Raw genomic sequence first — 60,948 nt, 5'->3', positions numbered from 1 at the left:
TGGAAGGTGTCCTGGATCAGGGCAGAGGACACCCACAACACAGGCAGCACCTCTGGGACCACCCCGTGCCCACCGTGCCCTCACCCGCCTGCACAAACACCAGGGCTCCTGCTGCAGGGCCAGCGTCCCAGCAAACTGAACCTTCGGAGGGGGCCAACCTCCCCCCACCCCAGGAGGCAGGATACCGCAGACCCGAAGGTGAGTGGGCGCCCCACAGGGTGGGAGGGAAGGTGTCATGTCCCAGGGATGATGGCTGAGTCTCACCTGCTGCCAGCTGGGCGTCGGGCCCCCTTCTCAACCGCAGACCTACGGGCTCTGTGGTCCTCGCTGGGCACTGCCCCTGGAGCAGGAAGGCTGCAGCTCTGGACCGGGCGGCTTCGGCCGCACTAGGCCTGCCTCTGTGGCGTCCGGGTCTGCACCGCCCAAGACAGCCTCTGGCCCCTGCGTCTCCAGTGAGGCCCGGCTCTGTCCAGCCACCCCGCCCTTCTCGTCCCAGCTCCCTCCACTGGCTCCTCGGTCCTCGCTCTGGCCAGTCCTTCGGCGCGGCTCAGGGTGGGGGGCTGGTGGCACCGTGGCATCCACAGCTCCATTCCCACTGGCGACAGCGTCTAACATGGCAGGGTGGCCGCACGCGTCGGTCAGCAAGCGCCCAGGACCCCAGCAAGCGGGTTGCAGCGTCTTCGCAGCTGGCCCAGGCGACCCGGGGAACCACGCTGGAGATGCTCCATGAGCCACCCGGGTGCCTTGGACGAAGGTCCCCGTCGTGGCAGCAGCCCCGCCACGGCGTGCTGCGGGCCGCCTGCGTTGTTTCTGGGAGTCCGCCCTCTCCTCCAACTCCTGTCGCGGTCACTGAGGGAACCAGGGGAGGCGGGGGCCGGGGCTCCTGCACGGAAGCGGCCTGTGCACCCACCAGCAGGGGCCCCGCGTGTCCCCGTAACTGGGGCCGGGGGCTGTGTCCTAAGCGAGGACCTGGGGTCCGCAGCCAAGACCAGGCCCCTTCAGAGAAGCCCAGTCGGAGAACGAGTTCTAATTCCGGCTCATCAAAGTGAACAGTCCCCTCGGAGGTGCTCAGAGACCCCCTCTCTCCCTCCTCCTCGACGGCAGGGGGTCTGCAGAGGCCGGCTCCCCCCGAGTCTTGGATGGGCACCCGCTGCTCTCTGGTAAAGCTGGAGGAAAGGGGGGCTGGAGGGAAAGAGACGCAGGACACAGATCAGGGAGGTGGGAGGGTGAGAGGGAAGGGGCTGGAGGGACAAGGGTGCCGGGAAGGATGGCTCTGCTCCAGAGGAAAGGCCCTCTGGCAGGAGTCGGGGGGTGGTGCCCACAGACAGAGACGGGATGACGAGGTCTTGTTTGGGAAGGAGACAGTGGTCAAGCTTTCACATGCACCTCGGGCTGAAAGCTGCAGGGACGATGTCACAGCCTAGGATGACTGTGACATCCTGAGTGAGCCCAGCTTGTCAGGAAGGTGGGGGTCCTGGCCGAATCTCTAGTGTCACCCCAGATCAAACTCGATACACAAAGGACAAAAGTCACCAACCCCCCAGTGCTGCCTCCTGCCGAGCTGCCCGGAGCAGAGAACAGGGAGTGTGTGTACACATCTCTCTCCCAGGAGGTCCCCAGGGGACCTTCTCCAGGAAGGCGAGCACCCCTTCCCCTCTGATGACAGCAGACCCTCCCCTCTAGGACCCATGTGGGCCCGGGGTGTCGCCTCCAGGGAGCCCCCGTGCTTACAGAAAGTGGGGGCCCTGCTGGTCCCTGGGACGTGGACAAGAGATACTCACCACGCCAGAGTGCCCAGGCGAGCTATGACCACAGAATGAAAGCTAAGGAGAAAAATAAGAACAAAAATAGGAACTGAAAAGCAAAGGGGAGGGCGGAGACACGGAAGGAAAGAAAGAAAAGAGAGTTTGTAGAGTTTCTGGCAAGAACGAGCATGTGACCGCAGACAGGGCAACGGGAGCGGGTCCTGGCGCGCTGTGTCCAGCGGGTCAAGGGCGGAGCTGCGAGGGGCCGTGAGGACACCTGGGTCGGAAGTGACCACGCTGTCTGTCCCCGGGGACCGTGCTGTGGGGCCCCACGCCGTCCAGAGGGCGGGCTGGAGGCGACGGTCAGGAGGGAGCCTCTGGGTTGGGGGATGGGGACCGGCCCATCTGGCCCTGTCGCCGGGCTGATGCTGAGGATGCTAACCGGCTATAGTGATGATGGGAGTCTTACGGGTGGAAAGATGGGCCAAGTGCCAGGCAAACACCAGCACTCCGGGCCAATATTTTGGTCTCAGTCCCATTATCAGTGATAAACCACAGCCAACATGCTGAATAGATTTCACACTCAGAAACCCTCCTTTTGGGTTGGGGGAGGGGCCTGGCCACTTTAGACACAAGAGAAAATCTGGCCGCAGTACAGCTGCTTGGAAAAGCGGAGCCCCTTCAGCTAGCTTAAAAGAGTAAACACCCAATTTAAAAAATTCGAGCATTTAATGCAAACAAATGCTCTCGCTTTAAGATGGAAAAGGAGGCAGAGACAGTACCACCCCGAGGCTGTGCCCTCCCCGTCTCCCCCCCCCCGCCCCCCCCAGCGCCCGCGCCTGGTGCCTGTCTGCCCCCACCCAGGGGGCAGGCGCGGCTTTGCTCCCAGGCTCCTCTGGGCCTGGCAAGTCATGCCCCCCCCCCTAGGGCTCCAGCGGCCTGTTGCGGGCTCCGGATTTGCAAGTTACCACCAAGACTGTTCGGCAGATGGCGGTAGAGTGCCCACGGAAGGGGCCGTTTTTGTCCTCAGGAGGGTGGGCAGGGCAGGCGGGGACCAGCTCCAGGGGCTGCCGGGCGGAGGGGCCCTCGGTCCTTGCGCTAGTTGCTCAGTCGCGTCCGACTCTCTGCGACCCCCTGGACTGTAGCCCGCCAGGCTCCTCGGCACGGGGTTTCCCAGGCCAGAATATGGAGTGGGTTGCCATCTCCTTCTCCAGGGGATCTCCCCAACCCAGGGATTGAACCCACTTCTCCTGCATTGCAGGCAGGTTCTCTATTGCTGAGCCACCAGGAAAGCCCACCAGAAGCCACTGAAACATCCTAAGTCACAGAAAACAAAATTTAAATTAAAAATAAAATAAAACATCTAACTGTCCTAGAGCTCAGGGAACCCCACAGGAAGAACCAGGATTGTCCCCACGGGCGCTCCATCCACCTTGTTGGGACTCACAGAGCCAGGGGTTGGGGGAAGAGCTGGACGGTTCTCCCTCACCTCGAGTCACATGGCCCCAAACCAGCTGTACCCCAGCACCCAGAGCTTCCCAGCTCAGGAACCACAGTAAAGGGCTCTCACGAAAGGGCCCTGGTCACTGGTCCACAGGTACCCCCAAGGCTGGGACACTGAGACCGTGAGAGGCATGGTCCTGGGGGTGGCATGGCTGGGTCATCGAGGCCAGGGTGTTCCCAGACCCCGCACTCCAGCCCCTGGTTCGGAGCCTCTTTGCCCAGCAACACCCCAGCCTCAGAGCAGTGCTGCGGGGCACCGGGAGCTACCGCCCTCCTCTGTGAGTCGGCCTCGAAGTTCACACTGACTTTACTTACCTTTTCCTCCAGTTCCTTTATTTGCCTCTTCTGGGCTTCTATTCTTTCTTCTAATTCTTTAATTCTCTGCAATGTTCAAAGGAGGAAAATCCTCAAGAATCAGAATATTTGGGAAACCAAGTGAGAAAAGATCTTTCAGGATTTTCACTGATGCACTTGGTGGGCAAATCCCACAGAGCAGCTGTCCCAGCGTCTGGGTGGGGCCTTGGGCTGCCTTCCCCACAGACTTCTGGGGCCTTGGGTGAAACATGCCTGCCTCAGTTTCTCCAACACAGCTTCTCCAAGTCTGCTCTTTGCTCCAACAAAAGAGCGGGCGCCCCCCCAGCCTCGGCCATACTCCCACCTCCGGCAGCTTCAGATCACAAATCGCTATGCTAGAGGCCAAGCAAACGGTAAGGGCCCGATTCATGGTCCTTCCCAGACGTCGCTACAGCAGCCCAAGGATCAGCCTGAAGGGTCGTGGAGCCAGTCGGGGGAGCACTTTGCGGGCAAGGCTGACCGCACAGCTGGAAAGCCTAGCCTACATTGTGGTGCACAGAGTCGGTCAGATGGACGCGTGCGTCCACGCCCGACCTGGATGCCTGGCCCGGACCCTGGATGAACCTGGGCTCTGACACTGCCCGTCTGGAGGGAGTGAGGGGTCCTCACACTGACCACCTCGGATCTGACAGCAAGGGTCCTGGTACCCAACAGTCCTCTGGTGAGACGTCATCCCTGACACTCACAGGACACCTGGGTCCACTAGGTTATCTGAACACGGAACACAGCCACGCGGCTCCTTCCAGGCCACACTGCCCGTGCGGGGGACTGGAGGCAAGTCTCACACACCAAGGCTGCTGGTCTGGTGTGTCCCTCATCCCCCCTTAGAAATGGACTGGCCAGACTGGCCCAAGGCCAAGTGTCTGAAGGTCAGGAGAACGTCCCCAAGTCCCAGGCCCAGGAACTGCTCGCTGTCCCCCAGACAACACCTTCTTCAGATCTTACCACTGAGGGAGGAGTCAGGGAAGAGACTGGTATTGGGGCCCCTGAAGGGGGATGTACACCCAGAGGCCTGGGCAGGACGGCCCAACAGGCTCGTCTGGAACAGGCAGTCTGGGAGGGCCCCCCGTGGCCAAGGCTAGTGAAGAGGTTGGCCACTGTGCGTGTGGTCATTACAAGGGCACCTGGGAGGGCCCAGCCAGTGGAAGGCCCTGGCCAGGCAGATACGGTCCTTGGAGGCCTGGCCATCAGAAGGCGAGGGCACAGGAAGGACTGCCCCAGCCGGTCACCCCTGGCCCTGCGATGCCCCACCCCTCCCGTAGGCCCCAACTCGCAGTGCCCCGCCCCACGGCACCACGCCCCTCCCGTAGGCCCCACCCCGCGGTGCCCCGCCCCTCACGTAGGCCCCGCCCCGCGGCACCACGCCCCTCCCGTAGGCCCCACCCCGCGGTGCCCCGCCCCTCACGTAGGCCCCGCCCCGCGGCACCACGCCCCTCTCGTAGGCCCCACCCCCACGGCACCACGCCTCTCCCGCACCTGCTGCGCCAGTTGCAAAAGCTCCATGCGCTCCCGCAGGATCTGGGCGTCCCGCTCCCGGAGCTCGCTCATGACCTGGCGCTTCCACTGCTCCACCGCCACCCCGAGCTTCTCGCGCTCCTCCTCGGATAGCAGCTCAGCCACTTTGGCCCCGGCCTCCTGCTGCAGGGCATCGTACAGCATGGCTTCCAGCTCCAGGATGCGCTGGGGGCGGGAGGGGACATGTCAGGCCTCGCCTTCTTCCCGGGGACTGCCTGGGGCCCAGGCACCCTGCCTGGGAGCCAGGGCACCTCCGGACCAGCCCAAAGAGGGGACTGCTGCCTCCTGGACCAGTTAAATGATGTTCTGGAGGGTGGAGCCAGTCCAGGAGTACTTATGTCAAGAGCATCCCTTCCATGCGATGTTTAAGGTGCAATGAAACATTAGGGATGTTGGGGTCAGCAGAATTCAAAGGTGGAGTAGGAGGTCGGCCAAACGGGCGGTGGTCTGGGCAGGTGTCTCTTGAGGAAAGACAACAAAGGCTTCTTACTTTGCTCACAACTTCGCCAAACCCTGGGCTTCTGAGTCGCTAAAAAGGAGGAAGGACGGTCCCCACGGGTTTGTCTGCAGTAACACAGAGGGACCAGGCTGTCGGCTCTGTGGCCCCACTGCCGCCTGTGCGGGTGACTCGTGCCCCCAAAGCAGCATCAAGTCCTAAGGCCTGGAATCTGTGGACATGGGTCATTTGGAAACAGGGTCTCAGCAGATGTCAGCCAGTGCACCTGAGGCCAGACTGGGTTAGGGGCCTCCATCCACTGACTCACGACCTTAGAAGAAGAGGGGACTGGTGACAGTCATGGCAGGTGAGGGGAGCCAAGTGACGGCACAGGCAGAGGCTGGGGCAGCGCGGGCACAGGCCCGGAGCACCCAAGGCCCCGGGAGCTGGAGCAGGCACAGGCCCGGAGCACCCGAGGCCCCGGGAGCTGAAGCGGGCACAGGCCCGGAGCACCCGAGGCCCCGGGAGCTGGAGCGGGCACAGGCCCGGAGCACCCGAGGCCCCGGGAGCTGGAGCGGCCACAGGCCCGGAGCACCCGAGGCCCCGGGAGCTGGAGCGGGCAGGCGGGCCTCCCGAGTCCTCTGACAGAGCGTGGCCCGGCCAGCACCTTGGGGTCAGGCTTCGGGCCTTCAGACTATGGTGCACACACCTGCCCCCCGTCTCCTCCCTTCTCTTCTGTCTGTCTCCCTCCCTGCTGCTTGCACACATGGCCTCACCTTCACTTCAAGCCCCCAGGTGCCCAGCCTCTGCCCACCTCACAGCTTCCTCTCCTCCTCTGTCCATGGTGCACCTATCGACGCCCCGCCCACAGTGCCTGGGTGGGCCACGCTGGCCTAGGCTTCATTGCACGAAGCCCTCCAGCCCCCACTTCCAGGCAGCAGGCATGCTCGTCAGCCCTGGCTCATGGTGAGGATGCTGAGGCGGGCCACAGAGACCCCTGGGTGGACCACCTGCACAGGGTCTGCTGAGGGAGAGACACTGGGGGTTCCAGCCCCAGCCCTCGCACCCCCAGGGGCTCCATCACAGAGAACCTAAAATGCTGCCCGTCCCCGGTTCAGTCACTCGGTCACGTCCGCCTCTTTGCGACTCCACGGACTGCAGCACGCCAGGCTTCCCTTTCCTTCACCATCTCCCAGAGTTTGCTTGCTCAAACTCCTGCAGTACCACCCCTGAGCTGTCACCAGAAGCCAAAACACAGACCTCGTTATAAATGACCGAGGACTCAGCAGTTCGATCTGGAGCACTTTCAAAGCTTGTTCCTCAGGAAATTTCATAGATACAATCTTGAAACAGCCAAATTCTTCCCAAAGGGTACAAAAATGTACCCTCCCGAGAAACGTCCTATCAGTAAATAAGGATGTCACAGTCCTCAGTGACTGCAGTCCTCCAGTGTGAGCCAGTGAGCCCTGAGGGAACTCGGGGAGGAAAGAACGCCTGCCATCCAGCAGCCGTCAGCCTGTAGCCGCTCCCCACGGTGAACCCGAAGGAAGCTCAGGAAGTGAAAAGCACAGGACAGCGGCCCGGGACAGCTGAGGTGCGTATGAAAGGAGTGGTTGCAGGGAGCCCAGACTCTTGCATCTTCCCAGACACAGAAGGGCACTACATTCCTTGACTTAGATTATCTTGTTTTCTTTAATGCACAATAATCTTCTGATGTTCAGACTACCTGCTCTTTGTTGCAAAACTGAATCTGCCTGCGATGTGGGAGACCTGGGTTTGATCCCCGGGTTGGGAAGATCCCCTGGAGAAGGGAGAGGCTACCCACTCCAGTATTCTGGCCTGGAGAAGTCCATGGACTGTACAGTCCATGTGGTCACAAAGAGTCGGACACGACTGAGTGACTTTCACTCGCCTCCTCTGAGCTGTTTTCTCAGAGTCACTTGAGATGCTGCCTCCTGGGCTTAAGTCCTAAAAATTTCCACTGAATAAAACATAACTGTTAACTTCTAGGCTGTGACTATGTTTTAGGTCGACGTTCCTCACAAATGAATGTTTCCTCTTCAGGCGAAATGACTACGGGGCGTGCTTTTGGCTGAGTAGACATTTTAGGAAATGGGGGGAAAGGGCCCTTTGTTCCTGTTATTGTCCTTGACAGGCGCAAAATCAACTGTCCCCAGTCAGCTGTCACGGCCAGCTCACACCACACATCAGCTGCCACTTCTTAGAGCTTAGTGCGTTTAAGATAAGCTACGGCTTGCAAATAAAGGCAGCTGAGTGTGGGGCTTAGCACACACATCACAGTGACTTCACCCCAAGCTTGTGGGCAGAGATGGTCTGACCTTGCTCACGTGATGCAGCTGCTTGAGCCACGGCCACCCAGACGCCCAGAAGCTGGCTCTGTAGGGTGAGGACTGCCTTTCCCCCTGAAATCCCAGGTGTGGCTCCAGTGCTCAGAGCAGGGAGGGTGTGGAAGCTGGCAGGCCCCCCTGCCAAGGCATCCCAAGGTGGGTAGGTGCCCCCTCCTGCACGGGGTTCCATGAGTGGCAGATAAAATGGCTAATTGTCCAGCAGGAAGTGCAGGCTTAACTCTGGCATCAAGGAAACCAGGGTTGGGGACTTCCCTGGTGGTCCAGAGGTTAAGCATCCGCCTTCCAATTCAGAGGATGCAGGTTCAATCCCTGGCTGGGGAACTAAGATCCCACATGTTGTGGGGTGACGAGAGAAGCCTTCCAGCAGCAACACGGGGAGCCCGGGTGCCGTAGGAGGACCCAGTGGGGCCACAAGAGAAAAGAAAGAGAAAGCCAGGGGGCACCACGGTGTGCAGCCCGCCTGCCAACACTGGAGAGGGGGGCCCGGACAGTGGCACCCGGGGCGCAGCCCGACAGTCACCCCACGAGGGGGCCAGCATCTCCGCAGCCCCACGGCGCCCCTCAGGGCTGTGTGCCGAAGCCCCCACCCACCGCCCCAGGGTGACGCTGTCTGCTCCTCCAGCGACCTCGTGGGCCACAGGACAGCACCCCGCTCACAGCGTACTCTGCAGGCAGGGGACAGAGGCCCACGCTGCCTGCAAGGGCCGCCCTGCCCGTGACAGTGACCTACAGGTGTGGCTTACTGTTGCAGAGGAAGCGTGGGCCCCGCTCCTGCAGGAAGCACCTCTGTTGAGCCCAGTTTGAGGAGCTAAGTGTGACACTGAGTTGGGGGCCACCTTGAAACAGAAAGGCTGCCTGAGGTGCAAATGAAATTTCTTCCCACGTTCTCCAGCTCACTTCAGTGAGGACTCACTGACAGCAACGGAGACAAGTGGGCTCTCGGGGTCGACCCCACACGGGGCCTCCCTTCAGGTCTGTCTGGGGACAGGTCTCCTGCAGAGCAGGCGGGTGCGCCAAGGGCAGGTGAGCAGCTCGTGATGCCGGTGGACAGACACTCAGCCATGTTCCTTTCATTCATAAATGCATCGTTTCAATAAATCCTGTTTTCTCAGCTCAGTTCAAATGCCCACTTGACCTCTGCTCATTTGCCTGCACTCCTGGGGCCAAGGGTGGCCAAAGGGGCAGTAAGGCGTCCTCGGAACTCGCTGGGCGAGGGGTTTCCGGCAGGAGAAATTCAGAGAGTGAGCCGGTCACACAGGGCGCAGGCCCTTCCCAGGCAGGCCTGGGTCCACATGGCCCCTGAGGCACCACGCGGGCCGTGGGACACCGTCTCCGTTTCTGCCCAAACCCCGCGCGGCTCTCACCTTGTGAGCCTGGTCCAAGCACTGCTTCCGGTAGTCGAGCTCCTCGTCCAGGTAGCCCTTCTGCTTACTGAACAGCTCCTGGAACACAAGAGGACCCGCGTCTGGGCCTCGTGTGTGGGACGTGGTGGCGCTGGGCTGCGGGGCCGGGCGTGCACCCACCTTCTCGCTCTCTAGGTCCACCATCTTCCGCTGCAGGGCCGACTCCGTCTCCTCGATCTGCTGGAGCCACTGGGCACAGACAGAAGGTCCCGGCGGCCGTGAGCCCCGCGTCACCCCCTCGGTCAGCAGAGCCCGCCTCCCCAGCCCCAGGGAGACAGCCTGGGGCCGTGGCCCGTCCTTCCTGCTCTTCCTTGGGGAGGGAGGGCTCAGCCCCTGCGGGAGTCAGAGCTGGGCGGGCATCATGGGCTCCATGTGCCCACCGTGCAGGCCAGGCCTGGGCCCCACCTCTCAGCCCCGCCTGGCATCCAGGGAGCCTGCCCTCACACCCCCCCCGCGAGAGGAGCGGTGTCAGGAGGCCTGTGTTCCCAGGAGCTGGCCTCTGAACTCCTACTTATGGGCACAGCCCTCCACGCCCTGCTGGAGGCCTGTGGGACGGGGCGCTCACTGCAGGCCTACCAGCGGGTTCTGGCTACAGGTGGGGCGGGGGCGGGGGGAACTAGTGGAAGGTGGGTGGTCCTGGGAGCAGAGAAGCGGAGGGTGGGGGGCCCCGGTGGGCGGCCCCCAGAGGAGGGTTGTGGCAGGGCAAACAGGCAGACCAGGCAATGGCAGCGTGGCTGCTGGGCTGCCCAGCCGCGCAGGGTTTGGGCAGAAACGGGGACGGTGTCCCACGGCCTGCGTGGTGCCTCAGGGGCCACGTGGACTCAGGCATGCCTGGGAAGGGCCGGCACCCGGTGTGACCAGCTCACTCTCTGAATTTCTCTAACAGACCCACCGTGACTCCAGCCTCTGGGGAAATCAGGGCAGAGCTGGCCTTGGGGAGACATGCCTGGTGGGTGTTGTCTGACTCATGTGTGTGCCAGGCCTCCCAAGCAGCCAGGCTTAGTGGACCCCGGCCCCCGCCAGCTTCCATCCCACCCCCTTGGATCCGCCCTTTCCCAGGAAGAGCATTTCCTCTGAACTGAGCCAGAAGGGACCCGGCCCTCCCCCGAGCGCGCCCACTGTTACCTTCTCTGCCAAGGTCAGGACTGTCCTGGCTTGGATGACGACCACTTGCTCCTCATTGGTCAGATTCTGCATTCAAGAGCGGAATTCTCATATGGTCAGGGGAGTGCCTTCTGGGGTGGGGTGGGTGACAGGGCTGGGTGGGGTGGGTGATGGGCGCTCAGTGGGGGTTGAGTGACTGGCACTGGGTGGGCAGGTGGGTGATGGGTGATGGACGCTGGGTGGGCAGGTGGGTGGGTGGGTGACAGGGCTGGGTGGGGTGGGTGATGGGCGCTCAGTGGGGGTGAGTGACTGGCACTGGGTGGGCAGGTGGGTGGTGGGTGACAGGTGCTGGGTGGGTGGGTGACAGGGCTGGGTGGGTGGGTGATGGGCGCTCAGTGGGGGTTGAGTGACTGGCACTGGGTGGATGGGCGGGTGGGTGATGGACGCTGGGTGGGCAGGTGGGTGGTGGGTGACAGGTGCTGGGTGGGTGGGTGACAGGTGCTGGGCGCTCAGTGTGGGGGTGAGTGACTGGCACTGGGTGGATGGGCGGGTGGGTGGTGGTGATAGATGCTGGGTGGGTGGGTGACAGGTGTTCGGTGGGCATGGGAAAGATGGGGTCACAGCTAAATGTCACTGCCCTTCCAGGAGGCTCTAACCCCCTTCGCTCTCGGCCTTGCTGACTCCCACTGAGCCTCCGGCTTGCCCCTCTGGCCCTCTCACTGCAGGCGACCATGCCTAAGTGGGCAGGGAGCAGGATGGGACGGTGGGTGGCGGAAAGAGCAGCCAGGCTTCCGCACTCTGTCCGGATTCTTACTCAAAGCCAGCTCTCCTCACGTGCGGCCTGAATTATTAAAGCACCGCTTACAAATGTGAAGCAAAGATCAAACATCCCTGCTGCTTCGCCTTCTCCCTGCGTGTTTTATTCATGCCTCATCCCAGTGGGCCCACCCGGGTGGTCCTTCTGGGAGGGTGACCCTGGCCTTGGGGCTGGCAGGCTTCCTCAGAGGATGTCCCACCTGCATGAGCACCAGGGGCTGGAGGGGGTGAGCCGGGCTGTCCCCACTGCTGGGCCCAGCTGGGGGCTGCCGGGGGGTGGCGGAGAGCAGAGACAAGGGGCAAGGAGTCTGCTGGGATTGCTGAGTTGAGCGATCCCTGGCTCCTTCGGGAGCCGCTGGGGTCGCTGGCACACGGAACTGGCAGTGCGTCCTCTGTCCCTGCCTCTGAGGCCGCACGATGGCTCCAGGGCACGTGACCCTGGCGCTCCTGGGAGGGCAACTGCGGGGCTGGGGACTGGGCAGGCCTGGGCTCATCCTCGCTGGCCATCACGGCAGCTCTGTGCCTCTGGGAAGTGCCCTATGGGGCCTCAGTCTCTTCAGCTGTGAACTGAAAGGCTCCCTGGAGCCCCTGGTGGGGCTGGTACTCAGGCTGAGCCCGGAGCACACGGTGAGGATGGCCATCCTGCTGTGGCCTGCTGCCTCCGCTGCCCGCAGCTGAGGTGGAGCGGGGAGTCCCAACCCGGGATCAGGGGCACAGCAGGTATGGCCAGGAGGGTCTCCCTGTGGAAGCCACCCTACCCTCCCACCTAAAGGGCAGGGCAGGGGGCAGGGAGGAGGGATTCCTATCAGCGCAGGGCCCTGAACACTCGGGAGCTGCTGGGAGAACTGGCCCTGAGGGTGTGCACGAGTGCCTGGGTTTTGGTGTACATGCGTGAGTGTGTGTGTGTGTGAGTGTGTGTGTGTGTGTGTGTGTGCGTGCACGCATTTTTTCCTCCATCTTTCACGTGAAGTGCACCTATCCTAGAGCTTTGATCTCTCTTGAGCACAGTGAGCAGGACGTGGAGCCCAGGGTGCTTCACAGGAGACTGTGTACTTGTGAGGGGACACTTTGGGGTGTGCACTGGGGCCTCTGCCAGCACAGATGGTCACCCTCCCCAGGCGGGGGCTTAACAAGTACAGGAGGGGGTGTGGGGGGTGAACAGAGAACAGATGGAAGGGTAGCGGAGGATGGATTCAGAGATGATGGATGAAGGGACGATGGGTGAGGGGCGATGGGTGGAGGGTGCATGGAGGGGTGCAGTCACTCATTCAGCAATTAATATTCTTTTGAGGAATTTGCTGTAGAGATTGGGACTCTGCCCTAAGTGAGATTCGGAGATTGTTCATAGGCTGCGCCCCTCCGCCAAAACTAGGTGGGAAGCCCTGAGTTCGAGCAGTCTAAGTTGGACACGACTGAGCGCTGAGCCACTGAACTGAACTGAAGGGACCTTAAGGACCCCCAGCCCCCAGCCCCACCATGGATGTGGGAGAACTTCAAGACCGAGAGGGATTCAGAAACTGAGAACACGGGGCTAGAAGCATCTCTGCTGGAGGAATCGGGTACACTGTGAGAAAGAACGGAATTTCTCGTAAACGCCAGAGGGCTGGTCAGCAGCTCTGGAGGCGGGTGCGCCCGGGGCAGGGGCCGGGCACCACGGGACTCACAGGGGCCCTGGGCCGTGCAGGGCGGCGCGCGGGGAGGCATGCACAAGTCAGGAGAGCGACCTACACTTACGGCGTTGTCCCCCAGCAGGTCCAGCTTCTTCATCAGCTCCGAGACCAGGATGTCCTAGAAGCAGAGACACAGCCGTGCTGGACCAGGCGCGCGGGGCGGGGCGGGCGGGAGGGCGGGGCGAGGCCGGCGGGGGCGGGGCCAGGGCGTTACCGTCACGCCTTCCGCCTCGCAGTACGCCTGCAGGGGGCTCTTCCCGTCCACGAAGGGGGTGTGGTGGAAGGTGATGGCGGGAGACTTCCTCTCCCTCTCCTAAGACAGACAGCAGAAGGCTGGGCACACGGGGGTCCTCTCCCTCCTGGGAGGGCAATGCGGGGGCCCCCCGGGGACACAGTGAGAATGCGAAGCCCACTGAACAGTTAACGTGGTCTTTGTGAAAATAAGACCCTGGCTGCCGTAGCCGTGGCCACACCCTTCGGACCTGCCCAGGGGACAGCCTGAGTGGACGCTGGCGGAAGCAAGTGGGGACCTCCGAGCCCAGATGGCCCTGGGGACTGGCTTCCGCCCGGGGAGCCCCGTCGTCGGATGCCCCGAGGGACTGGGGCAAAGGGAGGGCCCGGAGCTGTGCGTGGACGCGCCTGCTCTGCTTTTTGCTTTCCTCCAAGTGACACGGCAGGACTCGCAGCCTGGGTGGCACCGGCTCGGGACAGCTCCCTGCCACCCCTGCCCCTGCCCCCCACCCCATCCCCATCCCCTGCCCCTCAGTGCCCCACACCTCCAGCTCCAGGATCCGGAACTCCAGCAGCTCGTTCTGGTCCTTCGCATCCTGGACGTCGTGTTTTAACCGAGCTTCTTCTGTCTCCATTTGTTTAATCTATAAAATAAAACACAGGAGGCATCCTGGAGGCCACTGGAAGCCAAACCCGGCTTCCCTGACAGCTGCTGGCGTTGCAGGGACAGCTGACTGGCCCAGGCCCCCCATCCGAGCCCTCCCTCCAAGGTGAGTCCACACAGGGCCTTGTGGCAGAGACTGGGTGGGTCCCTAGCAGGTGGGCAGCAGGTGGGCAGGCGGGGGTTCCTGTCTTCCCGGGAAAGCAGGGCCTCTCAGACAGACGGGGTGGGGCGGGTGTACCTTTCCCACAAGCTCCTGATTTCTCCGAAACAGCGCTTGCTTCTCTTCAATCCACTTCATATCCTTGAAAAGTAAATTGAAGCCGAGAAATAAACGCACTGAAGGACACAGCTGTGATTTACGTCACGGTTCAGCAGGACAGAGGATGTGACGAAAGGACTCAACACCCAGCTTCTGAAGTAACCGAGAGTGGAGCACCTGTCCCGTGGCTGATGAAAACCCAGGTTCACCCCTTTTCTTGGAGGGTCTCGGATAGAGGTGGATGGCACCCAGGCTCGTGTGAGCCAAGGCCAGGAGCCCGCATGGACATCACAGGTCCAGGGCACCCTGGCACGTAGCCAGTGGGAGCCAGGAGGTTGAGCTGGCGTGGAGAGGACAGGTGCGGTCCTGGGTGACCTGGGTCCTGGGTGATTCGGGGCCTCGGGCACTCCAGCGAGGCTGTGGCAGTGAGGCAGGGCAGTCACTCAGGTTCTTGCACTGTCTGTCTGCCCAGCCATGCACCGGGCAGTCGATACCCCAGGGCCTCTGTGGGTCTGCACTGCACTCGGCTGTGAGCCAGGCCATCTCTAGCCCACACCCTCACAGCCCCCATAGACATCTTCCAGCATCGTCCCGCGTCAGGACCATCCACAGGTCGGGGGCTGCTCAGAGAACACGGGTGGGGGCCCTTCCCTGGGATCTGAGGAGCCCGGAGGGGCTGGCCGTCCCAGGGACTAAGGGGAGTGGCAGAAAGCCCTGGGGCCTGGGTTCCCGGCCCTGAGCGAGGAGGCGGACGGGGCCTCCGGTCAAGCCCAGAGAGGCTTGGTCAGGAGAATTCGCGCCTCGTCCCCGGCTTACTGTGGAATTCTTCCAAATACACGTTGCTTCTGCTTTTAAATCTTTTACCGAGGTGTGATGTAAACACAGCAGAGAGAGCTGGGGAGCGTCTTCAGTGTGCAGATGGAGTCCTCACCCATGCACACACCCGAAGACCTCCGCCCTCCCAGGTGCATGGCAGGGAGGCCCCGGGGCCCAGGCCCGCGCGCTCACCTGCCCCTGCTCGGCCAGGGCCTTCTGCAGGTCCTCGATGCGTGCCTGCGCCCGCTGCACGTCCGCCTGCAGCTGCTCACGGGTCTGTAGGATGGGAGGAGGCATACATCAAACTTTCCCTAAAAGCCGGGCGGCCCCTCAGACCTGACTTCCAGGACACTGTCTGCCAGCAAGGGGTGCTCAGGCGGCCCCTCAGACCTGACTTCCAGGACACTGTCTGCCAGCAAGGGGTGCTCTCGAATAAAGGGAGAACTTGGAGGCTTAGCGACTTCGCTTAGATTACACGGTATGATCTGTGGGTTCATTTGGGGGATTATCTGGGGAGATCCTCATTTACAGGATGAAAGAGGAGGCTTGAGCGGCTGGGTGCTGGCCTAAGGGGGTTGGCTTAGTCCTGGGGACAACAAAGACCAGGACGCATACAGCCGGGTGGCTGAGCCACCTGCCTGGCACAGCCCCCAGGCACCTCCCTTCCCTTCTGGAGCCTCTGGCCGCCCTGGGTTCGCCTCCTTTTCCGGACTTCGCTTTCCCTTTCTTCCCCAGAGCCCGTCCTCCTAAAGCCCCGGGCTCCCTGCTGCATGAACGGCTCCTGCCCAGCCCTCCCGGCTTCTACAGGCTCCGCCCTCCCTGGAGTTCACCTGCTGTCGCAGGGGCCGGGCGCAGGGCACTTCATCTCGATGGGTGCCCTGGCTCCTGGGAATGGCTTTCAGGGCAAATGGACAAGAGCAGTGAGATGCCTCAACTCAGAAGGGCAGGGCAGCCCGCCTTGGCCTGGGCCCACCTGCTGCCGAGTGACCGCCAGAGCGGCATCCCCGGGGCCTGACCGTGACCGCAGGAGGGGAGGGCCTGGCCTGGAAGGCGCACGCGTCCCTGCCGAGGCCGGGGGGCAAGCGGGGAGCCTGGCAGAGGCCGGAATGTCGTGGAGTGGAAGTCAGTTAGACCTTAACTTCTCGCTCTGCGTCCAGCGTCCCTCCGACCTGCTCCTGCAGCAGCGCGTAGGCCCGCTGCAGAGCCTGGTACTCCATGGTTAGCTGGCGGAACCGCAGCTCCGTCTCCTCCTTGGCCATGCCCTGGAGAGGCACACGGAGACGCTGCGTCAGCCACGCCCTTGCCCGGGAGCACCCGGGAGACAGGCCCTGACCCCTGGGGCGAATGGCCGAGCTGGCTGCTCGGGTGAGCCTCCTGGGCCAGGGACTCAGCTGGGGCCCACCTGCCATGGTCCTGACCCTGCACCCTGGGTGCTGGTGCCCACCCGCTGCTGGGTGGTTCAGACTCCCCCCTTGAGAGGGTGGGAGCGCTCTGTACCACTCTGCAGAGGGGACCCGGTACAGTGATGTGAAGCAGACAGGGGTGTGTGTGTGAAGGTGGTTCAGGAACAGCCAGGCAGGCCTGTCCTGAAGCCCCATGAGAGGTTACCTCTTCCAGGTCGTCATCTGGGGTGCACGGGGTCTGGTCTGTCCTGTCTGTTTGGTAAGAGATGGAAGAACCGTCGGACTCCAGAGAAACCTCTTCATCATATCCAAAGAAAGTCTCCACGACAACCGGCTTCTGACCAAAAGGGACTGTGTTAATCCAAACCCAGACCACTGGCTGGCCGAGCTGCCAGCTCTGTAGGGGCCCTCTCTGCCGCCCAGCTGTGGGGCCAGCTGCCTGGCTGCCCTCCAGCGCACTCGGGTGTCTATCCTGGACTGCCCCCGGTGCTACTCAGGCCGCCAACCTCGACCAAGGCCTCCACTATCTTACCTGGGCTGGTAGAGGGCAGAGTGGGACAAGGCCCTCCTAACGGCCTTTCTAGGGGCCAGACAAACCTGTATTTGTCCCTAGGAGTATCTACCGGCCTGTATGAGGATCACTGTTGGCTGTTCCAAAACCAAACCAAAAAACGTATTTTGTAAAAAGCAAGTTAGATCCTTTGGGAATATTCTGGGAATGTTTCCCAAATCTCATTTAATAAAAATCACAGGTTTATCAAAAAGGACTATGCCTCAAAGAAACACCCCAGGTCTATCAAGTTCCCAAGGGGTGGTTTTTGCAGGGGTCTGCCGGGGAAGGACACAGGGAGGCTGCCTGCAGTCCTGGCTGGATGTGGGCTCCAGCAGTGGGAGGGCCAGGCCCCTGGCTAACTCCTCCTCCTCGTTATTACTGTCGTGAACTCACATCCCCTCTTGGAAATTTAAAGGAAACCAGGTTGGATTTTTTAATTTAAAATACAGAGTACTCGCTCTGGGTCATGTTTTGCTTACTTCATAATAACAATTTTTAGAAGTAAGGAAAGCATTTTATCTTCACCTCTGAAGAAAAAGTTTCTTTCCTGTTAAACGACTTTTAAAAAATACACATTTCATGTACTCGTTTACCTTGGGGAGTTTCGCCATTTTCTTTCTTTGTTTCCGATATCTTAAAAGCTTATCACGTTCCTGCAAAAACCAGTTGAGATTTTTTGAGTCATTGATGGGCTCTGCCAAGTTTAAATGCACAGGTTAGTATTTCCAGGTCATCATCTGAGCGGATGGGGTGGTTTCAGGACCAGCCAGTGGTCTGCAGTGTTCACCAGTTCAGGGCAGTTTGCTCTGAGAGTTTGGATGGTGCATCTTCCCAGCCTGGGCGGGAACAGGAACCGAGGCCTGGGTGTTTCTGAGCTCACTGTCTGGGGCTTCCTCCCCATCTGGGGTGGGGACCCTGCGGGGCAGGGGGCTGACGGGCACACACTGAAATGGAAATTTGAGAAGGACGGAGGGCCCAGCCCTCTCCACTCGCCCGGAGTGGACCTCTACAGGGTGACGTCCACGCGGTGGAGACAGGCCTGCTCTCTCCAGAGCGCTAGGCTGCGTTTGTGGGACCATGTAGGAGCCAGCCAGGCCGTGGGGGCTGAGTGCCCTGGGGTGGGAGGGGTACCCAGTTCTGAACCAAAAATACCACCTGGGACACTGGCCGTTTCCCTGGCATCTGTGCAACCCTAACGGGTGGGCTCTCTCGGTTACCACGGCGAGGTTTCTGGGCAGGCAGCACTGGGACCAGGGAACCACCCCCGCCCGAGTGTGCGGCTGCTTCTAGCTGCACCGGGAGGAACCGTAGGTGTAGGGGCCCCGGGAAGTGGGAGGGGCTATAGGCGGGGACGCTGAGAGAGTGGGAGGGGCTGTAGGCGGGGACGCTGAGAGAGTGGGAGGGGCTGTAGGCGGGGACAGTGAGGGCATGGGAGGGGCCGTAGGCGGGGACAGTGAGGGCGTGGGGGGGGCCGTAGGAGGGGATGCTGAGGAGGTGGGGGGGCTGTAGGAGGGGACGCTGCGGGGGTGGGAGGGGCTGTAGGCGGGGATGCTGAGGGAAATGGGAGGGGCCGTAGGTGGGGACGCGGATGGAGTGGGAGAGGCTGTGGGCAGAGACAGTGAGGGGTGGGAGGGGCTGTAGGAGGGGACGCTGAGGGGGTGGGAGGGGCTGTAGGCGGGGACGCTGAGGGTGGGAGGGGCTGTAGGCGGGGACGCTGAGGGGTGGGAGGGGCTGTAGGCGGGGACGCTGAGGGGTGGGTGGGGCTGTAGGCGGGGACGCTGAGAGGGTGGGAGGGGCTGTAGGCGGGGACAGTGAGGCGTGGGAGGGGCTGTAGGCGGGGACGCTGTGGGGTGGGAGGGGCTGTAGGCGGGGACAGAGGCGTGGGAGGGGCTGTAGGCGGGGACACTGCGGGAAGTTGAGGGGTATAGGAGCAGCTGGTGAGGAGGGCAGTGGGAAGGGCTGTAGGCGGGGACGCTGAGGGGTGGGAGGGGCTGTAGGCGGGGACGCTGTGGGGTGGGAGGGGCTGTAGGCGGGGACAGAGGCGTGGGAGGGGCTGTAGGCGGGGACGCTGAGGGGTGGGAGGGGCTGTAGGCGGGGACGCTGAGGGGTGGGTGGGGCTGTAGGCGGGGACGCTGAGAGGGTGGGAGGGGCTGTAGGCGGGGACAGTGAGGCGTGGGAGGGGCTGTAGGCGGGGACGCTGTGGGGTGGGAGGGGCTGTAGGCGGGGACAGAGGCGTGGGAGGGGCTGTAGGCGGGGACACTGCGGGAAGTTGAGGGGTATAGGAGCAGCTGGTGAGGAGGGCAGTGGGAAGGGCTGTAGGCGGGGACGCTGAGGGGTGGGAGGGGCTGTAGGCGGGGACGCTGTGGGGTGGGAGGGGCTGTAGGCGGGGACAGAGGCGTGGGAGGGGCTGTAGGCGGGGACACTGCGGGAAGTTGAGGGGTATAGGAGCGGCTGGTGAGGAGGGCAGTGGGAGGGCTGTAGGCGAGATGCTGAGGGCACTTACTAACACGCTCTTCACGTAGCCAGCGGTCTCCAGGGTCTGGAAGAGAGGAGGCGTCTTGGAGACTTAGGGGCACAGACCTTGCCCGCGCAAGCCCCAGGGTCCCGCCGGCCCCCAGTCTCTCCGCTTCCCTATGCAGATTCCCGTGGCTCTCCTCAGACCCTTCCCTGAGAGCGCAGGCCTTCCCTGGGCTTGGTCCTCCCCCACTAGGCTGACGCCGCAAGGGGGAGAGCCTTCAGAGGCAGGGGCGGGAGTGCATTTGTAGCCAGGGTGCTTTCGTTTTCCTCTTCCCCTCGTATTCCGATTATTGAGGGGATGGACGGTCACTGGCCACTGAAGGGACCAGAGCACTGACCTCAGGCCCCGCCGGAAGGCTGGGTGGCCAGAGCCCATCCTGACCACTGGGCGGGAAGTGACGGAGCGCTCCGCTGCTGTCCTCTCTTCAGCCCCCACCCCCATCCCCGCCACCACCAAGGGCACAGAACGACCCAAGCAGCTGGTTCTGAACTGGTCTGACCTTGGAGTCGGTCTAGGTCCTACAGAGGACTAGGAGATGCCCTAATGAGGGTAGCTGGACGGGGGTCTGAGGAAGGACTACTGGGAAATTTGTGCTGGGGGTGGGGGGTGCAAGGAGAGGGGGACGTCGATGGAGGTTGGCTCCCCAGAAAGGCGTGCCCACACTCCATCCCCAGACCTGGGGCTGCGGCCTTGTTTGGAAATGAGGTCTGTGCAATGTGGCTAGGTTATGGATCTTGGGAGGAGACCATCCTGGGTGGGGATGGGCGGTGCCCAGAGAAGGGGAGGGGGCTAGGAAGATGGCTGAGATCAAAGGAACGTGGTTGGCGGCCATCGAAACCGTCCTGTCCTCCCCAGCACCCCTGGCGGGAGCCCGGCCCTACCCCACCCTGACTCTGGATGCTGCCTCCAGCACGGTAAGAGGCCCAGGGTGGACACAGGCATTGTTGCTGCTTTGACAGCCCCAGTCCTGAAGGGGAGGAAGGGGAGGGATTTGGAGGGGCAGGAGCCAACCCCTGGGGAGAGGCTCGGCCCGTGTCCTGGGTCCTGGGCGCCTTGTGGGCACCAGAGCGGGGTGGGTCTGAGAGCGGGGCCAGCGGGTGGGCGGCGCCCAGTGGTCACCTTGGAGAGCTCGTCTATGAGGTGCTGCTGCTCAACAATCTGCAACTTCAGGAAGTCCACTTCCCGCTCGTCCTGACTCTGATCCAGGTCGTTCAAGGAGCTGGGTCTCCGTATGATCCCTGCTCTCTGCCTCTGAAAACCAGACGGACCACACAACATGTGGAGTGAGGTGCCCAACCACTGAAGGGCAGCTGGGGTCTCCTCACCCCGCCTGCCTGCACCTCAGAAGCCCTGTCACTGGTCACCCCCGGGCCTCCCTGCTGGCGAGCTCCCAGGCCCACCGACGCCCGTGAAACGAAAGCCTTGATCTTGCTATTAGACCTCACGTAGAAGAGGCTAGTTACAAAAGAATGGCCTCCTTACCATCTCTATGTTCTCCTGGGTGACAAATTTTAACTTGTTTTCCATCCGACGTAAACTGTGGGACAGATCTTCGTTCTTCCGAGTAAGGCGTTTGTTTTTGTCCAGCAATGGCTTGTACTGACTTTCAGCTTCCCTTACACGCTTCAACTGAAAGACGAGATTAATTATGTATTATGATGTTTAAAAGCATCACAGAGAACCAGCAGCCTCCAAACAGAGGTGTTGACACAAGCAGAACAAGCCTTGTGTTCCATGGAGGTCGGCGGTCTGGCCGTGCACCCTGCTCTGCTTGAAAGAGCTATGGGGAAACGGCCCAGTCCGTGAGCCTTCCGCCACCTGGGAGAGCTCACGTCCCAGCAGCCAGGTCACTGGCGAACCTCTGTGGCCATAAGGACTGACGGTGAGGGCGCCTCTAGCAGGCGAGGTCGTCACACGTCTCAGATGACACACAGAACAGAGACATGTGCCCCAGTGACCCAGGGCAGGGATCAGCCAACCAGCGCCTCAGCCCGTGTCTGGTCCCGTACCTGATGTTGTTAATAAAGTTTTGTTGGAAATGGCTTGTCACCATCACTCTTCTTTTCCATGGGAATCCTTGGAAGTGGATGCCCCAGCTCCCCCTCCACGGCAGGCATAGGCCCACAGAATTCAGAGGCCTGAGGCCACCCACCAGTTCGTTCCGTTCCTCCGACAGCAGGGCATTGCGGTCCTCGAGTTTCCGGATGATCGCGCTCAGCTCCGCAATCTTAAGTTGGAAACGCCGAGCATCCTTTTCATCCAACTGCTGTTCCTAAAACAAAAATCAACTGCAAATAACTGTTCGTAGACACAGACACAAAAACCATGGCAAGTCCCAGCACACCACAGAAACCAAGGCACGTCTGTGTCACAATGACCCATGATTCTAATGGCTGGGGGAACTGCGGGCTGCACGCTGGGGACAGACAGCAGGAGCAGAACTGTCAAGAGTGCAGACGTGGGGGCGAGGGCGTGCGGATGCAGATGCCGCAGGTGGGCAAGACGCTGAGAAAACCCCAGAAGCAAGCACCATGCTTCACGTGGCCGCTGCCGGCTGCAGCTTTCAAGGCGGGAGAGGACTGCCCTGCACCGTAGCGGGGGCCTCACTTTCCTCGAATTAATAATGTGAGCCCAGGAAATGACGTTCAGCTTAAGACTTTCAAAAGTGAGATTCTCAGGAAGAGTGGTCCCTCAAATTGAGTTTCTAAAAGGTCACTTTGAGAGCCACTGGAACTTACTAAAAAAAAATCAATGAAACCATTTGATCTGGTTTCAGAATCTCTGGAGTTAATGGGATCTGTCGGGTGCCAGAGCTGGTTTTAACCCAGTTAAGCCATTTATATAACAAGATTGTAAAATGTCATGCTCCATTCTTGAACAATCACTGCCCTAGGGCTGGCTCGGCTCAAACACAGCTCTGTCCTCAAAGCAAACAGACGCAAGCCCGGGAAGGACCGGGTGACAGTTCCTCATTCAGCAGGTGCAGGAGAGGCGGGGGGGCCGACCCGGAAGGACTGTGTGGAGGGTCTGTGGAATGGACCCTTTTAGACTCCTGGGACCCCGCAGAGGGCTCTGAATGAGGAGCGGTGAGAGGAGATGGGTGGGGTCACAGCCCCACGTGGTCACGCAGCCCGAGGCGCGGACAGTGGCGTGGTCACAAGGAAAGTGGGTGCTGGGCAGCTGGTCACAAGTACAGAAACCACGGTGGGAGGGTCAGGGCCAGCAGAGGGCAGAGCCTGCGTACGGTGATGGAGCTGCCGGGCTACCTCCCCCAGCAGCAAAGGAGGGCCCCTTAGCAACCTGGGGCTGGCGGTGGAGACGGGCACAACTGGAAGCCTGAAGCTCAAGGCCCATGGGAGGGACAGGGGAGGGCAAGGCCAGTACTACGCTGCAGCAGCAAGGAGGGAAGAGAGAAGTCTCTGGGCCCTTTCAGCGAAGCCGGAGAAGCTGAGGGTCCCCCTGGCCTGTGGGCTGCAGACATGGGCAGAGTCCCCGAGGCTTGGGCTCAGGACTCCCCAGGGAGCTGCCCACGGGACCATGAGCCGCGCGCGGGGCAGTCTGGGCTCTGGGTCGGCCGGGCGAGCGTGGGAGGTGCTTACAGGGCTTCCCGAGTGGTCTGAGGTGTCTCCTGCACCGCTTGCGTGAGGAAGCTCCCGCCTGGGGCTGCCCGGGTGCCGGTCGGTCTCTTTGACCTGGGACAGCTGCTCGTCTAGAGCCTCTTTTTGGAGCTGGAGTCTCTGAGCATGCCCGGCTTGAACCCCTAACTCTCTCTCCAGCACGAAGACTGCTCTGTCTTTAAATTTTATCTCCTCCATCTACAAGGAGAACAGAACACAATCACACGCACAGGCAGGTGAGATGCAGTTACTATAGAGACAGGCAGTGAGTCGAGCGCAAGCATCGGGAGGGGCCCCTGCTGAGCAGCCCTGCCAGCCTCTCGGGCTCTGGGGCCCGGAGCAAAGCCTGGGCTGAGGGCCGCATGCCCCGCCCAGGCCGCTCACGGCTCTGCGGCTCAGACCAGGCGGGGCCGGCTGAGGCCGCCTTCCCGGACGCCGCACAGCCTGCCCGGTCTCCCGGGCTCCCGGCAGGCCTCCCCTCTCCCCGATGGCCTGCGGGGGCTCCTCAGCCAGCGGGGCCCACAGAGGCCACCTCCACCGCCCACCTTGCGCTGATCGCTGGGCAGAGCAGAGCCGCCCGTTCCCCATACCCCGTCAACAGGATGAGCAAAGCTCGTGTTAAAACAGGCAGCTGTGGCTGTGGAGGAAAAGGAGCTGTGGGGCCCAAAGCCCTCGTGGCCTCTGTCTCTCCGCTCTGCGGACACCCGGCCTGGGAAGGCTGGATGATAGACGGGGCCAATGCACACGGCCTCCTGCATCGGCCTCTCCTGGCTCCGAGGAGTGGACGGAAGGCAGGGTTCTGCCTGACTGCAGGCAGAGCTACATTTCAAATTCTGCTTCCTCTAAGCTAAGCCTCGGGTTGGGGGGTGGTCCCTGAACCAGCAGGATCCAGACTGGCAGGGGACCGGGGTGGTAGTGGGGGGTCCACAGCCCTGTCCACTCTCCGTAACGTGCTCAAGCTCCTGACAGCGTCTGGCCCTTCCAGACCCCTCCCAGAGGCCACAGGGGTGTCCCTGAGTGAAGGGCAGGCTGGTACCCTGGAGGAGGAGCAGGCAGAATGCCCCCATGCCGCCCGGTCGGTGCTGGGGATGTCCAAGCAGCATCAGATTCACAAGAGGACTCGATTTAAGACACATCCCACGCAGCAGGGAAGCGCAGGCTGCGCTGCTGCCTTGCTCGCTGTGCAGGGTTTGAATAAGTTAATAAATCAGCCATCTGCTGAAGTCAGCTTGGAACAAAGAGTCGCCATATCTAATTAGCCCAGATCACAGAATTCACGGGCAAGCGATGCACCGAGCAGAGGAAAAGAAACCCTCAGCCGCTAAACCCCATTGCCCGGAGCACAGGGCAAAGTGGAGAGAAGAAGCCCGCTCAGTTAGCAGAAACCAACAGGCTGGTGAAAACATGGCCCGTTAATACGCGGCTGGTCTCACATTTAGCCCCTTGCACAGACACCTTGGAAACATCTCTGTTCCTTCATCAGGAAGCATGGAAGCAAGGGTCTCCACACACAGTCCCTCTCAAATCAGTGATTTCAGCAGACGGTTTAGACCAGAAAGCTGACTTCCAGGAGAAGTCATCACACGCGCCACGTAGCATGCTCAAGTCAGACGCGGAGCTCCGTGATCGGCCCACAGTGGGATGTGCGCCAGCTTCCCGAGGGCGGGGCTGGATCTCTGAGGATGAAAACGCCTCTGAGATCAGTGTCCGCAGGGGCCTTGTGCTCAGCGCCTCATTGTGCCTGAATGCTGAGGGTCTCAACCTGGGTCATGCTGCTGCATCTCCCGGTCCTGCTGTTTGGACTCAGGGGCCTGTCTGTGGAGGAAGCGTGGGTGGGTGCATGGCGGGGTTGGCCAGCTGAGGGGGGATGCCCTTTGCCACGTGAGGCCCCCACCTCACTCTGGGGGCTGCTTCCAGCTAGGGGTGCAAATTCAAACCCAGGTAACCGGACGGCCAGGGAAGGCTCACAGGGCAGCCCCGCCTCTGGGGGCTACAACCGTGCACGCACGGCCGCCTTCCTGCAGGTCTTCCTGCTGTGCCCAGTAGGGGCTGTGGGGTCCTGGAGGGCCCGGCTGCAGAGAGCAGGGGTCATGACCCATCCCTGCCTGTGTGGCCAGCCACACCCACGTCCACACCCAGTGGACCCCGCCCTCCCTGGAGCCCAAGACGGGGGCTTTCAAAGCGGACACGGAGTCGATCAGGACCGGTCAGTTGGCCCCGGCCACCTGCCCTCACCCAGACTGTAGCAGCGGCTTCCAGTGGGCCTCCCGTGCCCACTCATGCCCCACCCCCGGCCTCACAACACAGCCAGGGAATCAGATCTCACCACTTCCATGCGTCCCCGGGTACCAAGAGCAAGATTCAGAGTCCTTGCTGGAGGCCGCCTGCTTCCAGAGGGGCTGGCTGGCCCCCCCAGCCCTACTCCCTGTTGCGTGGGTATGAAAACCCGGGGGTCCCTGGGACAATGCCCGAGAGAAGGGCACAGGAGGCGCTGAGGCAGGAGCACCGCCCCTGCCGGAGGGAGAGGGCGCCCTTCTCGGACCATCACCCCACCCCCAGCACAGGGCAGGCTCAGAGCGGGTGCACAGAAGCAGAGCCGCAGGGGAGCCTGGGACCCGCACTTACCAGCACCAGGTCGGGTGAGGCATGCTGACATGGTCTAACCACCCCCCTCCCCGATCTGAGGCTCCCTCCAGCTCCTACGCCCCACAACACCCATCAGGGATCATCATCAAGCCCAGCACAGCAGCCCCCCCCCCCGGGGACCCTCCCTCCCCAGCTCCGGACAGGTGAGCACACACCTGCCCCGGGGGGACCGCTCCCCAGAGAGTGAACAAACAGCGGAGTGTGAGGCAGTGCCTGGTTTTGCCCTTCCTTCTTGGGTTTATAGGGTTTTTAGAAGCCATCTGAGCTGGTATTTTAGTGAGTGCCCGACAGACATCCTCTCCTGATTCCAGAATGGCACAGCTCGAAGGTGCCCGGAGCTGCTCCTGGGCTGAGAGTCCGGCCCCTCCCCGCCTGCGGCAGGCAGCCTGGTCCTCAGGGCAGGTCACCAGCCTGGTACGGGCGGGACGCAGGGCACAGGTCTGAGCTCAGTGAGGAAGTCAGAGCGGACGGCTGCTTGGCTTCCACTTTGATAGGAGCCACCCCCCACCCCAGACCGAGCTCTCCAGAGACACCGTGCAGCTGTCCGGGGCCGCCTGAGGGTCCAGACCCCCTTCTGTAAAGTCCGGGGAGCCGGGCGGCAGAGCCATGGGCGCCGCGAGAACAGCGGGTGTGGCCTCATGTGGGGTGTCACCTCCTAAGGTCCCCCGGATGCTCTGATGTGAGCCCCCAGGGAGAAGCCCCAGGGAGTCCCTTTTCAGGAGGGGCCAGCTTGTAGCCCAGTTGGCCTCCTGGGTTCTGTCTGGGTGTACCGGCCGGCTACCCATCGCCACCCTCCATGCAGCTTCTGTCTGAGACCTCCGTGACCTCACCTCTGGCCAGCACCCAGCGTCCTGGGGCCAAAACAGGGACCTAACTGTCCACAGCTGGTCTGGCTCCGCCCAGTCAGCCCACTCCTGCCCATGCCTGGTCCTGTGGGGGCTCAGCTTCAACCTCACCAGGGCCAGCCCACTGTCCACTGGCTCTGTGACGTGGCCACAGATGACCACAGCTTCCCCTTCAGAACCTGTGAGCTGCACTTTGGAAGACCCCAAACAGGCCAGAGCCCCAGGGTGAGGGCCAGAGTGGCTTGGACGAGCAGGCGGGACCCAGCCCAAAATGCCAGCCACAGTGGACACACTGCTGCCCGAGAGCCTCTTGCTTTTGGCCACTTGGGGGTTGTCATGTTCTTTGCAAAGTGGCCGCTGTGTGTTGAGGTCCACTCTCTCTGGCCCCCTCCCTGCTGGGCCAGCTGCCGGCAGGGCTGTCCAGGCAGGCTCCCTGCCCCCACGTGCAGGAATTTAGCCCCGGGTTTGCTGAACGCAAACACACTCAGCATCATGCTGGGCAGAGCCCCTGTTCTCGGGATGCCGGCTGCATGTGGACACGGAGGCCCGGACCTCCCCTCACGCTCCTCAGCTTCCCGTTCAGGCGGCCCCTGGCCACCTTGGGCTGGGCCACAGCAGGGCTCCCGGGCTCCCCCTTACTCGGCTGCAGCCCTGTGTGTGCACTGGCCCCTGCACAGCTGCTCCCGGTTGCAAGCGCCCTTACACGCCGGGTTCTGAGTCCAGCACTGGGCAGTGCCAGGGACAGGGAAGAGGGGACCGCCTGTCCCACAGGCCACTGCTCCACGGAGCACCAGTTGACCCCAGACCTCCCAGAGCCACGGGCCCTCCTCCCAGGCCCAGGGAAATTGTCACCACCCCCCGGGAGGGCCCGTGCCATAGCCCGGGAAATAGCAACGCTTGGCTTGATGGCTGTAAGGAACTGTGATTATCAAACATCGTCCGAGGTGTTCACAGCCGGGTCTCCCCACGGCGGGGCCCTGAGACCCTCGCCAGCACAGTCACCCCCAGTGAGGAGTAAGTGGATCTCACCGCGAGGCCACTGTCCTCGGCTCTGGGCCCACATCCCTCCTCTGGCCCTAAGCCCCCTGACCCCCACTGGTCCCACATGGTGGCTCAGGGCTGGGCCTTGCCCCTGAACAGCCCCCAGCCCGCTCCCTCTCCAGGCCAGGCCTGACCCAGGCCAGCCTCTGGACCACATCCTCCACCTGCCACTTTTGCCCCCCCTCCCCCCTTTCCAGCCTCCCTCTGAAAATTCCCCAGCCACCCCATTCCAGCCGAGACCTCCCCATCCCCCCAGTCACCCCAGAAGTGTTCACACAGTGGGGCCGGGCATCGACCTGAGTTCACTACCAGGTCCAGGGCCAGGACCTCACACCAGCAGGAACCTGAACCAGCACCAGCAGGAAGGCTGAGCAGGTGCTGGGCCTCCGTCGGCTGAGAGGAGGGGGCTCACGGGAGGTGAGAACTGGCGTTCACTCTGACCCCGTTCTCCGAGCTCCTCCTGTGTTCTGGGCCTGTGGCTGAGACTTCACGTGTGTTTTTCATTATTTGCTGACATGGCACAGAAACAGAGCATTGATTTATACTGATATATGAGGAAGCTATTAACAGAGTAGATCCTAAGAGTTCTCATCGTAAGGAAAATTCTTTCAAAATTTTCTCTTGATTTTTTCCTTTTTGTCTCTACATGAGCTGATGGTGCAGACTGGCCGGTTCTTCTATCGCTGTCACTTCCCACTCTTGGCGAGCCCATGGACTGCAGCACGCCAGGCCTCCCTGTCCTCCACCGTCTCCCGGAGCCTGCTCAAACCCACGTCCATCGAGTCGGTGATGCCATCCAGCCATCTCATCCTCTGTCGTCCCCTTCTCCTCCTGCCTTCAATCTTTCCCAGCATCAGGGTCTTTTCCAGTGAGTCAGTTCTTCACATCAGGTGGCCAAAGGATTGAAACTTCAGCTTCAGCATCAGTCCTTCCAATGAACACCCAGGACTGATTTCCTTTAGGATGGACTGGTTGGCTCTCCTTGCGGTCCAAGGGACTCTCAAGAGTCTTCTCCAACACCACAGTTCAAAAGCATTAATTATTCAGCGCTCAGCTTTCCTTATGGTCCAACTCTCACATCCATACAGGACTACTGGAAAACCATAGCTTTGACTAGACAGACTTTTTGTTGGCAAAGTGACGTCTCTGCTTTTTAATATGCTTTCTAGGTTGGTCACAGCTCTTCTTCTAAGGAGCAAGCGCCTTTTAGTTCCATGGCTGCAGTCACCATCCACAGTGATTTTGGAGCCAGAAAAATAAACCCAGTTACTTCACTTTTCCCCCATCTATTCATCATGAAGTGATGGGACCAGAGGCCATAATTTTAGTTTTTTGAATGTTGAGCTTTAAGTCAACTTTTTCACTCTCCTCCTTCACTTTCATCAGGAGGCTCTTTAGTTCCTCTTCACTTTCTGCCATAAGGGTGGTGTCACCTGCATACCTGAGGTTGTTGATATTTCTCCCGGCAATCTTGACTCCAGCTGTGATTCAGCCAGCCTGGCATTTTGCATGATGTAATCTGCATGTGAGTTAAATAAACAGGGTAACAGTATATAGCTTTGTCATACTGTTTCCCCAATTTTGAACCAGTCTGTTTTTCCTTATCTGGTTCTAACTGTTGCTTCTTGGCCCACATACAGGTTTCTTAGGAGGCAGGTAGGGTGGTCTGGTATTTCCATCTCTTGAAGAATTTTCTACAGTTCGTTGTGATCCACACAAAGGCTTTAGCATAGTGAATGAAGCAGAAGCAGATGCTTTTCTGGAATCCCCTTGCTTTCTTTTTGATTCACTGAAGGTTGGCAATTTGCTCTCTGCCTCCTCTGCTGTTTTTAAACCCAGCTGGTCCATCTGGAAGTTCTCGGTCATGTACTGCTGAAGCCTAGCTTGGAGGATTTTGAGCATGACCGTGCTAGCATGTGAAATGAGCACAGTTGTGCGGCAGTGTGAACATTCTTTGGCGTCGCCTTTCTCTGAGATTGGAAAGAAGATTGACCTTTTCCAGTCCTGTGGACGCAGCTGAGTTTCAAGTTTGCTGGCACTGCACAGAAACACAGCACTGATTTATGCTGGTGCACATGCGAGCTGTTCACAGAGGTCTCAGGAGTTCTCACCGCAAGAAAAAATTGTTTCAGATTTTCTTTTGGCTTTTCCCCTTGTTGCCTCTATGTGAGCTCGGGGATACTAACCAGACTCACGGAGGGAGTCGTTTCACGCACGGGTGAGTCAGACCACCATGCTGTTCACACAGTTTACACCTACACAGTGATGTAACGTAATTGTGTTAATTATATCCCAGAAAAGCTGAAAAATTACCTTGTGTATTCTGTGACCTGATTGGGCTTTGGGAACAGTGCTGAGGTGGACGGAGGTGGGGCTGGGGACGCTGGGTCCTGATGCCCGTCTGGGCAGCGCCTCATGGACCGGCCTCCAACAGCGACGCCTGGTGGAAGGGGCGGGAAGTGCAGTGGGTGGAATGTGAGCTCCACCCCGTTCCCTGCCCACTGGACTAAGAGGGAGGCGGAGCTGTGGGCCTCGGGGCAGGGGTGGGGGTCTCAGAGAGGAAGCGCTAGTCTTCTTGCTGTCAGGCGTGTATGTCATCAGTGATACACATATAATGTGTGTGTGTGTGTGTGTGTGTGTGTGTGTGCGCGCTTAGTAACTCAGTTGTATCCAACTCTTTTGTGACCCCACGGACTGTCGCCTGCCAGCCTCCTCTGTCCATGGGATTTTCCAGGCAGGAATACTGGAGTGGTTTGCCATTTCCTTCTCCAGGGGATCTTCCCCACCCAGGGACTGAACCTAGGTCTCCTGTACTGGCACGTGGATTCTTTACCATCTGAACCACCAGGGAAGCTCATGTGTGTACGTGTGTGTGTTTGTGTGTGAAATACATATATATGTACACACACATATACATGAAACTAAAGGAGATTTCCCACAAGGATTATGGATTCTAAAGGGAATAACTGCAAAAGACTCTAAAATAAGCAAAACACAAAATTAGTTCCTTTTCTAAGAGCGCTGGAGCCTTGGAAAGCTGTCTGATCCCACAGAGGTGCGTGCCTTCGTCTGTGACTAGGCCATCCTATGACTCTGAGGAGACAGGTGTTTACCTGGAGAAAACTGTTAGCAATGCAAACACTTCCTCCAGGTCAGTTCAGTTCAGTCTCTCAGTTGTGCCCAACTGTTACCCCATGGACTGCAGCACGCCAGGCCTCCCTGTCCATCACCAACTCCCAGAGTTTACTCAAACTCAAGTCCATTGAGTCGGTGATGCCAACCAACCATCTCATCCTCTGTCGTCCCCTTCTCCTCCTGCCTTCAACCTTTCCCAGCATCAGGGTCTTTTCCAATGAGTCAGCTCTTCACATCAGGTGGCCAAAATACTGGAGTTTCAGCTTTAGCATCAGTACCCAGGACTGATCTCCTTTAGGATGGACTGGTTGGATCTCCTTGCAGTCCAAGGGACTCTCAAGAGTCTTCTCCAACACCACAGTTCAAAAGCATCAATTCTTTGATGCTCAGCTTTCTTTATAGTCCAACTCTCACATCCATTCATGACTACTGGAAAAACCATAGCCTTGACTAGACGGACCTTTGTTGGTAAAGTAATGTCTCTGCTTTTGAATATGCTGTCTAAGTTGGTCATAACTTTCCTTCCAAGGAGTAAGCGTCTTTTAATTTCATGGCTGCAATCACCAACTGCAGTGATTTTGGAGCCCAAAAAATAAAGTCTGACACTGTTTCCACTTTTTGCCCATCTATTTGCCATGAAGTGATGGGACCAGATGCCATGATCTTAGTTTTCTGAATGTTGAGCATTAAGCCAACTTTTTCACTCTCCTCTTTCACTTTCATCAAGAAGCTCTTTAGTTCCTCTTCACTTTCTGCCATAAGGGTGGTGTCATCTGCATATCTGAGGTTATTGATATTTCTCCCAGCAATGTTGATTCCAGCTTGTGCTTCTTCCAGCTCAGCAGTTCTCATGATGTACTCTGCATAAAAGTTAAATAAGCAGGGTGACAATATACAGCCTTGATGTACTCCTTTTCCTATTTGGAACCAGTCTGTTGTTCCATGTCCAGTTCTAACTGTTGCTTCCTGACCTGCATACAGATTTCTCAAGAGGCAGGTCAGGTGGTCTGGTATTTCCGTCTCTTTAAGAATTTTCCGCAGTTTATTGTTATCCACACAGTCAAAGGCTTTGGCAGAGTCAATAAGGCAGAGATAGATGTTTTTCTGGAACTCTCTTGCTTTTTCGATGATCCAGCTGATGTTTGTGGCCTTGCAAAAGATCTTTGCCAGGTAGGGAACAGAAATCAATTCAGATCAAATCCTGTTCGAATCAGTTGTTTCTCGTTAGTCACTGATTTAAATAAAAATTTTGACATGTATTCAGAGCATATTTTTACAACCATCATGATTATACCCTCTGTTACAACTTGTCCTCCAACAGTTAGCTATGATTCCGATAAAAATTTCAATGTTTTTTTTTAGGAAAAATGATTCTAAGGTTTCCATGGAAGCCTGAAGGAATCTTCAAGAACACAGTGGGAGGACTTGCTACTCAGAAATTCAGCTGATGGTAAGACTGGAGTGTTTCCTATAAAATAGGCTTTAAATGGGACAGATGATGAAAAACCACCCTCTCATTTAAGAATACTTCATGCATGGCAGAGGACTGGGGGGCAAATGGTCTTTCTAAGAGCTGTTATGTGACATTCCCGGCTGTCCAGTGGTTAGAACGCAGGGCTGCCTCTGCAGGAGGCGTGGGCTTGGTCCCAGATTGGGGGCTGCTGCTGCTGCTGCTGCTGCTAAGTCGCTTCAGTCGTGTCCAACTCTTGCGACCGCATAGATGGCAGCCCACCAGGCTCCCCCATCCCTGGGATTCTCCAGGCAAGAACACTGGAGTGGGTTGCCATTTCCTTCTCCAATGAATGAAAGTGAAAAGTCAAAGTGAAGTCACTCAGTCGTGTCCAACTCTTCGTGACCCCATGGACTGCAGCCCACCAGGCTCCTCCATCCATGGGATTTTCCAGGCAAGAAGACTGGAGTGGGGTGCCATTGCCTTCTCCAGATTGGGGGTTAGTGGGTGGGAACTAAGATTCTGGGTTAGTGGGTGGGAACTAAGATTCTCCACACCACGCTCTACGGCCGAAAGAAATTAAAAAAAGAATTGCTAGAACAACTGTATGTCCATAAGGAAAAAAAACATAAGTGGGCTCTGCCTTACACATCTCACACAGAGACACTCACACACACACTCAGAGACACACACACACTCATACACACACTCATACACACACATTCAAACACACTCATACACACACTCACTCATACACACACTCATACACACACTCACTCATATACACACACACTCACTCATACACACACATTCACACACACTCATACACACACTCATACACACACATTCACACACACTCACTCATACACACACACACTCACTTATACACACAGACACTCATACACACACATTCACACACACTCATACACACACTCACTCATACACACACATTCACACACACACACTCATACACACACACACGCTGCAGCAGGGTGAAGACCTGTACATGAAGATGAAATTATAAATGTTTAAAAACATAAATCTTCATGCTTCAGAATAAAAGAATTTCTTAAACAAGACACAATGAGCACCAACCCTAAAGGAAAAGCCTAATAAGTCAGACTGCTCTAGAATCTAAACCTTCAGCTCACAAGCATCATCACTGGGGACACAGAAAGCCCGCAGAGGAGGGGAGACACTTGCTTGCATTTTTACGTAAGCTTTAGAGTCGGCTCGCCCCTGCCTGCAAAGCAGCCTTCCGGGGTTCTCCTTCCGGAGCCTCCTGCGTTGACTCTTTATGCTAATTTGGGGAGAAGTGCCCCCACAATGATCCTGGTTCTCCAGTCCACGGACGTCTCCACTTGGCTCATCCGCCGCTCCTCTCAGCCGCGCTGTGTATCCACAGTTTCAGTGTACGAGTCTTGCACGCCTTTTGTTAAACTTACCCCCGAATCTTTGACTGTATTTTTGTGCCACTATGAGTGGAATTTTAAAGCTTCGTCCTGGACGGTTGCTTGTGTATAAAATATGACTGCATTTCGCGTACTGTTTCTGTATTTTGCAACCCTGCCAAACTCATTCAATAGCTCATTTGGGGGAATTCCTTAGAGTTTTCTACCTACAAAGTCATGTCACCCACAGAAGACAGTTTTATTTTTTTCCTTTCCAGTCTGATGGTTTTCAATTTCGTCCTTTTGCCTTAGTGCCCTGATTCGAATTCCTCAGTGGAAAAAAGACAAAAAAAAAAAAAAAAAAAGATGAAAGGAAAAATGTCCCCGAGAAAATGGCAGAACCTCTTCCAGTTCACCTTAAGGTAAAGCCCTTGTCACTCAGGGGGACCCTCCAACGTGAGAGACAGCAGCTGGGATGAGACACGGCACAAGAGGCTCTGAAGTACACAGACAATGAAAGGGACAGAGACAAAGCTGTAAGCTAAATGCAAGTGTTATATTTCTTATATAAGAAATATAAGTATTATTCTCAGGGAAATAAGATGACGTTACATCTATGAGTAAGAGGGGAATGACCAAACTTTCAGAGCACAAACATCTGGAGGATTAAATTCTGAAGGCAGAAACAAAAATATTAAACAGAAGTTAGATGAGAAAGTCTAGGGCATTCCTTAGAAAGCAGAACCGAAAGCCAAGGCTGGAGAGAAAAGGAAGAGAGTCAGCGTATCAAGTCCAAGCCCCAACATCTGGCCAATGGGGGTTCTAGAAGGAAGAGAGGGAGGAGAAGAAGGAGACAGAAGGACAAAGCTTTCCCGAGCCGAGAGACATGAGTTTCCAGGTGGAAAGTGTCCCTGACCGCCTGGTAAGCTGGGTGAGCCAATGCTCACAGTGAAGGCACATCAGCCTAAATCAGCGAAGCTCCGCGCACAGGGACCGTGTTCCGTAACTTCTGGGGCAGGATGAGGCAGGACCAGGGATCAGAATATCGTGTAGTTTCTTAAGAGCAACACTCAGAGTCAGAAGACAATGCAGAAATCCCTTCAAATGCTAATTAAAGTTTTCCAGCCTCTAATACCACATCGAGTTACAGCATCCACCGTGAGTGCGGTTAGACTGAAAACTCCATGCACACAAAATCTCACAAAATGCATTTCCCTCCAATGGCACCCCACTCCAGTGTTCTTGCCTGGAAAGTCCCATGGACGGAGGAGCCTGGTGGGCTGCAGTCCATGGGGTCGCTAAGAGTCGGCACGGCTGAGCGACTTCACTTTAGCTTTTCACTTTCATGCACTGGAGAAGGCAATGGCACCCCACTCCAGTATTCTTGCCTGGAGAATCCCAGAGACAGAGGAGCCTAGTGGGCTGCTGTCTATGGGGTCACACAGAGTCAGACACGACTGAAGCGACTTAGCAGCAGTAGCAGTCTCCATAAAACGGTTAGAGAATGTACTTCCCCGAGATGAGAAACATTCCTCCAAGAAAGAGGAAGGTAAGCGAGGGGTCTAACACAGGAGGGAGGGACGGTTTCCCGGGTTGGTGACAAAGGGAATTCAGGATTCGGGTTGCTTTAGGAAAGCAGTCTGTCCAGGGGAGATGTGAAGAGCGAGCGCTCCAGGAAGGATGTCTCAGAACACAGACATGGGCAGGATTTCTAATGCTTTACTGTACTGACTGAGGAGTCCTTCCTCCGGAAATTCAGGGGTGTCGCAAAGAGTTGGACTCGACTGAAGCAACTTAACACCCATTCACTTGAAAATTAAGCACATGAAAAAAATTAATTTGAAGGAAAATTTCAGTGTGTACAAGAGAGGTTGCGGGCCACGGTGGGTCTTTCGTGAACGTCCACAGAGCAACTGTGACACGAATAGCAAACGCTCATTTCAGCCCAGACGGAGCAGCAAGCCTGTACCGACAGCCTTCTCCCTGGTTTGCGCCCCGCCTCCCGGGCATAGGAACCAGAGCAGGAAGGGCCCGGGGAGTGGGCATCTGGGCACCTGCTCCCTCGGCTCCTCGACTGGGCCGAGTGCCCCCAGAGCCACCCTCTCGTCCAAGGCCCTCGCCCACAGGGGCAGCACCTGCCCTGGCCCCTTCCCTGGGGCCACAGCCAGGCCCCACCGGGGCCCCTGGGGCTCCACAAAGCTGCCCTCCCTGTGTGGGGTGTGCTGTGTGGCCTCCTGAGAATGGGACTTGGGGGCGGGGGGGTAATGGGGAAACAGGAAGAGCTGAACCTGAGAATCGAGAAGGGGAGGTGCAGGCACATTCCTGAGGGTTTGCAATAAAACTCGGAAGAATCAGCTAGAACTGCAAGTGGGCCCCTCTGGGGAGCCCAGGTCAAGTTTGAGGACTACGGTCGGTCCTCTCATGACCCTGTGGTTAAGGAAATTGGGCCACGAGCCTCCACGATGAACACCGAGGCCAATCGAGGTGATGGAGAGAGAGTGCATTTGGGCAGTGGGTGCTGACCTGGTGCCAACACATGGCCCAAAGATGAATGCAGGGTTGAAAGGGAGAGTGCAGAGCAGGGGACATTCTGGAAAAGGAGAGGGAGCCACCCAGGGTGGGGGTGTCTGGGCCCCACAGGCACGGCGTGACAGAGCTGTGCTTGTTCACAGCCCCTAGCTCTGTGCCCTGCGTCCAGAGTGACTTCAATGCTTCAATGGTGGTCTTTGGAACCCAGAAGCCCAGGGGGCTGGGAGAGGTGGCCTGGGTGCACGGCCATGCTGGAGGAAAGCTGGCTGCACCTCCAAGGGGCATCCAGGGGTCCCCAGTGTGGCCAGCTGCAAAGCTAGCTGCGTCCCAATGAAGTGCCTGGCAGGAGTGACGGGCTCATTTCCCCCCAGTGGCCAAGGAAGTCCAGGCTCCAAGGAATGAGGAGAATCGAGCAGAACCCCCCACAACTTCTGAGCGTTCTCCACAGCCTCTCCTCACAGGGGCTCGGGAGCATCGGGCAGCTGCTCTTGGGAGCCAGGGGATGCACAGAGTTCCTGACCTGCGAAGAGCCACATCTTCCCAGACTGCACAGCTCAGGCACGCTGCGATGGCCCTGGGCGAGACCCTTGCCTGTGGGCCTCTGGTCTCCCCTCTCTGGGTCCAGCGAGCTCACAGACTGCAGACCCTCCTGGTTATGGAGGTGGGGCTCATGTCATCCAACTGGCCCCTGCACGCCTTGAGCTTAACCTGGGGCTGCAAGACGGGGGACCTTTCATAAACCCTTTCTTGGGGGACAGAGGAGGGCCCCCTCATGGATGTCTCATTCTGACCAAGCTGGAAATGGGAAGGAAAGCTGGGTGCCCCGCCCCGCCCCCTTCACAGCCCCGCCCCGCCCCGCCCCCTTCACAGCCCCGCCCCGCCCCCTCACAGCCCCACCCCCGCGTCCGCGCCCTGCCCAGCCCCGCCCCCGACCCGCCCCTTCACAGCCCCGCCCACGACCCGCCCCCTTCACAGCCCCGCCCCCGACCCGCCCCCTTCACAGCCCCGCCCCCGACCCGCCCCCTTCACAGCCTCGCCCCGCCCCCGCCGCGCGCACGTACCAGCCGGCGGATCTCGCGCTCGCACTCCTTCTTGATGCGGGAGATCTCCTCCTGGTGCAGGTGGTACACGCTCCTGATCTCCGCGGCCTTGATCTTGTCGGCGCGGATGACCAGGGTCAGCGCCTCCTCCACCTGCCTCTTGGCGCCCTTCAGCTCCGAGATCTCTTGCTGCATCTTCACCTTCTCCACCTCGAAGCCCTTCTTGGCCTCCTCCTTGGCCTCGGACAGCAGCACGGTGCGCGCCCTGTCCGGGCCGCCGTCGCGCACGGCGTGCAGCAGCGCCTGCAGCCGCTGGTTCTCGCTGTCCTTGGTCCTGATGACGCGCAGCAGCTCGGCCTCATGCTGCCGCAGCAGCGCCTCCCGCAGCGCCTGCAGCTCCTTCATCTTCTCCTCGTGCAGCTTGGTCCTGAGCTCGGTGAGCAGGACGGCGCTCTTGTGCTGCTCGTGCTCCCGCACCTGCCGGAGCTCCTGGTTCTTCTCCCTCTCCACCCGGCCGACCTGCGGCACAGCGAGACACGGTCGGCCCGGAGCCAGACCGCCGGGACACCGGGCGCAGCGCTCGGAAAGGCTGTGTGTTCTCGCAGAGTTGGGAGCTACCGTAAGGTCTCGTTAAAACACGGGTTGAAAACAGTCAAGCCTCGTGGGTTAGCAGCGTGATATTATGCACCCAGGAGGCTCCAACCCTGGAAGCAAGAGGGCAGACGCACGGGTGTCCGGAAACCTGCGTGCTCAGGAGGCTGAAACCAGCACCTCTCAAACTAATCCGCCAAGGAGGGGCCACGGCCGTCGGGGGCAGGGGGTGGGGGCTCCTGCCCTCCGGACGGCTTCAGCCCAACCGCGGAAGTCTCGCTTACCTTCTATGACACTCTCAGCAAAGGGAGGAACCAGCGCAGGCGGGAGGGAGCGGGGCGGGGCGGGGGCTGGGCGTGGGGGCGGGGTTGGGGGCCCACCTTGCTCTTCTCCTGCTGCAGCTCGATCTGGATCTCAGTGAGCTTGGCCCGGAGGTCCTCGTTGGCAGCCTGCAGGGCGGCGAGGACCTCCGCCTTGTCCCCCTTGCTCCGGCCGCCGGCGCCCTTCTTGGACATGGTGAGGGCGGCCCGAGGGGCAGCCGCGCGCCTGGGCCGATCGCCTCCCTGTGGTCCCTCTACATCTTCTCACTCACCTGAGGGGAAGCGCGCTGTGAGCAGACCGCACGGGCCTGGGGGTCCCACGAGCGGGGTGCGCGGGGATCCACCTGCTGGCCCGAGTCTGCGGCCGGACTGCCCACCGTGTCACAGCCTGCAGGGGCCGCCTGCCCTCCGCCCACACCCCTCTCCATGGAAGCACATTCCTCCTGCCTCTCGGGTAACAGACTCTGGGACCAAAGTTAGGGCCCAACTTCTCACAGGGTGTGTGGCAGGCGGATGGCGGGAGCGGGTGTGCAGCACGAGCTTCTCTGACATGAATGGAGGGGCGTCTGGGACCCCTGGGGCCCATGAACCAGCTTGGAAGGGGTCACACCCTCAGCCCAGGAGACCGAGCCGACTCGGCGGGCGCACGCGCACCCTGGACCACCTGGGCACCGGGCCCCACCCTGGCTTGTTCACCCGTCACCCCACCTGGATGCCTGAACCCGCTGGCCCAGGCCTGGGACGGCCCCCACTCCCCCGAATCCCAGCGCCCAGCACCCAGTGTGAGCCTGGGAGAGCCCACTAGCTTTGCCTGGATGAAAAGGCAGAGGGGTTCTGGGTCTGCTCCCCTTGCTGCCTGGCCCCCCGCACCTGTCTCCTCGCCGAGACACAGAAGTGTCCCAAGGTGTCCCCAGGGCCTCCATCCTGTGCTTAGACATCCACCAGGCGCACTGCTGAGGCTCTTCCAGGCCAGGCCTGGGAGTCCTGCAGGACCATGGGTTCCCGCTGGCCTCCTGGAGCTCCGGGTGGGGGGCTCGACGACCCCAGCCCTCAGCCTTCTGTAAGCAGGGGCCTGGCCCCACGGTTCCCCTGCAGTGTCCCCAGCCGCCTGGCCACCCTCCGTAGGACCCCTGTGACCATTTCTGGTCTGTTCTCTGCAGCTGCCTTTAAGCAACAGTGACCAGACCACCTCCCCGGCCCCAGAAACCCCCGCCGCCGTGTGTCCGCCTCAGATCACAGGGAATTCCGAGCCCCTGTGCAACTGGCCGGCTGCCGTCCACCCCAGCTAGCATTTCTTCAATGTTTTCTGAAAACAGGCGTGTTATGTTTTACTTATTTTAAAATGAAACTCCGCAGGCCTTTCCTGGACAGAGAGGCAGCCTCACCGGCCATCTGAGAGGAGAGGAAGGGCAGGGTGAGATGAGGGAGAGGCCCGGGGCGGTGCCCACACTGGCCGGCAGCAGAGGGGCCCTCCCCGCTCCCCGGCCCCCCAGCCAACCTGGCCCACCCAGCCGCTGGCTCGTCCAAACACAGTCCGCCCGCATTTCCTCCCACAGGCTCACACGGACTCGGGCTGCCTGGTACCCCTGCCTGCCACCTGGACCCCGGGGCGCTGAGCAGCCTCTACCCAGGCCCTGGCCTCCCGGCACCTAGAGCTTCCGTTCGATGAAATAACAGGCCTGGAGCCCCTGCCCGGCAGCCCCCTAAAGGCGAGGTCCTGCCTTTCCCAGCATGCATTTGGGCACAAACGGGAAGCGCGCTGATGTCACTATTTACGGCAACGAGTGTGGACAGACCGACTCTCCCCAGAGCCCGCTAGGGGCGTGCGGGCTGTGCCGATGCCCACCCCGGGGCCGGGACTCCAGGGCCCCGCCTGCCCCCGGGCCGTGCCCCCAGGCGCGCTGGATGGGACGATTCCCGGAGAGCAGCTGGGCGTCCCCTCTCCCCACGCGCTGAGGGCTTGCACGTTGGGCCTCGGGAGGGAGCGCCGCCGCGGCTCCGCCCACATCCGAGGAGAGGCGCGCACACCGGGGCACGGAGCCTGCGCGTGCTCCTCTGCACCCACGGCCTGGCGCGCGCACCCACGGCCTGGCGCGCGCACCCACACCCGGAGAAGCGCCAGCTGCCACGGTCGCCTCGTCTCCCGGGCGCCGTCACGCTCCCACGTCCTTCCTGTTACCCGGGAGATGGACGGGGTGGGCGGAGGGCTGACAGAGGCCTTGGGAGGGCGAGGTCCAGCGGCCACCGCGGAGCCTCCCCCTCGGAGATGCCAGGGGCTCTGGCTCCCACGCGGCAACCTGGATGGTGCCCGGGGCTGTGGCGCACTCTCTGAGCAGAGGCTGCTCAGAGATTGGCCAGTGGGGTTCAGGCCTGAGCAGGACCCCGGGAAGGGGGCGTCTGCTGGACAGGGCCCTCGGGACCGATCCCGGGTTGCCCGGGTGAGCGCGGGGGCTGGATCTAGCGGGGTCGGCCCCTCCGCTCTCCCGAGGGTCTCCTGTGGCCGAGACCCTCTGGCCCGCCTCTGAAGCGCACGCCGCCCATCTTGGACGGCCCTTCACGGATCCTGCGGGTACGGCAGGGCACAGAGCCCCGGAATGAGTGGTCAGGCTGAGGGTGGGGGCGGGGGCGCAGCAGCAGCTTGTGACCTGCGGTTCACGAGCACGGGGGCTCCCCGCCCCCACCTCCGCCACCCCGGCCGCGCTCGGACCGCCCCCCCAGCACCCACCCCTTCTGCTGTGCAGCCCTGCACACGCCTCCCTGGCTTGACCCTGTCTGGCTGGCCTCACTAACTCCCAGGAGGCCCCCATGGCCTCGGGGCCCAGTGCACGGCAGGCCCTCGGTCTCCGGGGAAGGCCCGGTTCCCTGGGAGCAGGGCTGAGTTGGATTGGGCCGCGCCAGGTGGACGGAGCCGTCCTTCCACTTGGAGCCACCGCCCGCGCCGCCTGAACCTCAATGCAGAACAGACTCAGTCAGGCCTCCGGCCGCCTGCTCACGAGGCTCGAGGCCGGGGGTGACGTGCTGGTGGGAAGGGGCCGTGGGGCACGACCTGGAGGCAGCTCCGCGATGAGGACGCACCTGAGCACCTCAGCACGCGGTTCGTGGTGAGAGCCTGCCTCGCGGTGCCGGCGCCTTGGTCTTGAGGTTGAATCAGATCCTCCGTGGCCGGCGTGACCTCTGCGCCTGCGCGGGAAGCCCAGGGACCGGAGGAGGGGGGGCGAATCGCCTGATCCTCTCACTCTCCCGGCACCAGACAGGCACCCACATGAGGCCCCAGCCAACCGCGTGCGCCTCGCTATGGTCAGAGTCCTTAAACGATCAGGTCGCTAGTGCAGTCTGCCCGCTCCCATCTCAGGGTCTCCGGGGGGGTAATAGCAAGCAGAAGAGCGTGCCTCGGGTCTCTGAGTGAGCTGCTTTGTGTTCGGAGGGTTTAGAGCGAAACACAGCTTGCGGCCCAGGGCGTGTTGGCACCGCGGTTGGGTCACCTTGGAGTCTGGACACCTTGCCCCACCTCGGTCCTGCCGGCCTCCATCCAGCTTTCTCCACGTGGAGCCTGCGGGCTGGTGCGCAGGAAGAAGGGAACCGCCAACACGCAGGCGTCACCAGGGTGACGCCCCAGCAAGGGGTGAGTGAGCAGGGTCACAAAGGGGCTCCCACCTTGCAGAGCCGGTCATGTTTGCACGGACGCTCTCTGGGTTAAGAGGCTGACCCAAAGCCAGCAAAGGATGCGTTTGATGCTTCTGGTCTGGTCAGTTCTGTGCAAACCCAAGGCCATGGTTGGGGGGGACGCTCTCTGTCATATCCCACAGGGACCCCTTAAGTACAGGCCATCGGACAAATGCCTGGAGGAGGGGGAAGGTCCAGCCGTGACGGCGGTGGGCAGTCATGCGGGCTGTAGGCTGCTGGGAGCTCAGACCCAGGAGGGTGTGGTTCGAAGGCACCTCCTCCCGGACTTCAGACACACTGGTTCCGGAGCACGGTCTTTCAGCAAACTCACAGCACGGAGCATCTGCCCGAGGGACACACGTCCTACTGGAGACGGCCCGGAAGCCGTCAGGGCGGGTGCACTCCTGCGGCGAGGCCCTCGCTGGTAGTGGCAAGCCTCTCGCTGCAAATCCGATGAAACGTGTGCAGAACAGGCTTGTCTGACTGCGCTAGGCTGACGCGACCCTTAGAAACACGTGCAGTGTTTTAATGAGTCTCTGGAGAGAGATTAGAATTCTTGAGGGTTTGGGCTGTGACCTCTGTTTCTAACCACAGCATTCTCAAAGAAGTCACATGTGTGCTGATCTTGTGCACACCCCGATCCGAAGTAGAGTTTGAAGAAAATGGGGTGGCGGCCTTTGACGGGAAGGAAAGGGAACTTTCCAGTTCCCTCCCCGGGTTCTGGTGACAGCCGCAGCGGAGAGCAGGAGGAGCCGGGAGGGCGGGGCTGCACACAGCCAGGTGGTCCCTTTTCCCTGTCCGCCTGCCAGGCACACGACTTCCCAGGGGTTTCTAGAAGGTTGTTCTCAAGCCCCCAAAGCATAAGCCTTCCCCAAGAAAGCCTATTAAACAGGTCCGGGCTCTCCAGGAGGAAGAAGGCCCAGGGGTCCACCCGGCGGGTGGAGACCCTGATCCTGGCCATCAGCAGGGAGGGGATCCAGCTCTGGGGGAGGAGCCCCTCTCAACCCAAATGTCCCAGGTGGGGTTGGAGGTGACAGGAGAGGAAGAGCCAGACGGGGCTCCGGGCTGGCGACCACCAGCCGGGTGAGACGGTCAGCCCACCTGAGCCTGAGAGCTGGGGCTTTTCCAGTGTGGGATGTCCCCCCACGGTGACCATCACACCGGACAGGGAAGGTCCTCTGATGGAGAAGACGCCCGTGCTTCTCATGACGCCCGCGGTTCTCATCCGCAAGACCTCTGCCGTGACTTCAGCACGCTCATATTTCCATCAGGTTGGCCCTGAGTCATCACTCCTAGCCTGCAGAAGCGAGTCCACCCCACGGTCGCTCTGTGTTGAAAGGAGACGTGTGTGACTCAAGCTGTAGCTCTGACTCACCTGTGAAGGAGTTAAAGGCTGAAGTTTCCTAGAGGTGCTGTGATTTATTCTTAAATAAACTTCAAGATGAGTGCCGATTCAGATGCAGCCTTGTGAGCTGATACAGAGAGACCCCGGTGTGCCCCCATGCAGCTCCCACAGGGGAAGCATCTTGAGACACTAGGAATCATGACCAAGATGCTGGCTTCCGGGTCATCGCAGAGACCATCCTGTCTCCATCTCCGCCCCCACCTTCATCCCCGCCTCAGCCCCTGGCAACCACAAATCTGCCCTCCATTTCTGTAACCTTGTCATTTCCGGAATGTTATAGAAATGAAGTCGTCTAGCACAGGCCCTTTTGGAATCAGCGTTCCTCACTCACTGTAATTCTGGAGATCCGTCCAAGTTGTGTGTGGAGAGTTCACGCTCATTCGTGTCGACTGTGGTGGGTGCAGCACTCACAGTGTGGACACGGTATCCACTCACCCACTGAGGGACAACTGGTCGGTTATTGCAGATCTTGCTGCTATAAATGTTCATGTCCAGCTTGTTGTGTGAACCTCAGTCTTCATTTCTCTGACACAAATGCCTAGAAGTGCAATTTCTGGTCAGACACAGTTGAACGTGTAGTTATTTAAGAAACGGCAAGCCGCTTTCCAGAGAGGCTGCCCCATGTGACCCTCCCCCCACCAGCGTGTGAGGGGTCCAGTTTCTCAGCATCCTTGCCAGCATTTGGTGTTGCTGCCTTTTTTTTTTTTTTAGCCATTCTGATAAGTGGTATCTCATTGCGGTTTTATTTCTTTTAACCTACTTTTTAAACTGAAGTATAGTTGATTTACAATGTTGTGTTACTTTCTGCTGTAAGCAAAGTGACTCAGTCTTATATAGATATATATTTTAAACGTACACATGTGTTCTTTTTCATGTTATGGTTTGCCACAGGGTATTGAATGTAGTCCCCTGCACCTATAGTAGGACCTCATTATTTACCCATTCTACGTGGAGTAGTTTGCGTTTGCTAATCCCAAACTCCCAGTCTGTCCCTCCTCTCCTTTTCTCTCTGTTTATGAGTCTGTTTCTGTTCCTTAGATAAGTTCATTTGCACCATCTTTTATATCCCACCTATAAGTAAGAGACAGCACACTGCTTTTTGTCATTTTCTTGCTTCATTCACCATGACAATCTCTCAGTCCATCTGCTTGCTGCGAATGGCATGGTTTCCTGCTGTTCTGCGGTGGAGTGATCCTCCACTGTGTATATGTGCACGTCTTCTTTAGCTACTCATCTGCTGATGGACACTTAGGTAGATTCCACGCCTTGGCTACTGTGAATAGTCCTGCTATGAACACTGGGTGCATGTATCTTTTGAATCATAGTTTTGTCCAGATGTACGCCCAGGAGTGAGGTTGTTGGATCATATGGTAATTCTGTTTCTAGTTTTCTGATGACTCTCCACACTGTGGTCCCTTGTGGCCATACTAATTTACATCCCCAGACAGGGTAGGAGGGCTGCTTTATCTCCATACCCTCTTTAGCCTTTATTGTCTGTGGACATTTTGATGACGGCCATTCTGATCAGTGTGAGGTGATACCTCATTGTAATTTTGACTTGCACTGCTCTGATAATTAGCGACATTGAGCATCTTTTCACGTGCCTATTGGCCAGCTGTATGTCTTAGGAGAAATGTCTGTTTAAGTCTTCTGCCCATAGTTTGGTTGGGCTGCTCATTTTTTGCTGTTTTGTTGAGTTGTATATGCTGATTGTTATTTTGGAAATTAAGCTCTTGCTGGTTGCACTGTTTGCAAATATCTCCTCTGTTTAGGGTTTCTCTTGCAGTGCAAAAGCTTGTGAGTTTGCTGGGTCCCCACTAGTTTATTTTTGTTTGTCTTTCCACTGCCTTGGGAGACTGACCTAGGGAAACACTGGCGCGATTGATGCCTCGCTGTGGCTCTAACCTGCATTTCCCTCACCGCCACCGGTAACCATTGCCCTGTGCTTGTCTGCCATCTGTGCACCCCCAGCGAGCTGTCTGCTGCTGACCCTCCGGCCAGAGAGGGCGGGCTCTCCTTGGGGCCGCTTCTGTCTGTGCCCATCCGTCCATCTGACTTGCTGGCCTCTTCAACTCCAACTCCAGGAGAAAACCCAGGGAGCTCACCGCTGTGTCTTCCTGGGTCTTGAGGCCCCTAGTTGCCCTGCCTTCTTCACTCCACCTTTGAGCCTCTTTATGTTTGTTTTAGACCAGCGTCCAGAGATTTTATAGTATTAATGGGAGGAACAGGGAAAAGTATGTCTGCTCTGTCTTCTGGAGGCAGAAGGCCACAACTTCATGATCAAAGAAAAAAGATCTTAGACTTGTGTTTATTACTATTTCAGTTAGAATTTAAATCATAAGCATGGTTTAAAATTTGCTGGCTCAAGTCTCAGGATCGAAGACAGACACTCTACTAAATGGCTGCAGGGAATTCCCTGCAGGTCCAGTGCTCAGGACTCTGGCTTCACTGCTAAGGGCCCAGGGTCAGTCCATGGTCGGAGGACTAAGATCCTGCAAACCGTGTACCGAGTGGCCAAACTTAAATGAAGAGATGAATGGCGGCGGACACCACCCACCTGTTTGAGCAAAGGGTCCCCAGCACTGCCCTTGAGTGAGCGGCTCTGGGAGACGCCTGCCGTGGGAGCCGCTCTGACTCGGTCCTGGGAGGACGCCCCTCCTGAGACACAGGGGCTGCAGCAGCTACGCCTCTGCAGCGTGAACCACTGAGCCTCCTCAGGTGTCAGCGCGAGAGTTTTGAAAAGAACAGAAGTGAGTTTATGCACAGCTTTGCTTCTGCCAAACCCATCACCTGGCCGGTCAGCGTTTAAAAATGGAGACGTCAAACAACCAGATTTCCAAGAGAGACTCTCGGGATCACCAGCCAAAGCCCCGGTTGTTCAGATGAGGAAACCGGGGCCTGGAGAGGGTATGTCCCCCGTGGAGAGCCGGCTCCAGACCTACCCACCCCGAAATGGCTGGCGGCACCACGTGGCCTGGTCGGGTCCCCTAGGGGGCTTGTGATCAGAGGCAGCAGGAAAGACCCCAGAGGGCGACCTCTGGACTGAGCCAAACAGGCCGAGCCTGAAAGTCACGCCATGCTTCTGACTCGGGAAGCTCAAAGGAACCCCCTCAAGAGCAACAAACTCTCCCAGAGGGGCCCAAGCGTGCCCAGCACGGTGCTCAAATACACATAAAGCAACACAAAGAATTCAGCCCAACAGGATAAAGGCACAGCGCCTGGCATTCAACCAAATGTTTCCAGACCTGCGAAGACGTAGGGGAATGGGAGTCTTAGTGAGAGGAAAAGGGAAGAAATGTGAGCATGAGGCGCACGCAGGGATTAGCAGACCAGGACATCCGAACAGCCAGAGCTCATAAAGCCACATTGCCGCAGCGCAGGGGCGACAGCGGCCTGCCAGGAAGAGAAAGAGAATAAACCCCACAGACCCACATTATAATATAGAGGTTAAAACGCCATGTCTGAGACAGGAAAATGCCCTGTGTGGCATTAACAGCAGAGTCACTCATGCCAGAGGAAAGGTCATAGACCTTAAACATGGTACCAAGTTATCTAAGCTAGAACAGTGACTGGAAACCCACTGCCGTTCGATTCAAAAATACGCCAACAACCTCTTCTTCAGTAAAATCTTTACATTATTCCTCTTCCCTTTGAAACTCTACCGACCACACAGAATAAGGTTATACGTTACCCCCATTAGCATACGTGTTTTTGTTGATTGAAGGCTTCCACTGATCACCCTATCATATCTTTACAGGACAAGAAAATGTATGTAAACGGAAATTTACAGTTTTTACTGTGACCTTCAGCACTGCGGTTATAAAACGTCTTCCAGGTTGAGTGATCATTGCAATTATTATTGCTCTGCCGCCGCTGCTGCTGCTAAGTCGCTTCAGTCGTGTCCGACTCTGTGCGACCCCGTAGACGGCAGCCCACCAGGCTCCCCCATCCCTGGGATTCTCCAGGCAAGAACACTGGAGTGGGTTGCCATTTCCTTCTCCAATGCATGAAAGTGAAAAGTGAAAGTGAAGTCGCTCAGTCGTGTCCGACTCTTTGCAACCCCACGGACTGCAGCCCACCAGGCTCCTCCGTCCATGGGATTTTCCAGGCAAGAGTACTGGAGTGGGGTGCCATCGCCTTCTCCGATCATTGCTCTATACTGGTTCAAATAGTATAAATATACTACAAATTCTGATAAATCATTAAGAAGTAACATTGTATGAGAAGTGCATCTCTGAATAAGCTGAAGGGGGCTGGCGATCTGAGTGTTCTAGTGAAGCTTCCTCTCCTCCCTGGGTTTGGTGTCCCAGAGCTCTCCACTTGCGGAAGGTGGAGTCTGCCTTGCTTTGCAGGGGGCCGGGAGGTGAGGAGGGGGCTATGGGCAGCCCCCCACCCTGGAAAGCCTTCTAAGTGTACACAGTTGGTGCAGTGGTCACTGCTAGAAGACCACTATCCCCCCCGCTGCACAACCAAACCAGCGGGCCTGCGGGCATCACGGGTGCATCACGGCCCCTGGGCCTGCCAGGGGCCTCCTGTCCTGACCCTGCCCTGGGCGCTGATCCTGGATGGTCCCAGGAAGGGTGCCCAGAGTTCCCAAAAGCCCAGAACAGGCTGCCCAGGATGGGAGGGCCTGGGCCCTAGAGGGGAGTGGGGGCTGCAAGGAAGAGGACGTTCTGGGAGAAACTGGTGGACGACACCCGGCTCAGGCCCCAGGGCAGTGGCCTGGCCACATTCTGCGCCCACCTCCACCGAGGCCCTGCAGAGACCACGCAGATCCCGGAGCGAGGAACGGATCCTGCCACCATGCACTGATGGTTCTGACTGATCTGCCCCAGACCAACTTGAAATGGGCCTGGGAGGGATGAGGCAAATGCGTCTCTAATGGGAAAACAGTCTCTTTAGTCTAAATTACACAGTTTTCCTAAGCAGGAAACACTTAGCTTCATGAATGGCCAGTGAAAAAAGATCGCACAGCTCAGAAAGAGGCCCCGTGTTACATCTAACGATAGAAAGTGTCATATTCACCAGCAAGGGGAGGTGACCGCTCACAAGCACTGGGGTGAGTAGCCGGCTGTTCGTGAATGAGAAATAAAGCTGTGGAACACTGCCTTTCTGACATAAAGTCTAAATGGATTAAGAGAATTAAAGCCAAAAAATCAAATCACTAAAACTATTGGGGAGATGCAGAAAGGAGCATTTCTGAAGTCTCCGGAGAGAGGATTTTTTAGGCTTAAAGGAGATAAAAGGAACCCACAGGAGGCAATGGCACCCCACTCCAGTTCCCTTGCCTGGAAAATCCCATGGGCGGAGGAGCCTGGTAAGCTACAGTCCATGGGGTCGAGAAGAGTCAGACACGACTGAGCGACTTCACTTTCACTTTTCACTTTCATGCATTGGAGAAGGAAATGGCAACCCACTCCAGTGTTCTTGCCTGGAGAATCCCAGGGACGGGGGAGCCTGGTAAGCTGCAGTCCATGGGGTCGCACAGAGTTGGACACGACTGAGGTGACTTAGCAGCAACAGGAGGCAAGCTCAACAGATTCCACCACACAAAATCCTCACCTTGCTTTATCACCAGTGAGATGCAGTTAAGAAGCTAAAAACAAGTGAACATCATTTTCAATAAATACAACAGCAAAGCTCGTGTCTTTACTATATTAGGAGATTGTGAAACTCAACAGTAACACTAAGATCTCACAAGATAAACAGGCAACTGTTAAAAGACATAACTGGCAAAAAAAAGGAATGAAAAGTGATTTTTCAAACATAGGAGAAAATTGCCTCCGCTTAAGATGTGGAAAGTCGTGAGAAAAGTCCCTCCTGTCGTGAAAAACGGCCAAGGGCCACAGAATCTGCCAAATTACGTGCTTCTTTGGGCCCAAGAAGAGGTCCCGAGAGAACCAAAGGGCGAAAAGCCGGTCCCAGGGGCCCCGGGCGCCTGAGCTGGCTCACCGTGGGAAGAGCTCAGAGGAAGAACTCAGCTCCAACAGCAGCGCATCTCTGCGGGCTGGATGGGGGCCAGCACACCAGCCTGGACTCGCTGGACCCAGATGTGAGGCAGGCGGAGGGCAGGACGGATGCCCCACCTTCAGCCCCTTCTACAGGCACAGCGAACGCCTCTGGCGCTGGGAGAAGACCCGCAAGGCCTCTAGTCCTCAGGGTCGCGGGGACAGGGTGGGAGGAAGCCCCTGCTTCCCCCTGCCCTGGGGTAGGAGTGGAGGGCCCTGGGGAGGGAGACAGAGGCCCTGGGGGTCGGGATCCTGCAGGGACGCAAGCAGAGCTGGGGGATGGGGAGGGGGCGGGAAGGCCAAGAAGAACCCCCAGGCACATGGGCGTCAACTCCTAAGACTGGGCCAGAAGAATGAGACCCTCTCCCCCAAACAAGCCTGCACAGGTACAAGCAGCAGCAATCCAGGGCTGGGCAAGGAGCGCCGCTTCAGAGAGAGACTCTTTCAAGATGCCAGTAGGCACAGTGTCCGACACCAAGGGCGGAGTGGGAACACACAGCAACCACCCCTCCTGGCCCAGGCACCACGCTGCTCGGCAGCTCGAGGCCAGCATGGCTGGAGGTAACCCACCCTGATGCGCTTCCCTGCTGCTCAGGTCAATTCAGTTCAGTTCAGTTGCTTAGTCGTGTCCGACTCTCTGTGACCCCATACGGGGGTCCCTCAAACCCACGCACTAACCCACGAAGACAGGTGCCCATTTCTGGCGTATATGTTCCCTCAGTTCCACTGCTCTTCCACAGACAAGGCCTGACATTCAACAAGAAATTATGTGACTCAGAAGAAAGCGAGGAAAACAGCCCATTGTCAACAAACAGAGAGCAATCAGAACTAGCTTCAGAGGTGCTACATTGTTGCAACTACCGGACAGAAAACTCAGGAATCAGATGAAATAGTTACAGTATTTACACGCTTAAAGCCCCAAGACGTTCATGAGAGAAAGTTAAAGATCTAAACGGAGAGCTACACTCTGTGGATCACAAAACTTAATATTGTTACGATGTTAATTTCCCCCAAATTGAAATAGATGTCAAATGCAGCCTCAAAATTCCAATGGACTTTGTTCTGTAAACATGGAAACGCTGTCCCTGAAACAGACATGGGAAAAGCAAAGGATTTACATTTGCAGTTTGGGAAAATGTGACAGGCAATTTTGGAAAATAACAAATTTGGAGTTGGAAATTATCACCGGGACTTCTAGGCTGCGATAAAGCTACAGTAATCCACGTGCAGTATATGGTGTCATATATGTGTACATGCTGTTTGCCCAGTTTGTGTCCTTTGCAACCTTTTGTACTGTAGCCCGAAAGGCTCCTCTGTCCATGGGATGCTCCAGGCAAGAACACTGGAGTGGGTTGCCATGCCCTCCTCCATGGGACCTTCCTGACCCAGGGATCGAACCCGAGTCTCTTGCGTCTTCTGCGTTGGCGGGCGGGTTCTTTACCCCTAGAGCCATCTGGGAGGGCCCATATATGTAAATATGTATTCATATGATATTAAGCGATGTGTAAGGAATGCATGATGCAAAGACACACAGATCAGTGAAGCAGAACCAAAAAAGAGCCCCATGTATTATCTGGACAATTAATATTTGACAAAAGGTACAAGAAGATTCGGTGGAGAAAAGAGTCTTTTCAACAAATGGGGCTGTAACAGTGATGCATCTATATGCCAAAACAAACAAAAAAGGGAAAAAGAAAACGCACAGCCGCACAGCTCAGTTCATGTCTGGAAACCCAGTAGAAATGAATCATGGAACTAATGTGAAACTAGAACCACAGAATTTCCAGCTGAAAAAGACAAAAATTTCCATGATCCTGGATTAGAAAAAAACATTCTTAGCAAAAAAAAAAGCACAAATATCATATAAGAAAATGTTGACAAATTAGACTTCATAAAAATGTAAATTAGTCTTTGAGAGGTGTGGGTAAGAAAATGAGAAAACAGGCCAAGGCTGGGAGAGCATATTCACCAAACACACGTCTGATAAAGGCCTGTTTCCAGCATATAGATATCACATATACATGTTACGTATCTATGTATTACGTCTCAAAATTCATTAAGAAGAAGACAACTCATCCAATTTAAGAACTAGCAGAAGATTTTAAGCACTTGTCGCCAAAGCGCTTCCCTGATAGCTCAGTTGGTAAAGAATCCACCTCCAATGCAGGAGGCCCAGGGTCGATTCCTGGGTCGGGAAGATCCGCTGGAGAAGGGATAGGCCACACACTCCAGTATTCTTGGGCTTCCCTTGTGGCTCAGCTGGTAAAGACTCCGCCTGCAATGCAGGAGACCTGGGTTCGATCCCTGGTTTGGGAAGATCCCCTGGAGAAGGAAAAGGCTACCCACTTCAGTATTTTGGCCTGGAGAATTCCATGGACCATATTGTCCATGGGGTCACAAAGAGTCAGACACGACTAAGCGACTTTCACTTTCACTTCTCACTTTCACCAAAGTGAGTGAACAGATAGCAAATAAGCAAATGAGAAGATGTGGGCCTCCTCTCCGCAGGGACTCGCAGGTGAGGGCCAGCACCGCACGCCCACCCCCACGGAGCGGCGGGCGATGGCGCCGGGGCCTCCCGCAGGTGCTGGCCGGCGTGCACTTGGGCTCAGCCGCTCTGGGCTCTGCAACTGGGTCAGACAGGTGGGGGCCGCCCCACCCGGCGTCCCGCCAGGCCTGACCCCACGGACACTACCGCATAAGGGTCTCAGGGAGCACTTGCCGCGGGGAGAAGTGGAGCGATGGGCTTGGAGGAGCCCCCAGATTCCATCCCCGCCCCCCAGCCCCACATCTGCTAAACGCCTCGGCAGGTCCTTCCAGCGTTGGGTTTTCCCTCTGCCCCACCCTGAGACCAGAGCAGGACACAGTCATGGCTGCTATTTAATAAAACTCTGAGATGCGTGTATCAGCTGCCACGCTGGGGCCTGCCCTCAGACGAACCTCTGAATGTGCGAGACCCTGGCAAACGCCCCTCGGTGCTTTAGGAATAGTGCCCCCCTTCCTGCACACGGTCCACCTCCAAACGGCGCAGGAGCCGCAGGTCAGTCTGGGAAACCTTAGTGTGGACGCGATGGGTTCCGAGGTCCTTCTTGTTCCCAGTCGCCCTGTAACCCAAGACGGCGTGGGAGCTCGGGCGACCTCCAGCAGTGGACGGTGGGGGCGCCTGTGGGAGAGTCTTCTGGGGGCGCTGCCCAGCCTCCTCCCGGGCCACGTCCCCTCAGCCCCACCACTGCTGGGCTCGCATAGAGCTCTCCATGTGCAGGAAGACCCAGGCGGCTCTTCGAAGCCAAAGCCACAGTGGGCCAGCCCAGCACCCACTGGCAGAGCCCTGGCAGAGGGCAGAGACACCTGACCCGGGGGCCGCACTCACCCAGCAGGGAGCAGAGCACAGCTCCAACGTCAGAGCCGCCAGCCGCAGAGCATGTGGTCCCTAGGACCCATAGGGTCTCTTGGCCTTGAGCCTTCAAGACCTTCCGGCTGAGTCCCAGCCTCCTGGCTGCCTGGGACAGAGTCCCCAGCGTGGAATGCCCTCCCTCCCCAGGTGTGGGCCTGCCTCCACTCTGAGGCCAGGCTGCCTTCGACCCCGTCCTCGACCCCCTGCTTGCTGCCCCTGGTGTGGGTCCCCATGGCCCTCCTCTCCCCACCTGTTAGCCATGCCACCCGAGGTGGCCTCTTCCTGAGGTGTCAAAGGAACAGCAAGTACCAGCCCAGCACCACGGCCTTGGGAGGGCGGTGCAGGGCAGCCTCTGGCCTGGGCTCTGGAGCACAGCTCGTCGTGGGCTGGGGACCACAGCCAGTGCCTCTGAGCCAGGAACCGCACCCCGCAGGCTCAGGGAGGAAGACGGGGTGACATCCTCTAAACGGCATCCTGTCGCTGTGATCTGAGGCCCAGGCTTTTCAGTCCCTTACTGAAGAGGGCCGCCTCGGGGTCCGAGTGGAGAATTGGCAGCACCACCTGCTCTGTGTCCGGCTCGATCGTCTGGAAACTAAGGAACTCTGCTGTGCGCTCAGTCCTGTCTGACTCTTCGCGACCCCACGGACTGTAGCCCACCAGGCTCCTCTGTCCATGGGATTCTCCAGGCAGGAACACTGGAGTGGGTTGCCATGCCCTCCTCCAGGGGATCTTCCGGACCCAGGAACTGAACCTGGGTCTCTAACGTCCCCTGCATTGGCGGGTAGCTCGTTTACAGCCAGCATCACCTGGGAAGTCTAAAGAGCAGTGAAAACCCGCAAGGGGTGGGACTGCCCTGAACGGAAGCCCCCAGTCCGATCAGCGGCGAGGGCACGTGCAGGCTCTCTGCTCGTCTCAGGGCAGGGGTCCCTGGACTGGGGCTGATGCAGAGCTCATCCTACCCCCGCCCTCCTGCCCCCACCAGCTCCCCGGCCACAGGGCTGTGCCCGGTGGCCCCACATCGTCAGGCAAGTTCTCCAGGTGGTGGGTCTGACCAGCAGCATCTGCATGGGGACAGGACCCAGTGTGACGTGTGCGACATTTGGATTTCATAAGCGAGCCGTCAAGTTCTCCCAGAGCCAAGGACGGACGGCTCGGACATGCCTGCACCGGCCCACGTGGCCCTTGACCTCTACCAGGCAGGTGTTACCGACTTTCTAAATCCCCAGGGCAGTTCAGAGGCTGACCCCGGGTCAGTGGTGCCGTCGAAATGAATTGAAGTCTCGCCGTGGCTGGCTTTACTCGGAAAGCACTGAGCACATCCGGGCAAAGGCCCAGCGCCACCGAGAACATCCTCAAATCTGCAACTCGGACCTGAGCTTTGCATGAACGGTAGAGTCAAAGGCAATAGTGTTTGCAGATGCATCCACGTACACAGCTTCACAGCGAGCCCACTCACAATCCAACACATGTCAGAACCATTTACGTTTGGCCTGTGACGGCCTTTCCACCAAGCCCGACCAGCTCCACTCAACTACTGATGTTCTCTGCACTGGAGGGACCAACAAGGCACGCATAACAACACCCGCTTCTTTCAAGGAAAAGTGCTGGAAATCAGGTAATAAGCTGCTGTCACCCCCAAACACGTTGAGCCCCTTGCAGGAGAAAGGATGTCTGTGATTCTTGATTAAGTTTTAAAGAGAAGACCCCATCCCTCCACAGGGCAGACAGATGGCAAGGAGGGAGCCATAAGCATGCCTGTTATTAAAAAAAAAACAAAACACCTGGCTCAGGAGCCCCCCTCAGGCCACCCCACCCCCAGGATGAGGGAGCCGGGTGCTTGCCACACCCTGCACGGAGACCACAGCCCCCACCCCCTCCACCCCCATGGCCGCCCCCACCCCCCCCAACCCCCATGGCCACCGGGAGACCGGCGGCTCTGAGCAGGGATCCGACAGCCGCGCCCCAGGCCCAGCCCTCCCCCAGATGCCGCAGGAGCAGAGCGAGCAGAGGGCAGGTGGGGCCCTCGTCCTCTGTGATGCCCTTTGCACACGTAAGACGACTTATCTGGCCCCTGCCCCCCGTGAACTTTCCAGCTACATCTGTGTGCACGCTGAACACAGGAGCCAGCTCACACAGGAAACCCGTGCAGAAAGCCCTCAGCCCCACCTGAACACGGCAAAGCCCCCGCAGCGCTCAAAGCAAAGCACGTACAGCCGAGCCCCTCTGGTCCGCGGCCTCTCCTCCGCCTTCCTCTGACCCCGGGACGCTCTCTGCCGCCTGTGCAATCGGCTCCCCGGGTTCTGTGACTCAGCAAAGCACGGCTCCTCTTTTCAGATGGAATTTACCACGCGGTGACTACATCCAGGGGGAGGGACCAGCTCCTGCCATTTCCAAGCAGGATCGCGAGCAATCCGGAGCAGCTCAGAGATGCTCCAGGCAAACGGCCGCTCCATTCAGAGGCCGCGGGGAGGAGGCGGTGGGGAAGCGCTGCCTGGCCTGCCGGCGGCTTCTCTGTGTTCACGCAGCAGGAAACCTAGAGTGCGTCTGGTCACATCCTCCCTGGAACAGCTCCTGCCACAGCGCTCCCCTCCGCGTCCAGCGCTCCCCTCCGCGTCCAGCGCTCCAGGACAGCGCCCGGCCCCCTTACCTTTAGAGAACCCCCCCTAGATTCCATGCAGCTGTAAGGCCAGTAATATAAATGGGGAAGGAAATGGCACCCACTCCAGCATTCTTGCCGGAGAAATCCCACGGACAGAGGAGCCTGGAAGACTGCAGTCCATGGGGTCACGAGAGTTGGACACAACTTAGCAACTAAATGATAACAACAGGATATGAGTGAACTTCCAGCTTGAGGGTGTTCATGGTGAGGTGATAGAAGGGATTAGGATCCGTTAAGCTCTGAAGAATGGAAACACAGAGATGAATACAGTGCAGCCGGGCCCACCCGGGCGACGGATGAGCACACGGGCTTGCCCTCTCTCAGCCTGGCCGTGTCCCGTCACGAACCCAACAGAAGCAAGGTGGTGCTTAGAACAGGCAGGGCCTCAGGGCTGTCCGAGCTTCAGGGCACTCGGAGTCCAGCTGCTCCGACTGATCAAGGAGGCGGGGCGGGGCTGCCCGGGGCCTCACACGCCGCCCTGCAGAACAGATCCTGCGGCCATGCTGGAGTCCAGGTGGGAAACCAAGCCGCCAGGAAGTCAGGTAATTTGCCCAGGTCACCCCGCTGGCAAGCGCTGGGGCCATGACCCAAGGTGGGCCTGGAGAGAGGAGGGCGGCTCTGGGGCCAAGACCCAGACCCCACGCCCTGCCGAGGGGCACACGGGGCCCGGACGCAGGCTCGCCCGCTCTGTGGGGTCTGCTCAGGCCCAGCTCAGGGCGGCGTCCTTCCAGGTGGGAGGCAGACCACATGTGCTTTAACTGGGAAACGGGACTTCGAAGAATGCATCCTGAGGAAATAATAACGGTGCTTCTATAGATTTTATGTACTAAATACTTTCACAGCACTTAGCCTGTGCCAGGCACTGTAAATAGAACCCAATTAGGGATGATTATGACAACATTGCCGTAACACACCAGAGAAACCTTCTCAGCGGAAGCCTGGGCATCTGTGCCCCGTCGCTGAGTCGTGTCTGACTCTCTGTGACCCTGTGGACCGTAGCCCGTCAGGCTCCTCTGTCCATGGAATTCTCTAGGCAAGAACACTGGAGTGGGTGCCATTTCCTCCTCCAGCGGATCTTCCTGAAAGTCCAACGACAGATGATTCACACGAGTCACGGGGGAACACGGGCCGCGGCGCAGCGGCACCACGCAGCGCGGCCTGAGGCTCTGTGCCGACGGGGAGACGTGGGGACAACGCGCTGCTAAGTGTTAAAAGCCGGCTGTGCAAAGTGTGTACAGTATGATCACGCTTCTATTTTTAAAAATAAGCATGTGCATTAAACACAGACGCACAGAGCAATGGAATAGAACAGAGAGCCCAGAAATAGAACGGAGAGCTCTCACACATGTTCAAACCGTTTTTGACAAGGGTGCCAGGACCATCCATTAGAGAGAGGACAGTCTTTTCAACAAATAGTGCCAGAAAATCCGAGAATCCACATGGGAGAGGATGAAGTTGGACCTCTCCTCACACCATATGCAAAGATCAACTCAAAGCGAAGGGAGCACCTAAACATAAGATCTAAACAATGCAACCTTTAGAAGAAAATACAGGACGAAAAGCTTCACAACGTTGGACTCAAAAGTGATTTCTTGGCTATCAGGCAACAGAAGGAAAAACAGACAAATTGGACTTCATGAACATTTTTTAAAATTTTGTGCATCAAATGACGCTATGCACAGAGTAAAAAGGAAACCCCCAGATGGAGGGCGTGTCTGCGAACCCTGCATCTGGTAAAGGCTAGCATCCAGACTGCACAGAGAACTCCTGAAACTCAACAGCAAAAAATAGCCAGATTGAAAAGTGGACGGAGGCTTACCGTCCGTGGGAACTTGAATGGGACTTGAACCCTGCTGTCGTGTGAACTCGTGTAAGTCTTAATTACGCCGAGTTGGCCCACAGTGCTCATCAGCTCTGTCATATCCTTCTACTTTTCTGTCTGTTCATTCTGTTAATTTTTGAGAGTTTGATATTGAAGCTCTGACTGAAAACCTTAGTTTATCTACTTAAACAATTGTAATATACAGTGGAACTACATGTAACTTTGTTCTGTATTTTCAAAGTCTCCTGTAAATGTGTTATGATACATTCATAATTTAAAAGATAAAAAAATTAAAAATAAAAAAGTTAAGAAAGAATGGGAAAGGGCTTACACAGGCATTTCTCTAAAGGTGGACAGACAGGCAATAAGCCCGTGAAAGGACGCTCAGCGTCACTGATTGTCAGGGGAAGGGAAAGCTGCTCAGTCACGTTTGACTCTTTGTGACTCCTTGGGCTAATACAGTCCAGGAAATTCTCCAGGTCAGAATACTGGACTGGCTAGCCTTTACTTCTCCAGGGGATCTTCCTAATCCAGGGATTGAATCCCGGTCTCCTGATGCAGGCAGATTCTTCACCAGCTGAGCCCCAAGAGAAGGCCGAGAATACTGGAGTGGGTAGCCTATCCTTTCTCCAGCCAATCTTCCTGACCCAGGAGTCGAACTGGGTTATCCTGCTTTGCAGGTGGATTCTTTACCAACTGAGCTATCAGCGAAACCCAAGATATCACCCCACATCCATAAGGATGGATACTATTTAAAAAAATGAAGCAATAAACAAATGCTGGCACGGATGTGGTGAAACTGGAGCCCCTGAGCACTCGTGGCAAGAATGTAAGATGACTCAGTAGCTGGAACACAGCGTGATGGTTCCTCAAAGAAGTAGAATTACCGCGTGATCCAGCAATTCCGTCTCTAGGTATACACCCAAATGAACTGAATGCGGGGTCTTGAGATATTGTGTCTCTGTGTTCAGAGCAGCACAGTTCACAAGAGCAAAAAGGTGGAAATGCCCCCAGATGGATGAGTGCATACGCAAAAGATGATGTGTACACACAATTGAATATTATTCCACCTTCAAAAGGAAGGAGATTCCACAGTATGCTACAACGCAGATGAACCTTGAGGACACGAGGCTATGTGGGACCAAACCCAAAAAGACACGTCACAGAATCTCACTCGTATGAGGTCCCTAAAAGCAGCCAGGCTCAGAGAGCAAGTCCATGGGTCTCCAGGGGCTGGGAGGGGACGGGGGAGGAGCTACTGTTTAGAGGGAGTGGCTTTCACCTTGAGAGACGCGAAGGGCCGTGCAGATGAGGGTGGTGACTTGCACAACAACGTGGGCGTGCACTTCCACTGGACTGTGCTCTTCCCCGGCGGGCCAGCGGTTAGGACGGGGTGCTTTCATTGCTGGGGGCTGATCCCTGGCCAGGAAACTAAGATCCTACAAGCCATGTGGTGCGGCCAGAAAATAAATGAAGTGGTTAAGATGGTAAATTTAATATTATATGCATTTTAGCACAATAAAAACCTGGGGGAAACGTGTGCATATATATACATATTTGTGTGTGTTGAAGTCACAGAAACATAAAAAGCCTGGAAGTGCACACCAGAGCAGGAAACGTCTCTCCAGGGGTCAGGGGATCTGATCTCAGGGGAGCTGACTTTTGGATTGTATCTTCCCGAATTGTATCTACCTTGTAATGGTGAATATACGTTTATTTTTGGATTCAGAAAACATTGGCTTTCATTTTCAAACACACCCATACACATGCGTTTTACGTCATGCAGCAAATTCGCCCCCTGCCCACAGTCCCCCTGAAATCAGGGGCGAGGAACCAGTGGCCTCTCCAAAGAGCCCATGCTGTCTGAGGGGCGAGGAAAGTGTTACTGAGGACCGATGAATTTATGAAACTTCAAAAGAACTTTGTTTATTTAAATAGCACCTGTTTCTCTAATCCTGGAAGTAAAATGTGCTGATTATGGTGAATGTGGAAAGTAAAGGAATACATGAATAAGAAAACGACTGTCTTTCTTTGAGGAGCTGAAGTTTGGTTGCTGGCTTCAACCTGGGCTCTTGGAGATCCCCGGGGCTCTTGGAGATCCCAGAAACCACAGCTGAGCATTCAGGATAGACCGTGAGGGGAACATAGACGGGCCAAGAGGCCACAGGGCGCAGCGTCCAGCTCCTCCAAGTGAGACCCGAGGCCACGCAGCTCGCAGCAGACCCGAGGCCGCGGGCCTGACCACCGGCCGCCCGCCCGGCTTCCACCTTTCCTCCCCAGGCCTGCGCCGCCTGCTCTGCGGGAGCGCTGGGCTGGCTGCTTCACGATTCTTCCCAGTCCGGGCCTGCCGTGCGCTGTCTGAGCTCCAGACACCTGTCCTCCCCTGCACCTCTATCCCCAGGCCTGGCGCTCTCACAGCCAGCTCGTCTGCCACCGACCCGCCCCCCCGAGCCTGCTCTGTCTGCTGCAGCGCTGACCCCCCACCCCAGTGCTCCGAGGTCCCGCCCCCTCCCCCGACACAAGTGTGTATCCATCGTCACCATCCCTGCTGCACGTGTCTTGAAAAACAGAAACGGTATCATACTGCTCGCATCCTTTTGCACTTTTTCTTTCAATCAACGTTACTTCCTCCAAGTTCACACCCTGGGCTTGTGCGTCTTCATTTGTTTGCACTGAATCCCCTATGTAGGAACACAGCACATCGCACACTCATCCCCACCCCACCCCTCAACGTAGAACAAACAGTCTGCTCTTCCAGAAGGTGCTGCTGTGGACACCCTCGTGCACGTCTGAGGCCCACCTGCCCAGGCTTCTTCTAGCAGGGGTGGCAGGGGGTGGCCTGGGGAGCGGAGGCCCCCGACTCACTGCTGAGAGGTTATGAACCGCTCTTGGAGCAGCACCTGGACCACGTAAGATGACCACCCCCGGTGCCTCACTGAGCCGACGGCCACTCTGCGGGGCCGGCAGGAGAGCTTACTGTTGCCCTGCCTTGCGGTTCCCTGACACACACATGCATTTCCCTGACACATGAGCTCGTCTTTGATGAGCCAATCGCGGGCCAGGTCTGTGCACCGCGTTCATCTGACCCTTCTTCCACCCTCTCTCCCGCGTCGGTCACCCTTCATTGCTTGGAGGGAGCCCATTACACACTCTGGTCAGTATCCTTTGTTGATGGTGTAATGTAACCAATGTATCTCTTTTTTCCCAGGATGTTTTTGCTTCTTACTGAAGAAATGCTTTCCTAACGCATGAAGACGTCCTCCCAGGTTTCCTTCTGAACATCTCACCGACGTGCTTCTCGCGGGGAAGCCGGCTGGGCATGCCGTCCTCTGCTGCTCGGCCAGGTTGGCCTGGTCCACCCTGGCCTCTCGTGTCCGCAGACTCTCAGCTGCCTGTTCCCTGGTGCTGGCCTCTTGGTTAATCTCTGCCCTGAAGCCCTTCTCCTCTGCCTTGTTGTTCTTCAAATTTTGCCTCTCTTGGCCATTTATTTCTCTTTGTTAATTTGTCCAGAGCAATGAAAACCTGGTTGGACTTTGGTTGAAATCACACTGAACTTATGGATTGACCGAGAGAGAATTAACACCTCTTTGACATTGAATCTTCTTCTACGTGGACATAGCACAGTTCTCCACTTACCTACGACTTTTAGAAATGTCTTTGTCGTGTCATTGTCTCTGAAAGGTTTTGCACAACTTCTGACACACTTACTCCTCATGCCAAGCATTGGAAATGCGTGCTACCCTCACGAGAGGCTTTTGCGTGTATTACGTCCCTGCCCGTGGATCACCAGTGAGAAGGGCTGGACAGGAGCACTGTGGAATCCTTTACATCCGCCTTGTGCCAGCGACTCCCTGGAATTCCTTTAGCGTCCACGGGAGGGCGGTTCTGTCTCTTCCTTTCCGATCTTCGTACTTCCAAGCGACTCCTCCTATGTTCTTGTGCTGGGGGGATCCTCCACACACTGCCGAGGGGGGAGTAACGACATTAGCATCCTTCTCTTGTGTTCTTTCTTGAAGAGAAACGCTTGGTCTGT

The 60,948-nt window shown here is 57.9% G+C and overlaps 1 protein-coding gene across 18 annotated transcripts; it reads right to left on the bottom strand.

Annotated features, from left to right (window-relative positions):
* Positions 1-1,803: 1,803 nt before the first annotated feature.
* Positions 1,804-38,159, bottom strand: JAKMIP3 (Janus kinase and microtubule interacting protein 3). Of its 18 annotated transcripts, none has more exons than XM_068961807.1 (21): positions 38,025-38,159; positions 37,075-37,572; positions 22,959-23,174; positions 21,512-21,631; positions 20,842-20,988; positions 20,479-20,610; positions 19,345-19,380; positions 17,435-17,494; positions 16,494-16,622; positions 16,019-16,147; positions 15,078-15,161; positions 14,049-14,111; positions 13,692-13,790; positions 13,130-13,228; positions 12,974-13,033; positions 10,361-10,516; positions 9,446-9,514; positions 9,287-9,364; positions 5,079-5,237; positions 3,564-3,629; positions 1,804-1,854 (listed from the first exon to the last, which is right to left on the bottom strand). In XM_068961807.1, the coding sequence occupies exons 1-21, from the start codon at positions 38,157-38,159 to the stop codon at positions 1,804-1,806; spliced, it is 2,586 nt and encodes an 861-aa protein (XP_068817908.1). The 18 variants fall into 18 exon arrangements, with proteins under 18 accessions (XP_068817908.1, XP_068817909.1, XP_068817910.1 ...); XM_068961808.1 differs by having other exon boundaries at positions 5,079-5,282; positions 10,451-10,516; XM_068961809.1 differs by having other exon boundaries at positions 5,079-5,282; positions 10,451-10,516; positions 12,980-13,033.
* Positions 38,160-60,948: the final 22,789 nt, after the last annotated feature.

The sequence above is a fragment of the Capricornis sumatraensis genome, chromosome 23, assembly GCF_032405125.1.
Source record: "Capricornis sumatraensis isolate serow.1 chromosome 23, serow.2, whole genome shotgun sequence".
NCBI lineage: Eukaryota > Metazoa > Chordata > Mammalia > Artiodactyla > Bovidae > Capricornis > Capricornis sumatraensis.
The sequence above is the reverse complement of the archived record's forward strand: the minus strand, read 5'-3'. Positions and strand labels throughout refer to the sequence as shown.

What these genes read in the sequence shown, in the direction of transcription:
- JAKMIP3 (XM_068961806.1), bottom strand. Translation starts at nt 38,159, where the DNA reads ATGTCCAAGAAGGGCGCCGGCGGCCGGAGCAAGGGGGACAAGGCGGAG. An exon ending in CAGACCACTCGGGAAGCCCT is followed by an intron (nt 21,626 to 22,958) that starts GTAAGCACCTCC and finishes TTTTAGGAACAG; the next exon opens with CAGTTGGATGAAAAGGATGC. An exon ending in GCTACGTGAAGAGCGTGTTA is followed by an intron (nt 17,495 to 19,344) that starts GTAAGTGCCCTC and finishes TGGTTTTTGCAG; the next exon opens with GAACGTGATAAGCTTTTAAG.